This window comes from Bombina bombina, chromosome 6, assembly GCF_027579735.1.
Source record: "Bombina bombina isolate aBomBom1 chromosome 6, aBomBom1.pri, whole genome shotgun sequence".
NCBI classification, from domain to species: Eukaryota; Metazoa; Chordata; class Amphibia; order Anura; family Bombinatoridae; genus Bombina; species Bombina bombina.
In genome coordinates, this window is record NC_069504.1 from 452,457,655 (window position 1) to 452,529,743 (window position 72,089).

At 36.5% G+C, this 72,089-nt stretch overlaps 2 protein-coding genes across 2 annotated transcripts; one reads left to right on the forward strand and one right to left on the reverse strand.

The window, feature by feature from the left end:
* The first annotated feature begins 37,170 nt into the window (after window positions 1–37,170).
* Window positions 37,171–39,654, forward strand: LOC128664461 (uncharacterized). The gene is made up of 4 exons (XM_053719288.1): window positions 37,171–37,582; window positions 38,358–38,558; window positions 38,650–38,697; window positions 39,176–39,654. Exons 1-4 carry the CDS (start codon window positions 37,171–37,173, stop codon window positions 39,652–39,654), a joined length of 1,140 nt encoding a protein of 379 aa, XP_053575263.1.
* Window positions 39,655–43,834: 4,180 nt separating this feature from the next.
* Window positions 43,835–44,593, reverse strand: LOC128665116 (putative nuclease HARBI1). The gene is made up of 2 exons (XM_053719860.1): window positions 44,154–44,593; window positions 43,835–44,061 (listed from the first exon to the last, which is right to left on the reverse strand). Exons 1-2 carry the CDS (start codon window positions 44,449–44,451, stop codon window positions 44,057–44,059), a joined length of 303 nt encoding a protein of 100 aa, XP_053575835.1. The 5' UTR covers window positions 44,452–44,593; the 3' UTR covers window positions 43,835–44,056.
* Window positions 44,594–72,089: the final 27,496 nt, after the last annotated feature.

Genomic DNA, 72,089 nt, shown 5'->3' on the forward strand with positions numbered 1-72,089 from the left:
AGAGTGACACACGAACGCCTTCATTGTTGTGAAGGGACAGAGCAGGGTACAGACAGGGCTTGCGGGCGGGGGTTTCATCGACCTAACTATCTGCTCCTCAATAGGGGATAGCCCCCCCTCCGCTCCTTAAGTGGGTGATCTATAATAAAGTAATAAGAGGCTCAGTTTATACACACTTAGCAGAGGGAGCGGTGTAATTAATTGCCTCCGCCAAATACACACAGCACCTGAACTAGGCAATAATAGAACACCCTTATAAAAGCCCTTGACAGAAGCCTTGGGAGCCTAATTACTCTATACTACGACACAAATAAGATGTGGCTGCTCATATAACCGGTCATTTTACAAGGCCTGAGCATCAGAGCTGCTAGAGAAAACCAATTCTGGAGTATCACACAACTAAACACTGATTTGAGGGGGTATGCCTAACAAAAGGAACAGCAAAGCTGATAAGATAGCTGCTTCTAAACCTATGAGCCACTATCTCAGGCCCCTTGACCCTACAAAAGAGACTCTTGACACCAACATGGACAACCCTCAAGACCCCACTGCACCCTCCATGTCATATCATACTGACTCACACCCTCAATTTATTACTAAGGAGGACATTCACCATCTGTCTTCTAAAGAGGACATGCAAGGGGTAATGAAAGAAATGAGGAGCCTCTTTAGGGATCTTAGGAAAGATTTTTCTGCACTAGAGTCTAGAGTCTTGAAGATTGAAAAGACTTCTCAGGATAATGCAAATTTAGTGACGCAGCATACTGCAGACCTACAAAACCACGCTGACAATCTGCAATTCCTGAATGATAAAATGGAGGACCTGGACAACCGGGGATGCAGAAATAACTTGCGTTTTCGCGGGATATCTGAATCAGTTTCTCCACAGAATATTGAAGGGTATCTACAGGCCCTGTTTCGCATTATTAAAGACTCACCATCCTCACATGAGATCCCCATAGAAAGGGCTCATAGGGCCCTCATGCCCAAACCACCAAGCAAAGCGCCTCCGAGAGACATAATAGTGAGATTTTTTAGTTATAAAGACAAAGAGGACCTCCTCCAGGGAGCCCGTAAGAAATCTTCTATCACCAACGTTGGAGAGGAAATCCATGTTTTTTCTGACCTGTCTCCTGTGACCTTGCAAAAACGAAGGGACCTGAACCATATCACATCTGTTCTACGAAATCACAGGGTTCCTTACAGATGGGGTTTCCCGGTCTCAATTATTGCCACCAGCAATAATAAAACTTCTATCTTCAGGCCTGGAATGGATCACAGGCCCCTCTTCCCAGCGGATCTCAACCAGGAGGGTCATCTCAATCCTTCCGCCCTCCAAGTGACCGTCATGAGAGCAAACCATAAGGGTAACGTACTGCTGGACTCTCTGAGCTCAGGTTCAATCTTCATTACCTCCTAACGATTACCCTTTAGGAACTAAAAAGATTGACGCTATCTCTAATATGTCTTTGTAGCTGTTGAATATATTGACATGTTTTTAATAATGTTTTGTTGCCTGATTCACCTTATCCCTCAAGGTTGAGTATGTAATTTCGGTGAAATATATCTGCCTCTCAGCGTCATAAACTAGAGACTTCTACCTTAGAACGGTTGCTAATTATCCTCTTTATGACCCAGCAAGGCAGACACCATCATTTATACTGTTTTAAACTTCATTGAATGCAGGTACTTGTTCTTCACGTTTTCATTTTCTCACATTTTTATTATATATGCTCCTGTAAATGCTTAAATGATTGAATTGATATGTCTTTCATAACTGAATGTATTATCTTTAAACCACATGCTTAATTATCATAGGAATGGCTTAGAGACTTTTTTCCTTTCGACAACTGTGGGCTACTCCCTCATACAGACAGCACCTTAGCTTATATCCGCTGAGTTCGTGACGCACACAAAAGCTAAACATGGTATCATCTCTTATGCTTTGAGGGCTAACGCTTTCCTACAACCAGAGTACAGTTTGACTGCCCAATTACTAAATATCTTTAGGGCTATTGCAAGTAAACACAAGATCCATTCGCTAACATGTAAGCACATACTTGAAGTATGCTCCTCCATTGAAGTAGCCTGGATACAGTCATTACCAATTGTGTGGTATGCAGCGAGATCAGTATAATGCGGGTCTGAACAGACCTACCTCAAGCTGTTCCACAGAATGAGTATATGTATATTTACCTAAGCTCCTCAAGGCGAGGACAACAGCTGGAGAGTTAGATTTCCCGTCTGTAGTCTCATCTATATTAACGTATTATAAATATGGACTTGAGCCACACAACTCTCCTGCGACCACGACTTTTCCCCTCAAATTTGAGAGTTTCCTAGTTAGATTTAGAAAGATAGACAGTTTGTTTGGAGCACATAAATCATCTCTCTGATATTCCTTATTGTATTAATTAGGTTGGTCAGCAGCTATATAATGTTATGCTATAGGTATACTTTTGTTTTATAATAACTTACATCAGTAAAGGGGCTTTTCCCCTAACTTAGGTTTGTTACAAGGTTTTTTCACATAGAGTTAACCTTAGGAGTGACCCACTGTCTGTGCTTACTCCGACTGCTACTATTACGCTTTCCTCTTGCTATTTACTCTTTGATTTTCACTCACCTCCCCTTTCCCTTCTTAATCGCAACCCTCTCTCTGTAATTCCTTCCCTATCTTAAACCTTCACTCTCTCTCCTCCCCCCCCCCCTTTTTTTTTATGACATGGCCGCACACCATAAATCCAAAACGTTTTTTGAACACTCAATCAATCTCACTACTATTAATGCAAAAGGCCTGAATAATCCAGGCAAACGCTCCATTGCGTTCAGAGAACTGAGCAAAATCCAAAGCCACATAATTCTGCTGCAAGAAACTCACTATAAAAAGGGTAAAGAACCCACATGGCACAACTCCCAATTCCCGCTGGCTTACTTTGCCTCTGGTCAAACTAAAAAAGGGGGAGTAGGCATTGTTTTTCATAAAACTGTCCCATTTAACCTGACACACATTGAGAAAGCCCCGAACGGCAGGTACCTTATTCTAGTAGGCACACTATTCGGACACTATATTACCTTAGCCTCAATTTACTCTCCCAATCATGGCCAGGAATCATTCCTCAAACAGACCTCAGACCTCCTTATGGAACACTCCAGGGGTATTACATACCTAGCTGGAGATTTTTATATTGTAGCTGACCCCGCAGTTGACACCTCACGGGGGGTTTCTTGCACCCACTCTATTAAAAGAAACAAGAATTGCATTCCATAAACACTTAACAGAATCACACCAAAAGATTGCACTCCACTTGAAACAACATTACTATGAAGGGGGAAACAAACCGGGCCGCATCCTAGCTAGAACCCTTAAAAAAAGACAGCTTAGCTCTTACATACACTCCATAAAATCTACAGATGGACGCTCACTGCATAGTAGTGACCAAATAGCCTCAGAGTTCCACAGATATTATCACTCTTTATATAACATATATAGCCAAACCTCGGAATCCACCCAAGCGAAAGAGGTGTCCCAACATGAAACTTTAATATACTTAAACAAAATAGACCTCCCTTCCCTGTCTGCAGAGGATGCTGAATCCCTGGACTCCCCAATAACTACAGAAGAACTTTTCGCAGCCATTAAAAACTGTCCAAATGGTAAGAGCCCTAGTCCTGACGGTTTTTCGTCAGCCTATTATAAAAGATTCAAGGAGACCCTGGTGGGTCCACTCCTAGACTTATTCAACGGTCTTCGGGAGAACCCCTCTCTATCCCGGGTCCTCTTGGAGGCACATATAACGGTCCTCCCCAAACCGGGAAAGACCCCATACCGCCCCGGCCATTTTTGGCCAATTTCACTCATTAATTCGGACATGAAGCTTTTTGCAAAGATCCTAGCGACCAGACTAAATAAATACCTACCAGACCTGATAGTTAATGATCAGGTTGGCTTTGTCCCTGGGCGTGAGGCCAGGGACAACACCATCAGAGTCGCGCAACTAATCAATCACGCTAGGGTCTCGGGCCTTCCACTAGTGCTCTTTTCCACAGACGCAGAGAAGGCCTTTGACAGGGTGAGCTGGGCCTTCCTGCGTCAGGTGATGGAACGAATGGGATTTGGCAGGTCCTTCGTACACTCAGTTTTTGCCCTTTACTCCAACCCCAACGCCAAAATAAGAATTAATGGCACATTGTCAGAATCTTTTGACATCAGAAACGGGACCAGACAGGGTTGCCCTTTATCCCCTCTGTTGTTTGCCCTATCTATAGAGGTCCTAGCCCACACTGTAAGAGCTTCCCAACACATCAAGGGTATAGAGGTAGGAGGTACAGAACATAAGCAAGCGCTCTATGCTGACAACGTCCTTTACACACTAACAAATGCTTCTGAATCTCTTCCTGCACTCTTAGACGTCCTCAAGGAATATGGTAAAGCCTCCAATTTCTCCCTGAATCTACATAAATCAATAATATTAACACTTGCCCCAAAATTATACAAACTTTACAGCATGAACACCGGATCCCCCTAGCCGCAAATAAATTAAAATACTTGGGTATTTTTTTAACCTCTGACCCCTCTGACCTATTTAAGTATAACTACATCCCTTTTAAGAACGAAATAGCAACAGACCTCTCCTCCTGGAAAAGCAGATACATATCTTGGCTTGGCAGAATAGGGGTTATTAAAATGAATATTCTACACCGAATCCTCTATCTTCTCCAGACCCTACCCATAACTCTCCCAAGGGGCTATATATCTCAGCTGCAGAAACTCATCAAACAATACATATGGGCTGACACCAAGCCTAGGATCCCTAGGCGCACTATGTATTTGCCAAGAGAAAAAGGTGGGCTCGGTCTACCAGATATTTCCCTCTATAAAAAGGCGATAGGCCTTCAGAAGATAGTGGAATGGGCACAAAATGAAAAGCATAAAGCCTGGATAGAGTTAGACAGACAAATCCTTAGAATAAATAATGTGAGCACCCTGGCGTGGCTGCCGCCTTTTCAGCGCCCTAGCATAATTAAGAACTCTCATCTTTTGGTAGAAACACTTAACACTTGGGACTCAACCGTTGCAACCTCCACTCATATCTCCTCACGACACTCCCCCCTAACACCTATACTCGAGAATCCTGAGATTCCCTATCACAAAATGGGATACTTGAGACTCGCATCATACAAACTAAAAGAGGGTTCGGTCTTTGGAGTAGTTGAAAATGGGAAGATAATCCCACAAGCCATGCTTAGGGACGCACACCCTAGAATCTTTTCCTCTTGGCTGCACTATAACCAACTTGTACATTTTATATCCGGTCACAGACAAAAGCAACACCTAGGCAGAGCACTTACCCCCTTTGAGAAACTTTGTACAGGGGAATCCCTACCAAGACACTTAATATCTCTTCTCTATAAATTAGCTGCTTCTCCGAGCACAGACACACTCCCGACTTACGTTACACAATGGAATGAAGACTTAGGGATAGATAAAGATGAGCAAACATGGCTGAAAGCTTTCAGCTTGATTAAAAAGTCATCAGTCTCGTCAACCATCCAGGAACTCCACATTAAGCTCATGGGTAGGTGGTACCTGACCCCAGTTAGACTCCATAGGATATTCCCCACAGTTAGCCACATGTGTTGGAGGGGGTGCGGAGGCAGTGGCTCTTTGCTATATATATGGTGGTCTTGCCCACTTATAACGCCCTTTTGGTCAGAGGTATTTGATAAGATGACTGAAATCCTCAACATCCCTCTCTTAAAAACACCTGAAACTTTACTATTTTTATCGCTCCCCAAGACACAAAGCCGTACACACCTCACCTGGCTGTTAATTATGCTCACTAGCGCAAAGAAATTGATCCCTAAAAAATGGAAGAAGCAGAGCCCCCCCACACTAGGAGAATGGCATTCGCAAGTAGAGGAAGTCCTACTATTGGAAAGATACTATTACCTTAAAAACCACAAGTTAGAAGAATATGAGCTCATGCGAGCACTCTGGCAGGGTACAATATAATCATTCTTATGTGAAAGCTGACAGGTGTTACATAAACACCAGACTATTATTTAATTTTTATTTTTTTTATTTTTTTTGTCTCATCCCACCCTTCCCCCTCCCCCTTCCCCCCCTCCTTACTCTAGGCCTCCCCTTGCCTAACCCCCTCCATCTTTCTTACCCCCCTATTCTAACCCCCACTAAACTTTTAAGTGATTAGCCAATGATGTTAAAGAGAAAAAAAAAAAAAAGAAAAGTTCATAAATGTTCCCTCTCGCTCCTGTTACATGTTATGGAGCACAAGGTTCACATCAAGATGAAGTGTACTCCTTTTATGCACATAGTTGCAAAGTGTATTGTTTTCTTTCTATTCTTTTTACTGTGCCATCTCTTGCATATGATTATGTTACTGTAACCTTTACACTTCAATAAAGCTTGTTTAAAAAAAAAGAAAAGAAAAAGTGAGAGAGGCTTTTTGGATATACAAATTGGGGACTTTACAACCCAAAGGTATGAATAGGGGCATTGATTGGTCTATTTTCTTATGAGAGGTTCTGTGATAATAATGATTTTGTAGGCTGTTTTCTTTTTGTTTTTGCTTCTGTATTTTTTATGAGTTAGGACTTTGTTCTTTCAATACCCTTCAGTGGAAAAATGAGGATGTCATTTTGTATGACCACCACTAGAGGGTGGTATGAATATGAAAGTTGTACCTGTTAATTAATAATTAGGTGTTACATACACATGTGTATAAAATGCAGATATTCAGTGTTACTCTGTATCCACATGATTAAGGGGTGAACCCCCGAAACGTTGTCGTTTTTGTGTGCCAATAAACCATTTTTATTATTCATGCTGCTGCCTCCCTTGGTTCGCTGGGTAAACAAAAAGAGCAGACAGTCCCCACCTCCCTCCTTCCCTGCATATGAAAAGACAGATAACATAAAATGGAGCCTGCAGGAGTCTGTAAACATGTGTATACATCTGACACTGTGGGGCTTGGTTAGGAGTCTGAAAATCAGCACAATGTTCTTAAAAAAATAAGCAAAACTATACATTTTTATAAAAACACTACCGGATGGGCTATATAAATCAATCATCTACAAAACATTTATGCAAAGAAAAATCAAGTGTACATTGTTCCTTTAAAAAGGTCTTGAAACCCAAAGATTTTCTTTCACAATTCATATAGGGAAAACTATTTTTAAACAACTTTCCAGTTTACTTCTATTATCTAATTTGCTTCATTCTTTGGTTATCCTTTGTTGAAGAAGCAACAATTCATTAATGGGAGCTAGTTAACACATTGGGTGAGCCAGTAAGATGAGGCATATACTGTATGTGCAGCAATCAATGAGAAGCTCCTGAGCATACTTAGGTATCATATTCAACTAATCATATAAAGAGAACAAAACTAATTAGATAATAGAAGTAAATTGGAAAGTTGTTTAAAATCACATACTCTATCTGAATCATAAAAAAAAAAAAATTGGGTTTCATGTCCCTTTAAGGGCTCAATCACAATCCTTTGGAAAAAATGTATCTATTGATTTTTCTACAAATTCACCATTAAAGTCTACAGTGATTTTTTTTTTGTATAAAAATCATTATTGCAAAATTAATGTCATTGACCCCTAAATGTTTTAAATGACACCATGATAAATAATTTATACAATGTAATTATATACTAGCAAATCTGGGACAAAAGCACATATAACACTTAAAGGACCAGTAAATAAAATAGATGTGTATAATAAATAAATGCATGATAACAAGACAATTCAATAGCACTCTAACGTTCAAGTAAGTAGTAGATTTTTTTCTAACAAATTTCAGTTATGTCTTTTTCCACTCCTCCTGTATTATGTGACAGCCATCAGCTAATCACAAATGCATATACGTATATTCTGTGCACCTTTTGTTAATGGAAGTAAATTGGAAGGTTGTTTAAAATTAAATGCTTTATCTGAATAATGAAATATTAATTTGACTTGAGTGCCCCTTTAAAGGCTTCTTGCCCCTGACACCTTGAGAGTACCTAGATACCAGAGAATAAATTAATGCTATTCTGCTTCTTTTTCCCTGGTGGAATTCTATAAAGCCACTTTTTACCCTGAAAACAAGGTCTTTTGCTAAGGGGCATATACTGCATTTTCACATGGGAAGGAGATGCACACATTACAAATGTGCACAATGAAAATTGTAATTTACAAATCATACAAAATGAAAAATGTAACCATTTACACAAAAATACTCAAGAAAAATTGAATTCTTAATGTGCATCAAAAATAGTAACACAATTGTTCATCAAATATTGGCCTAGATTTGGAGTTTTGCGTTAGAAGGGGTGCGTTAGCTACGCATGCTTTTTTTTGGCCGCACCTTTTAAATACCGCTGGTATTTAGAGTTCACAGAATGGCTGGGTTTTCAGTGCGTTAGGCTCCAAAAAGGGAGCGTAGAGCATAATTTACCACCACTGCAACTCTCAATACCAGCGGTGCTTACGGACGCGGCCAGCTTCAAAAACGTGCTTGTGCACGATTCCCCCATAGGAAACAATGGGACAGTTTGAGCTGAAAAAAAACCTAACACCTGCAAAAAAGCAGCGTTCAGCTCTTAACGCAGCCCCATTGTTTCCTATGTGGAAACAGCTTCTAAGTCTGCACCTAACACCCTAAGTCTATAAGATAGGGGGCGCCCTAATAGCACTCAATAGGCTATGTGATGTATATGATAATAATATAGTGTACACCAAAAAGACACAATGTGGAAAGTATAAACTATTATCATATAATGTACTATTGATCAAATATTAAAACAATTGAACATGGAAAAAAATATAATAGAAAGTCTTTTGAATGGTGAAATGAGAAGATATTAAGGCAGCAATCTGTAGCGGACCCGGCCTGGATCCAAGAGGGTAATCTATAAACGAGAGAAGAGACAGATGCGCCACATGGCCCAATATTGTTTGATCCACAAAGGTTAAACGATCAGGTTGTGTTATATTAGACTCACAATCTTAGGAGCACTCCAGTTAGTGCAATGGGAGCAGTCTGGGATCTATAACAGTCACCCAGCAGACCGACCTCTTGGGGTGAAGATGGATAATCTGTAGTAAAATACAAGAAGACACAAAGGTGCCTATATGGCCTAGTACAGTCTTATACCAGGAGCAGTAGTATGTATGGTAAGATATATACTCACAAAAGGTAATGCATCTCCATTGATGCTATTCAAACAGGAAGGGATCAATACAGTCACCCAACAAACTATGACAAGGCTTCCACAGGAGGCAATCAGCAGAGGTCCAGTGGACCAATAAAGATCCAAATAAAACACAGTAGCAAGTGTTTGAGATAAAAAAGTATTAAACTTTACTGACAAAGGTTAAAATCAAGCGACGCGTTTCTCAGCAGCTAGCTGTTTCATCAGGCTTCAACACCTTAACATGTACCCCGAGTCTAAACACCCCTAACCTTACACTTATTAACCCCTAATCTGCCGCCCCCGCTATCGCTGACCCCTGCATATTATTTTTAACCCCTAACCTGCTGCTCCGTACACCACCGCAACCTACATTATAGTTATGTACCCCTAATATGCTGCCCCTAACACCACCAACCCTATACTATATTTATTAACCCCTAATCTGCCCCCCACAATGTCGCCGCCAGCTACCTACAATTATTAACCCCTAATCTGCCGACTGGACCTCACCGCTACTATAATAAAGTTATTAACCCCTAATCCGCCTCACTCCCGCCTCAATAACCCTATAAGAAATAGTATTAACCCCTAATCTGCCCTCCCTAACATCGCCGACACCTAACTTAAATTATTAACCCCTAATCTGCCGACCGGACCTCGCCGCTACTCTAATAAATGTATTAACCCCTAAAGCTAAGTCTAACCATAACACTAACACCCCCCTAAGTTAAATATAATTTAAATCTAACGAAATAAATTAACTCTTATTAAATAAATTATTCCTATTTAAAGCTAAATACTTACCTGTAAAATAAACCCTAATATAGCTACAATATAAATTATAATTATATTGTAGCTATTTTAGGATTAATATTTATTTTACAGGCAACTTTGTATTTATTTTAACCAGGTACAATAGCTATTAAATAGTTAATAACTATTTAATAGCTACCTAGTTAAAATAATTACAAAATTACCTGTAAAATAAATCCTAAACTAAGTTACAATTAAACCTAACACTACACTAGCAATTAATTAATTAAATAAAATACCTACAATTAAATACAATTATACCTAACACTACACCATCAATAAATTAATTAAATACAATACCTACAAATAAATACAATTAAATAAACTAACTAAAGTACAAAAAATAAAAAAGAACTGTTACAAAAAATAAAAAAATATTTACAAACATTAGAAAAATATTACAACAATTTTAAACTAATTACACCTACTCTAAGCCCCCTAATAAAATAACAAAGCCCCCCAAAATAAAAAAATGCCCTACCCTATTCTAAAATTAAAATAGAAAAGCTCTTTTACCTTACCAGCCCTTAAAAGGGCCATTTGCGGGGCATGCCCCAAAGAATTCAGCTCTTTTGCCTGGAAAAAAAACATACAATACCCCCCCCAACATTACAACCCCCCACCCACATACCCCTAATCTAACCCAAACCCCCCTTAAATAAACCTAACACTAAGCTCTTCCTACCTTATCTTCACCACACCGGGTATCACACCGATCCGTCCTGGCTCCGATGTCTTGATCCAAGCCCAAGCGGGGGCTGAAGACATCCATCCTCTGGCTGAAGTCTTGATCCAAGCGGACAGAAGAGGACATCCGGACCGGCAAACATCTTCATCCAGGCGGCATCCGATGACGAGCGGCTGATCTTCAAGACCTCCAGCGCGGATCCATCCTCTTCTTCCGACGACTAGATGACGAATGAAGGTTCCTTTAAGGGACGTCATCCAAGATGGCGTCCCTCAAATTCCGATTGGCTGATAGGATTCTATCAGCCAATCGGAATTAAGGTAGGAAAATTCTGATTGGCTGATGGAATCAGCCAATCAGATTCAAGTTCAATCCGATTGGCTGATTGGATCAGACAATTAGATTGAGCTCACATTCTATTGGCTGATCGGAACAGCCAATAGAATGCTTTCCAGTTTACTTCTATTATCTAATTTGCTTCATTCTTTAGTTATCCTTTGTTGAAGAAGCAACAATTCATTAATGGGAGCTAGTTAACACATTGGGTGAGCCAGTAAGATGAGGCATATACTGTATGTGCAGCAATCAATGAGAAGCTCCTGAGCATACTTAGGTATCATATTCAACTAATCATATAAAGAGAACAAAACTAATTAGATAATAGAAGTAAATTGGAAAGTTGTTTAAAATCACATACTCTATCTGAATCATAAAAAAAAAATAATTGGGTTTCATGTCCCTTTAAGGGCTCAATCACAATCCTTTGGAAAAAATGTATCTATTGATTTTTCTACAAATTCACCATTAAAGTCTACAGTGATTTTTTTTTTGTATAAAAATCATTATTGCAAAATTAATGTCATTGACCCCTAAATGTTTTAAATGACACCATGATAAATAATTTATACAATGTAATTATATACTAGCAAATCTGGGACAAAAGCACATATAACACTTAAAGGACCAGTAAATAAAATAGATGTGTATAATAAATAAATGCATGATAACAAGACAATTCAATAGCACTCTAACGTTCAAGTAAGTAGTAGATTTTTTTCTAACAAATTTCAGTTATGTCTTTTTCCACTCCTCCTGTATTATGTGACAGCCATCAGCTAATCACAAATGCATATACGTATATTCTGTGCACCTTTTGTTAATGGAAGTAAATTGGAAGGTTGTTTAAAATTAAATGCTTTATCTGAATAATGAAATATTAATTTGACTTGAGTGTCCCTTTAAAGGCTTCTTGCCCCTGACACCTTGAGAGTACCTAGATACCAGAGAATAAATTAATGCTATTCTGCTTCTTTTTCCCTGGTGGAATTCTATAAAGCCACTTTTTACCCTGAAAACAAGGTCTTTTGCTAAGGGGCATATACTGCATTTTCACATGGGAAGGAGATGCACACATTACAAATGTGCACAATGAAAATTGTAATTTACAAATCATACAAAATGAAAAATGTAACCATTTACACAAAAATACTCAAGAAAAATTGAATTCTTAATGTGCATCAAAAATAGTAACACAATTGTTCATCAAATATTGGCCTAGATTTGGAGTTTTGCGTTAGAAGGGGTGCGTTAGCTACGCATGCTTTTTTTTGGCCGCACCTTTTAAATACCGCTGGTATTTAGAGTTCACAGAATGGCTGGGTTTTCAGTGCGTTAGGCTCCAAAAAGGGAGCGTAGAGCATAATTTACCACCACTGCAACTCTCAATACCAGCGGTGCTTACGGACGCGGCCAGCTTCAAAAACGTGCTTGTGCACGATTCCCCCATAGGAAACAATGGGACAGTTTGAGCTGAAAAAAAACCTAACACCTGCAAAAAAGCAGCGTTCAGCTCTTAACGCAGCCCCATTGTTTCCTATGTGGAAACAGCTTCTAAGTCTGCACCTAACACCCTAAGTCTATAAGATAGGGGGCGCCCTAATAGCACTCAATAGGCTATGTGATGTATATGATAATAATATAGTGTACACCAAAAAGACACAATGTGGAAAGTATAAACTATTATCATATAATGTACTATTGATCAAATATTAAAACAATTGAACATGGAAAAAAATATAATAGAAAGTCTTTTGAATGGTGAAATGAGAAGATATTAAGGCAGCAATCTGTAGCGGACCCGGCCTGGATCCAAGAGGGTAATCTATAAACGAGAGAAGAGACAGATGCGCCACATGGCCCAATATTGTTTGATCCACAAAGGTTAAACGATCAGGTTGTGTTATATTAGACTCACAATCTTAGGAGCACTCCAGTTAGTGCAATGGGAGCAGTCTGGGATCTATAACAGTCACCCAGCAGACCGACCTCTTGGGGTGAAGATGGATAATCTGTAGTAAAATACAAGAAGACACAAAGGTGCCTATATGGCCTAGTACAGTCTTATACCAGGAGCAGTAGTATGTATGGTAAGATATATACTCACAAAAGGTAATGCATCTCCATTGATGATATTCAAACAGGAAGGGATCAATACAGTCACTCAACAAACTATGACAAGGCTTCCACAGGAGGCAATCAGCAGAGGTCCAGTGGACCAATAAAGATCCAAATAAAACACAGTAGCAAGTGTTTGAGATAAAAAAGTATTAAACTTTACTGACAAAGGTTAAAATCAAGCGACGCGTTTCTCAGCAGCTAGCTGTTTCATCAGGCTTCAACACCTTAACATGTACCCCGAGTCTAAACACCCCTAACCTTACACTTATTAACCCCTAATCTGCCGCCCCCGCTATCGCTGACCCCTGCATATTATTTTTAACCCCTAACCTGCTGCTCCGTACACCACCGCAACCTACATTATAGTTATGTACCCCTAATATGCTGCCCCTAACACCACCAACCCTATACTATATTTATTAACCCCTAATCTGCCCCCCACAATGTCGCCGCCAGCTACCTACAATTATTAACCCCTAATCTGCCGACTGGACCTCACCGCTACTATAATAAAGTTATTAACCCCTAATCCGCCTCACTCCCGCCTCAATAACCCTATAAGAAATAGTATTAACCCCTAATCTGCCCTCCCTAACATCGCCGACACCTAACTTAAATTATTAACCCCTAATCTGCCGACCGGACCTCGCCGCTACTCTAATAAATGTATTAACCCCTAAAGCTAAGTCTAACCATAACACTAACACCCCCCTAAGTTAAATATAATTTAAATCTAACGAAATAAATTAACTCTTATTAAATAAATTATTCCTATTTAAAGCTAAATACTTACCTGTAAAATAAACCCTAATATAGCTACAATATAAATTATAATTATATTGTAGCTATTTTAGGATTAATATTTATTTTACAGGCAACTTTGTATTTATTTTAACCAGGTACAATAGCTATTAAATAGTTAATAACTATTTAATAGCTACCTAGTTAAAATAATTACAAAATTACCTGTAAAATAAATCCTAAACTAAGTTACAATTAAACCTAACACTACACTAGCAATTAATTAATTAAATAAAATACCTACAATTAAATACAATTAAACCTAACACTACACCATCAATAAATTAATTAAATACAATACCTACAAATAAATACAATTAAATAAACTAACTAAAGTACAAAAAATAAAAAAGAACTGTTACAAAAAATAAAAAAATATTTACAAACATTAGAAAAATATTACAACAATTTTAAACTAATTACACCTACTCTAAGCCCCCTAATAAAATAACAAAGCCCCCCAAAATAAAAAAATGCCCTACCCTATTCTAAAATTAAAATAGAAAAGCTCTTTTACCTTACCAGCCCTTAAAAGGGCCATTTGCGGGGCATGCCCCAAAGAATTCAGCTCTTTTGCCTGGAAAAAAAAACATACAATACCCCCCCCAACATTACAACCCCCCACCCACATACCCCTAATCTAACCCAAACCCCCCTTAAATAAACCTAACACTAAGCTCTTCCTACCTTATCTTCACCACACCGGGTATCACACCGATCCGTCCTGGCTCCGATGTCTTGATCCAAGCCCAAGCGGGGGCTGAAGACATCCATCCTCTGGCTGAAGTCTTGATCCAAGCGGACAGAAGAGGACATCCGGACCGGCAAACATCTTCATCCAGGCGGCATCCGATGACGAGCGGCTGATCTTCAAGACCTCCAGCGCGGATCCATCCTCTTCTTCCGACGACTAGATGACGAATGAAGGTTCCTTTAAGGGACGTCATCCAAGATGGCGTCCCTCAAATTCCGATTGGCTGATAGGATTCTATCAGCCAATCGGAATTAAGGTAGGAAAATTCTGATTGGCTGATGGAATCAGCCAATCAGATTCAAGTTCAATCCGATTGGCTGATTGGATCAGACAATCAGATTGAGCTCACATTCTATTGACTGATCGGAACAGCCAATAGAATGCTTTCCAGTTTACTTCTATTATCTAATTTGCTTCATTCTTTGGTTATCCTTTGTTGAAGAAGCAACAATTCATTAATGGGAGCTAGTTAACACATTGGGTGAGCCAGTAAGATGAGGCATATACTGTATGTGCAGCAATCAATGAGAAGCTCCTGAGCATACTTAGGTATCATATTCAACTAATCATATAAAGAGAACAAAACTAATTAGATAATAGAAGTAAATTGGAAAGTTGTTTAAAATCACATACTCTATCTGAATCATAAAAAAAATATAATTGGGTTTCATGTCCCTTTAAGGGCTCAATCACAATCCTTTGGAAAAAATGTATCTATTGATTTTTCTACAAATTCACCATTAAAGTCTACAGTGATTTTTTTTTTGTATAAAAATCATTATTGCAAAATTAATGTCATTGACCCCTAAATGTTTTAAATGACACCATGATAAATAATTTATACAATGTAATTATATACTAGCAAATCTGGGACAAAAGCACATATAACACTTAAAGGACCAGTAAATAAAATAGATGTGTATAATAAATAAATGCATGATAACAAGACAATTCAATAGCACTCTAACGTTCAAGTAAGTAGTAGATTTTTTTCTAACAAATTTCAGTTATGTCTTTTTCCACTCCTCCTGTATTATGTGACAGCCATCAGCTAATCACAAATGCATATACGTATATTCTGTGCACCTTTTGTTAATGGAAGTAAATTGGAAGGTTGTTTAAAATTAAATGCTTTATCTGAATAATGAAATATTAATTTGACTTGAGTGTCCCTTTAAAGGCTTCTTGCCCCTGACACCTTGAGAGTACCTAGATACCAGAGAATAAATTAATGCTATTCTGCTTCTTTTTCCCTGGTGGAATTCTATAAAGCCACTTTTTACCCTGAAAACAAGGTCTTTTGCTAAGGGGCATATACTGCATTTTCACATGGGAAGGAGATGCACACATTACAAATGTGCACAATGAAAATTGTAATTTACAAATCATACAAAATGAAAAATGTAACCATTTACACAAAAATACTCAAGAAAAATTGAATTCTTAATGTGCATCAAAAATAGTAACACAATTGTTCATCAAATATTGGCCTAGATTTGGAGTTTTGCGTTAGAAGGGGTGCGTTAGCTACGCATGCTTTTTTTTGGCCGCACCTTTTAAATACCGCTGGTATTTAGAGTTCACAGAATGGCTGGGTTTTCAGTGCGTTAGGCTCCAAAAAGGGAGCGTAGAGCATAATTTACCACCACTGCAACTCTCAATACCAGCGGTGCTTACGGACGCAGCCAGCTTCAAAAACGTGCTTGTGCACGATTCCCCCATAGGAAACAATGGGACAGTTTGAGCTGAAAAAAAACCTAACATCTGCAAAAAAGCAGCGTTCAGCTCTTAACGCAGCCCCATTGTTTCCTATGTGGAAACAGCTTCTAAGTCTGCACCTAACACCCTAAGTCTATAAGATAGGGGGCGCCCTAATAGCACTCAATAGGCTATGTGATGTATATGATAATAATATAGTGTACACCAAAAAGACACAATGTGGAAAGTATAAACTATTATCATATAATGTACTATTGATCAAATATTAAAACAATTGAACATGGAAAAAATATAATAGAAAGTCTTTTGAATGGTGAAATGAGAAGATATTAAGGCAGCAATCTGTAGCGGACCCGGCCTGGATCCAAGAGGGTAATCTATAAACGAGAGAAGAGACAGATGCGCCACATGGCCCAATATTGTTTGATCCACAAAGGTTAAACAATCAGGTTGTGTTATATTAGACTCACAATCTTAGGAGCACTCCAGTTAGTGCAATGGGAGCAGTCTGGGATCTATAACAGTCACCCAGCAGACCGACCTCTTGGGGTGAAGATGGATAATCTGTAGTAAAATACAAGAAGACACAAAGGTGCCTATATGGCCTAGTACAGTCTTATACCAGGAGCAGTAGTATGTATGGTAAGATATATACTCACAAAAGGTAATGCATCTCCATTGATGCTATTCAAACAGGAAGGGATCAATACAGTCACCCAACAAACTATGACAAGGCTTCCACAGGAGGCAATCAGCAGAGGTCCAGTGGACCAATAAAGATCCAAATAAAACACAGTAGCAAGTGTTTGAGATAAAAAAGTATTAAACTTTACTGACAAAGGTTAAAATCAAGCGACGCGTTTCTCAGCAGCTAGCTGTTTCATCAGGCTTCAACACCTTAACATGTACCCCGAGTCTAAACACCCCTAACCTTACACTTATTAACCCCTAATCTGCCGCCCCCGCTATCGCTGACCCCTGCATATTATTTTTAACCCCTAACCTGCTGCTCCGTACACCACCGCAACCTACATTATAGTTATGTACCCCTAATATGCTGCCCCTAACACCACCAACCCTATACTATATTTATTAACCCCTAATCTGCCCCCCACAATGTCGCCGCCAGCTACCTACAATTATTAACCCCTAATCTGCCGACTGGACCTCACCGCTACTATAATAAAGTTATTAACCCCTAATCCGCCTCACTCCCGCCTCAATAACCCTATAAGAAATAGTATTAACCCCTAATCTGCCCTCCCTAACATCGCCGACACCTAACTTAAATTATTAACCCCTAATCTGCCGACCGGACCTCGCCGCTACTCTAATAAATGTATTAACCCCTAAAGCTAAGTCTAACCATAACACTAACACCCCCCTAAGTTAAATATAATTTAAATCTAACGAAATAAATTAAGTCTTATTAAATAAATTATTCCTATTTAAAGCTAAATACTTACCTGTAAAATAAACCCTAATATAGCTACAATATAAATTATAATTATATTGTAGCTATTTTAGGATTAATATTTATTTTACAGGCAACTTTGTATTTATTTTAACCAGGTACAATAGCTATTAAATAGTTAATAACTATTTAATAGCTACCTAGTTAAAATAATTACAAAATTACCTGTAAAATAAATCCTAAACTAAGTTACAATTAAACCTAACACTACACTAGCAATAAATTAATTAAATAAAATACCTACAATTAAATACAATTAAACCTAACACTACACCATCAATAAATTAATTAAATACAATACCTACAAATAAATACAATTAAATAAACTAACTAAAGTACAAAAAATAAAAAAGAACTGTTACAAAAAATAAAAAAATATTTACAAACATTAGAAAAATATTACAACAATTTTAAACTAATTACACCTACTCTAAGCCCCCTAATAAAATAACAAAGCCCCCCAAAATAAAAAAATGCCCTACCCTATTCTAAAATTAAAATAGAAAAGCTCTTTTACCTTACCAGCCCTTAAAAGGGCCATTTGCGGGGCATGCCCCAAAGAATTCAGCTCTTTTGCCTGGAAAAAAAAAACATACAATACCCCCCCAACATTACAACCCCCCACCCACATACCCCTAATCTAACCCAAACCCCCCTTAAATAAACCTAACACTAAGCTCTTCCTACCTTATCTTCACCACACCGGGTATCACACCGATCTGTCCTGGCTCCGATGTCTTGATCCAAGCCCAAGCGGGGGCTGAAGACATCCATCCTCTGGCTGAAGTCTTGATCCAAGCGGACAGAAGAGGACATCCGGACCGGCAAACATCTTCATCCAGGCGGCATCCGATGACGAGCGGCTGATCTTCAAGACCTCCAGCGCGGATCCATCCTCTTCTTCCGACGACTAGATGACGAATGAAGGTTCCTTTAAGGGACGTCATCCAAGATGGCGTCCCTCAAATTCCGATTGGCTGATAGGATTCTATCAGCCAATCGGAATTAAGGTAGGAAAATTCTGATTGGCTGATGGAATCAGCCAATCAGATTCAAGTTCAATCCGATTGGCTGATTGGATCAGACAATCAGATTGAGCTCACATTCTATTGGCTGATCGGAACAGCCAATAGAATGCAAGCTCAATCTGATTGGCTGATTGGATCAGCCAATCGGATTGAACTTGAATCTGATTGGCTGATTCCATCAGCCAATCAGAATTTTCCTACCTTAATTCCGATTGGCTGATAGAATCCTATCAGCCAATCAGAATTCGAGGGATGCCATCTTGGATGACATCCCTTAAAGGAACCTTCATTCGTCGTCTAGTCATCGGAAGAAGAGGATGGATCCGCGATGGAGGTCTTGAAGATCAGCCGTTTGTCATCGGATGGAAGAACATAGAAGATGCCGCCTGGATGAAGATGTTTGCCGGTCCGGATGTCCTCTCCTGCCCACTTGGATCAAGACTTCAGCTGGAGGATGGATGGCTTCAGCCCCCCGCTTGGGCTTGGATCAAGACATCGGAGCCAGGACGGATCGGTGTGATACCCGGTGTGGTGAAGATAAGGTAGGAAGATCTTCAGGGGCTTATTGTTAGGTTTATTTAAGGGGGGTTTGGGTTAGATTAGGGGTATGTGGGTGGTGGGTTGTAATGTTGGGGGGGGGGTATTGTATATTTTTTTTCTCCAGGCAAAAGAGCTGAATTCTTTGGGGCATGCCCCGCAAATGGCCCTTTTAAGGGCTGGTAAGGTAAAAGAGCTTTTCTATTTTAATTTTAGAATAGGGTAGGGCATTTTTTTATTTTGGGGGGCTTTGTTATTTTATTAGGGGGCTTAGAGTAGGCGTAATTAGTTTAAAATTGTTGTAATATTTTTCTAATGTTTGTAAATATTTTTTTATTTTTTGTAACAGTTCTTTTTTATTTTTTGTACTTTAGTTAGTTTATTTAATTGTATTTATTTGTAGGTATTGTATTTTATTAATTTATTGATAGTGTAGTGTTAGGTTTAATTGTAGATAATTGTAGGTATTTTATTTAAGTAATTTATTGATAGTGTAGTGTTAGGTTTAATTATAACTTAGGTTAGGATTTATTTTCCAGGTAATTTTGTAATTATTTTAACTAGGCAGCTATTAAATAGTTATTAACTATTTAATAGCTATTGTACCTGGTTAAAATAAATACAAAGTTGCCTGTAAAATAAATATTAATCCTAAAATAGCTACAATATAATTATAATTTGTATTGTAGCTATATTAGGGTTTATTTTACAGGTAAGTATTTAGCTTTAAATAGGAATAATTTATTTAATAAGAAATAATTTATTTCGTTAGATAAAAATTATATTTAACTTAGGGGGGTGTTAGGGTTAGACTTAGCTTTAGGGGTTAATAAATTTATTAGAGTAGCGGTGAGGTCCGGTCGGCAGATTAGGGGTTAATACTTGAAGTTAGGTGTCGGCGATGTTAGGGAGGGCAGATTAGGGGTTAATACTATTTATTATAGGGTTAGTGAGGCGGATTAGGGGTTAATAACTTTATTAGAGTAGCGGTGAGGTCCGGTCGGCAGATTAGGGGTTAATAAGTGTAGGTAGGTCTCGGCGACGTTGAGGGGGGCAGATTAGGGGTTAATAAATATAATATAGGGGTCGGCGTTGTTAGGGGCAGCAGATTAGGGGTACATAAGTATAACGTAGGTGGTGGCGGTGTGCGGTCGGCAGATTAGGGGTTAAAAAAATGTATTATAGTGGCGGCGATGTGGGGGGAACTTGGTTTAGGGGTACATAGGTAGTTTATGGGTGTTAGTGTACTTTAGAGCACAGTAGTTAAGAGCTTTATGAACCGGCGTTAGCCCAAAAAGCTCTTAACTCCTGTTTTTTTTCTGCGGCTGAAGTTTTGTCGTTAGAATTCTAACTCTCACTTCAGCCAAGACTCTAAATACCGGCGTTAGAAAGATCAAATTGAAAAGATAGAATACGCAATTGGCGTAGGGGGATCTGCGGTATGGAAAAGTCGCGGCTGCAAAGTGAGCATTAGACCCTTTAATGACTGACTCCAAATACCAGCGGGCGGTAAAAACCAGCGTTAGGACCCCCTAACGCTGGTTTTGACGGCTACCGCCAAACTCTAAATCTAGGCGATTGTATTTTACCAAAAACTTACAATGTGGTTGTAAATTGTATTACATGTACACAACATAAATTTGTAATTTAAGTAAACTAAATATGAAAACAAATTGTACTTTTAAGTATAAAATACATAGCGTAATTGTAGTTTTTAAAATTGGTTGAACATGGGCATTCCATGGGCGTATATGAAATTCTTTCTCAAATCTCAGCGTACTTCTTTAAACATTTTCGCCCTACATATGTCACTCTTTTTTTCTCACAACGTCAAAGGTGGGGGAGCTTTTATAATAATATTCAAAAAACTAATTTAAACCTATGCATATGAAACTAACAGAGCTTTTAAGGTACAGTGCACATAAAACAGAGTAATTTGATTTGTATTAGTCCTAATATTCAAGTTTAAACATACGCCAGGTTCTCCCTGTTTACTTTGTCCTCCATTGTGAGTCTCTCATTATTTCTATGGGAGACATCTTGCCACATGCAGTGACAGCCCATTTTTTTAGAATTCGATGAGAGCTTCCCCTGTTAATATCAACATGGAAAACCACGTCTATACCGGCTAATCTTTTATTATCGGCCCCTTTGAATCTGAAGGTTTAAAGCAAGTTAACCCAGCCAGGTGAAATTATGCAAATTTTACATATTCGAAAGAATTGGAGACGTTTAAAAGGAAAGATAACTCCAAAAAATGTATTGTTTAAAAAGATAGATAATCCCTACATTATCCATTCCCCAGTTTTGGACAGCCAACATGGTTATTTTAAAGTGACTGTAAACTTTACTCAATTAAAGGCCAGTATTAAATAATACTCTTAAAATAGGGGCACTTTAATTCATTAAAGTTTACAATGATGCTTATTTTTTAAAATACTTACCTTTGCGTTATGGTAAACATAATGCCAATCCTCAGCCCACAGCTCCTGCTTTCTTTAGCAGATTGACAAATCCGGCTTCCTCTCATCGTTTTGTGCCCCCTTTGACGTCCAGCTTGTGGGACAATGCAAAGATTGGGGAATGCCAGATTCGTCATCAATATGCTAATGAAACAGCAGATGCGAGCGGAGGTTAGTATTTTAAAAAATAAGCATCATTGTAAACTTTAATGAATTAAAGAGCCCAGTGAATGTTGAAATGATCAGTGTTACTAACTCAACTTTAATTTCGACTCTCAACTTCACACCCAAAAACTAGTTTCTCATCTCTCTGTAAAGCTTGATTATAAAACTGCCTATCCCCAATCCCCATTCCTCTATTTTTCCAGACTTCCAGTCCAGGTAGATTGGAGATATGTAGCCACAAGAGAACAATGTTGTGATATCATTTATTTCAAGATGTTTAAGAATAGATGAGAAAAATCACGAAGCTTACATTTGGACATCACTTTTATGGAAACATTTTTTACTGTGCAAAAATCTCCATTAATATAGAATTAGAACTGATTATGCTTAAAAGGATAATAAAATAGTTATATACACTGTGTGCAGAATTATTAGGCAAATGAGTATTTTGACCACATCATCCTCTTTATGCAGGTTGTCTTACTCCAAGCTGTATAGGCTCGAAAGCCTACTACCAATTAAGCATATTAGGTGATGTGCATCTCTGTAATGAGAAGGGGTGTGGCCTAATGACATCAACACCCTATATCAGGTGTGCATAATTATTAGGCAACTTCCTTTCCTTTGGCAAAATGGGTCAAAAGAAGGACTTGACAGGCTCAGAAAAGTAAAAAATAGTGAGATATCTTGCAGAGGGATGCAGCACTCTTAAAATTGCAAAGCTTCTGAAGCGTGATCATCGAACAATCAAGCGTTTCATTCAAAATAGTCAACAGGGTCACAAGAAGCATGTGGAAAAACCAAGGCGCAAAATAACTGCCCATGAACTGAGAAAATTCAAGCGTGCAGCTGCCAAGATGCCACTTGCCACCAGTTTGGCCATATTTCAGAGCTGCAACATCACTGGAGTGCCCAAAAGCACAAGGTGTGCAATACTCAGAGACATGGCCAAGGTAAGAAAGGCTAAAAGACGACCACCACTGAACAAGACACACAAGCTGAAACGTCAAGACTGGGCCAAGAAATATCTCAAGATTGATATTTCTAAGGTTTTATGGACTGATGAAATGAGAGTGAGTCTTGATGGGCCAGATGGATGGGCCCGTGGCTGGATTGGTAAAGGGCAGAGAGCTCCAGTCCGACTCAGACGCCAGCAAGGTGGAGGTGGAGTACTGGTTTGGGCTGGTATCATCAAAGATGAGCTTGTGGGGCCTTTTCGGGTTGAGGATGGAGTCAAGCTCAATTCCCAGTCCTACTGCCAGTTTCTGGAAGACACCTTCTTCAAGCAGTGGTACAGGAAGAAGTCTGCATCCTTCAAGAAAAACATGATTTTCATGCAGGACAATGCTCCATCACACGCGTCCAAGTACTCCACAGCGTGGCTGGCAAGAAAGGGTATAAAAGAAGAAAATCTAATGACATGGCCTCCTTGTTCACCTGATCTGAACCCCATTGAGAACCTGTGGTCCATCATCAAATGTGAGATTTACAAGGAGGGAAAACAGTACACCTCTCTGAACAGTGTCTGGGAGGCTGTGGTTGCTGCTGCACGCAATGTTGATGGTGAACAGATCAAAACACTGACAGAATCCATGGATGGCAGGCTTTTGAGTGTCCTTGCAAAGAAAGGTGGCTATATTGGTCACTGATTTGTTTTTGTTTTGTTTTTGAATGTCAGAAATGTATATTTGTGAATGTTGAGATGTTATATTGGTTTCACTGGTAAAAATAAATAATTGAAATGGGTATATATTTGTTTTTTGTTAAGTTGCCTAATAATTATGCACAGTAATAGTCACCTGCACACACAGATATCCCCCTAAAATAGCTATAACTAAAAACAAACTAAAAACTACTTCCAAAACTATTCAGCTTTGATATTAATGAGTTTTTTGGGTTCATTGAGAACATGGTTGTTGTTCAATAATAAAATTTATCCTCAAAAATACAACTTGCCTAATAATTCTGCACTCCCTGTAAAATGTTTACATAGGTGTAATAAAAACTTATTTTTTATTATTTATTCTTCCCCTTTTACCCCTGTAATTTAAGTCTGAAAATACTAGTTCTTGAAATGCTGAGATCTGAAAGTGCACATGGTAGACACAATCCAAACTGTGCTTCATTATTGTCCCTAATTGGCCTCAGTAGTGCTGAGCTGATAAAGAACTGCAAAACAATAGACTTTTGCTAACAGAAAGACAGTAGTAAACCCTATCTCCTAAAAATACGGCAAGTGGAGTTTGACTATTGAAAAACAACTGCAAGAAACAAGGTGTTAGTGCATCCAAACTATTTCATAGTCACATGGTATATTCATTTATTTAAAGACTATGAAAAATATTGCAAATACAAAGTGTTAACTGTCCTTTTAAATATAAGAATCTATGTACGTTTATGTTCCCTCCAGTGTCGGCTTATCGAACAAAATTTGTTATGAGCTACCTTTGGCGGCACTATATGATTAATTATTTATGAAACTAATTTCTGCTGTTTTAAGTGTGTTGTAAGTATTGTCTATTTAATTAAATAAAATAAAAAAACACTGAAATTATAGAGTGCATGGGAATTTTTGTATATACATAGAAAATCCATTTGCCTGTTGCTGCTACTTTTTCATGATATAATAGCCTTTGTCTTTTATGCTACTTTGTTACCTTGACAACCTCATTTTTTGTGTTAAACTTCTGCTTGACACTGTATAAAATCATATTGTCTTTATTCTAGGTCAAGGTGGGGATGCTTTTTCATTGCTCTTCAGTTTTAGTTTTTTTACTTTAATTATGTAACCTCTTTGATACAAAGTGTAGCAAGTGGCTAAACGTATTCCACTGGCTTTATTTTCAATCATAAACTGCATAATCTAGATTAAAATAAATGACATGTATGTTATAATGGGAAATCTTACAACCTTGTTGGCAATGTCTGATCACATACTTCCTGTAATAACAAATATTTCATATCCCCTAAAATGTAGGGTATAAACAAGAATCAAGTGTTTTGTTAAAATGAAACATCCCTTTATGAATGACAAATGATATGTTATAAAGAGTGTAGTTGATTGGCCAACACATTGTCAGTAGCTATGAAAAACTGACAACAACCAGGAGAGGCCAGACTAGTGATTCTTAAGGAAGACTGCTTGTAGAGCAGGAGCAACAAAGCCCAAGTGTAAGTAGAATACAGATGCAGCATGACTCTAAGCTTAGAGCTTGTTGAGTTGTAGCGATCATGTTTGCCAGACATCAATAAATTTCGACAGCATACGCTGTTGGCATTTATCATTACACAAGCAGTTCTGGTGAACTGATTGTGAAATGCCACCCCCAGCAGATTTGCGGCCAATCGGCCACTAGCAGGGGATGTCAATCAACCAGATAGTATGAGATGGGGCTAATTGATGTCCACAGCGTCAGAGGCAGCGAACAAATTAAGGAGCAGCGGTCTTAAGACTGCTACTTCTCAACTCCTGTTTGCGGCAAGCCTGAAGGCTCACACGGAAACAGGGGAATTCAGGACCATTCGGCCCTTAATAAATCGGCCCCATTGCATCAGAAGTTTAAATCCCAAAAAAAGTTTAGGTGTTCACTGTCACAGTTGTAATTATTTAAAAAGCTACTAATATATACTAGATCACATGATTCCTCCTCTAAAAATAGAGACCATTTAAAATAAGGGATTGTGTGCTTTTATTTCTGTCAGATCATGTTTATATTATTTTCTGTCTCTCAAGTGAAAAAATAATCTTCGGCCATTGACAGAGGCATGTAACATATACCAATTCCAAATTTTGATATAGCGTAAAAAAATATTTTGTCATACTTGAGAAACATTGGGCCAGATTAAAAGTGGTGCACTAAAGTTTTCCCCCCTTGCGCACTAACTGCACTCAAAGTACAAAATTATTGTGGCATAATAAATTAAAAGCAAAAAGTTAGAGCATGAGCTAAAGACTAAGGCATGCTAAATTCCGGAATTCAGATATCACAACCGTAATAATGTCCTCTCCCCATACTTCTACTGGGCATGCTGAAAATAAAAAAATTAACAGTTATAATTTACGCTCTGCTTTAGACCAACTGGGCTAAACCCAAACTGAATTAGGAATACTTTGCATTTGTAAGTTCTTCACATAGAGGAAAATGCTCTTTTTATTCTCAAATATATATATATATATATATATATATATCCATATTTTTGTCTAATAAGAGGCAGATTTAGTATATTTTACAAAATTCTCAAATCGATATTTATTATATATATATATATATATATATATATATATATATATATATATATATATTTACAGTATATACAACAAAATAACAAGAGTACGTATTGAATTGAGCAATTATACTTTTTTATTGGACTAACTATACATTTATAAGTTGAGAAGCTTTCGGAAGTATTCCTTCCTTTTTCAAGTCTGAAGCAATGCTTCCAAAACTTTGTAAAATATACCTCTGTATTGCAGGTTTGTCAGGAAAAGAAAGAAAAATGGAAGAGGTGACATATTGAGAAATTAGGAAACATTGAGATATTCTATGTAAAAAGTCCATAAGGTGTCTAGAAAAATGTGTCCATTATTTGATTTTTATGATAGTGATACTCCTCTAGCTCGAGAGTCTCAGCATTCCTTTTCCTCCAGAGAGATAATAAAAAATACCTCCCAGTGTTTCCATGTTTTAGCTATTAAGAACCTGACACTATTAACCATTATCTGGAAACATTTTCATTTGGGGGGATTGGAGGCCAGGGAGGCAATTAAGAAGCAAAATTGATGGGTCTAAAGAAAACTACCAATGTAAAACATATTCTCTGTCAGTAATCACACGTGCCTACAAATTTAAAGCTTGGGGACACCACCACCAGATTAGGTTAATCCCACTGTTCACATTCCCTCATCTCCAGCACCTGTAACTTGTTTGAGGAAATAATAAATGTAGTTTTTGTGGAGAAAAATACCATAGATGAAGAGACTGATGATGATATATTACACTGGAACATTTCTGAGCAGTGTTTTGGAAGGATTATCAAGCCCAAGTCAGTCTCCCACAGGTCTATGCAAAATGGAAGAAAAGGGGGTTCTGTGTCAGGATTTTATATATTTTAGGTAATAGGTGGGATGCAGGAGGGTCTAAGGGGCAGAGTCTCTCAAAGCCAGTTATAGGATGAAGAAGGTTAGTATTTGAGAGATGATATAATGATGTAGTCCTTTGTAATTAAACCAGTTTTTACACATCAAAAGCTCCTTTCCAAAAGGAAGGTCTGAGGGAGGACCTTCTCATCGTCTGTAAACATGTGGACTGAAATATACCTAGGGACTGGATCTCGACAAGATAAGCTCATTTGTTTCCCCATAGGGAACTCAGCATTTAGAGTAATGGGGTTAAAGGGGATTGTCCAGATGGAACAGGTTTAATTTATTATAGGGTTTTGCTTTTGAAAAAACTATTTCCCTCCAAAAGGGTTCCAACAGAAATCACCCAAGTAGAGTGTAAAACTTAAGTGATGTTCCAATGGGATCAACATTTTTTGATCATAGTGAATGTGCCAGTAAACTATTCTACTCAAGAAAATAGCAGATCTATATAATTCAAGATTAGATTCCTAAGCCTTTCTGCAGTCTAGTATCATTTTTATAACATTAATTTTGCCCAGCCAAGGCAACCTTTTGATTTCCCATGAGGATAAATCTCTGACAATAGAATTTTTAATAGGGATTTAGTTTAAAGGGACAGTCTAGTCAGAATTAAACTTTCATGATTCAGATAAGGAATGCAATTTTGAACAACTTTCCAATTTATATTTATCATAAAATTATGGAACTCAGCCTACGTCATCTGGTGCGTTTCACGCCGTTTAGGTGCTTTCTCAAAGACAGTCTTTGAGAAAGCACCATAACGGCATGAAATGTGTCAGTGACATAGGCTGAGTTCCGTAATCCCACACTCCTCTGTGTATGTCCACTGACTTGTAAGTTTTTACAGCTCTACTAATATATTTTTAAGTTTTTAATTTTCATGCTAGTGCTGCTCTTTCCCACGTTTTGGAATTTTTTGGTTTTGTACTGCTTTCAGAAGCTGAGCCTTCATGTTTCTTATTTTGTTCAAGAGATCTAGGCCTCTAGTTATCAACGTGTCTACTTACCTGCCATCGCCGGCCCCAATACGCCCGCCTAAGCTCGCCTACCATCGCTGCCACGGACCTGAATATGCTCTCCAAAGTTATCAATAAATCTGTCAAAAAGCCGCGCACCAAGCACGGGGCGATGAGCAGCGGACTGTGATAGTTATCACTCATCCGATCTCGCTGCTCTTCTGCTTTTTTACAACTTTATTGACAAGCTGTCACTAAGCACCCACACTAACTATACCCCCTATACCGGCACCCCTGGAGCCCCCCACAACTAAATAAAGTTATTAACCCCTAAACCGCTGCTCCTACACCCCACCGCAACTCTTATAAATGTATTAACCCCTAAACCACAGCTCCCGGATGCCCACCGCCACTCTAATAAACTGATTAACCCCTAAACTGCCACTCCCAGACTCTGCCGCCACCTACATAATACCTATTAACCCCTATACTGCCCCCTTTATACCACAGCCACCTATAATAAATTTATGAACCCCTATCCTGCCGATCCCGTACCCCGCCGCAACTATAATAAATTGTTTAACCCCTAAACCACCGCTCCCGGACCCCGCTGCCACCTATATTAAACGTATTAATCCCTAATCTGCCCCCCCCTACACCGTCGCCACCTATAATAAATTTATTAACCCCTATCCTGCACCCCCCTACACCGCCACAACTATAATAAAATTATTAACCCCTAAACCTAAGTCTAACCCTAACACCCCCCTAACTTAAATATTAATTAAATACATCTAAATATTATAACTAAATTAATACTATTTAAAAATAAATACTTACCTTTAAAATAAACCCTAATTCAGCTCCAATATAAATAATAATTATATTGTATCTATTTTAGGATTTATTTTTATTTTACAGGCAAATTTCAATTTATTTTAACTAGGTACAATAGCTTTTAAATAGTTAATAACTATTTAATAGCTACCTAGTTAAAATAAAGAGAAATTTACCTGTAAAATAAAAACTAACCTAAGTTACAATTACACCTAACACTACACTATCATTAAATAAATTATTCCTATTTAAAACTAAATACTTACCTGTAAAATAAACCCTAAGATAGCTACAATGTAATTAATAATTGCATTGTAGCTATTTTAGGATTTATATTTATTTTACAGGTAACTTTGTATTTATTTTAGCTAGTTAGATTAGTTATTAAATAGTTATTAACTATTTAATAACTACCTAGCTAAAAGAAATACAAAATTACCTGTAAAATAAATCCTAACCTAAGTTACAATTAAACCTAACACTACACTATCATTAAATTAATTAAATAAATTACCTACAAATAACTACAATTAATTACAATTAAATAAACTAACTAAAGTGCAAAAAATAAAAAAATAAAAATAAAATATTACAACAATTTTAAGCTACTTACACCTAATCTAAGCCCCCTAATAAAATAACAAAGCCCCCCAAAATAAAAAAAATGCCCTACCCTATTCTACATTAAAAAGTTAACAGCTCTATTACCTTACCAGCCCTTAAAAGGGCCTTTTGCGGGGCATGCCCCAAAGAATTCAGCTCTTTAGCCTGTAAAAAAAAAATACAACCCCCCCCAACATTAAAACAGGATAGGGGATAATAAATTTATTATAGTGGCGGCGGTATAGGGGGGGCAGGATAGGGGTTAATAAATGTATTATAGTGGCGGCGGTGTAGGGGGGGCAGGATAGGGGTTAATAGGTATTATGTAGGTGGTGGCGGGGTCCGGGAGCGGTGGTTTAGGGGTTAACATATTTATTATAGTGGTGGCGGGGTCCGGGACTCCGGGAGCGGCGGTTTAGGGGTTAACATATTTATTATAGTGGCGGCGGGGTCCAGGAGCGGCGGTTTAGGGGTTAATCAGTTTATTAGAGTGGCGGTGGGCTCCAGGAGCGGCGGTTTAGGGGGTAATACATTTATTTAGTTGCGGCGGTGTAAGGGGGGACAGATTAGGGGTGTTTAGACTCGGGGTACATGTTAGGGTGTTAGGTGTAGACAGCTCCCATAGGAATCAATGGGATGTCGGGCAGCAGCGAACATGAACTTTCGCTATGGTTAGACTCCAATTGATTCCTATGGGATCCGCCGCCTCCAGGGATTGAAAACCAGGTACGCAGGGCCGGAAAAGTGCCGAGCGTACCTGCTAGTTTTTTAATAACTCCCAAAAGTAGTCAGATTGTGCCGAACTTGTGTGCGAAACATCTGGAGTGACATAAGAATTGATCTGTGTCGGACTGAGTCCGGTGGATCGAAGCTTACGTCACTAAATTCTACTTTTGCTGGTGTGTAGGGCTTGATAACTTAGGCGAATCAGCCTCGCCACAAATACGCTGCGGAATTCCAGCGTATTTGAGGTTGACGGCTTTATAACTAGAGGCCCTAGTGGTATCTGGATCCACAAAAAGGTAGCAAGAATCATATTGGGTCAGTGTCAATCTGATTCTTGCTAATTCTAAGTAGTGACTGACACTTTTAAAATACAGATTATACTCACCAAGTACCATTGAGGAAGTGCCCAGTGCTAACACAAAATGTATCAGATAAAATTTGTATTGCTTAATCTAATTCTTTCTGTTTTTTTAATTCTATTTTTAATTTATTTACTCATGGTGATATTTTTGTATTAAATAAAATGTAATTGTAGTTATTGTTTTTTTGTATCCATTCTTATACAGTTTGGTTTAAGATATCCTATTCATACAACATAGAAAGAGACAAAAAAAGAAAATGTGAATAGCCATTGTGTTCTATAAATATAACCCTGTTTAGTTGCATTAGTTATATGTTAACCCCCTTAATGTTTCTAACACAAAGTTTTAACAAGTTTACTAATAGAAAAGTGTATAAATAAGAAGCTCATTTAAAACAATTACATATCCTCAGGTGTGTCACAATCTTCTTCTTGAGCATTGAACTGTAGACAAATCATTTACATTTCTTATTTTCTCTTCTTTGAACCTTTTTATCAGTAAGCAATTTCCACTGAACTGTAACATCATAAATGTAGCATACCTAATTTAAAGGAAAAAATAAACACATTAATTCAATCATCCTTGCTACTGTGACTCACAGTTGTAATATGCATGAATAGTTATCTAAAGCCTTATCACAGATAAATAATATTATGTTACTGTTTTTATTTTTAATTTTTCTATCTGTAATTCTTTTCTTAACTAATTTAATTATTTAACTTTTTGTTATGTATTAATTATTACTAATATCACAAGCTCATAATGTCAAGGTTAAAGGGACATCTTGTAATAACAAGGGGTTAATTTATCAAGCTCCGTACCTGTCCATAACCTGTCTGTCTGCTCTGAGGCGGCGGACAGAAATCAGCCCGATCTAATACGATCGGGTTGATTGATACCCCCTGCTAGTGGCCGATTGGCCGCGAATCTGCAGGGGGCAGCATTTCACCAGCAGTTTACAAGAACTGCTGGTGCAATGATAAATGCCGACAGCGGATCATGTCCGCTTGCACTTACATAAATTGACCCCCAAGAGTTTTCTGCAATCCTGCAATAAATTGACATATTAGGTGAGTGCAAACTATTTTTTAATGCATTGAAACCATGTTTGCTGTAATTGTTTTTCAAAGGTACAATTCCACCCAACCCTTGCCTTTTATTGGGGGGGTTTAGGAAAAATAAAGAAGGGGTAGGCACAGAGGGTGTTAAGCCACTCTTCTGAGTTAACTCCTTACTAGCTTACTAACATCAAAAGACAGTATAGATAGGTGTAAAAGCTAACACTGGAGTGTGAAAGGATTGTCAATATCAAATCAGAAACTAACGGTTAGATTACGAGTCTTGCGTTAGCCTTAATAAGCAGCGTTGAGAGGTTCCAACGCTGCTTTTCAATGTCCGCTGGTATTACGAGTCTGGCAGGTACAGGTGTACCGCTCACTTTTTTTTCCGCGATTTTAACATACCGCAAATCCCCTTACATCAATTGCGTATCCTATCTTTTTAATGGGATTTTCCTAACGCCGCTATTACGAGTCTTGGAAAAAGTGAGCGGTACAGCCTCTCCTGTCAAGACTCATACCGCATTTAAAAGTCAGTAGTTAAAGGGACAGTATACACTCATTTTCATATAACTGCATGTAATAGACACTATTATAAATAATAGGATGCACAGATACTGATATAAAAATCCAGTATAAAATGGTTTAAAAACTTACTTAGAACCTCTTAGTTTAGCTCTGTTGAAAAGGTAGCTGGAAAGCCCACTGCAAGTGGGAAATAAGACACTCCCCCCCCTCCCCCTTCTTTTGCATATGAAAATACCCTTTACACAAACAGGAGCAAGCTGGAGAAGGTAGCTGAAGGTATTCAAATAAAACTTTGGGGCTTGGTTAGGAGTCTGAAAATTAGAGCAATGTTATTTAAAAATAAGTAAAATTATACATTTTTTAAAAAATCAAACTTTATGGGCTTTATAAATAGATCATCTACAAAACATTTATGCAAAGAAAAAATAAGTGTATAATGTCCCTTTAAGAGTTTTATGGGCTAACGCTGTAACATAAAACTCTTAACTAAAGTGCTTAAAAGTACACTAACACCCATAAACTACCTATTAACCCCTAAACCGAGGCCCCCCACATCGCAAACACTTAAATAAAGTTTTTAACCACTAATCTGCCGACCGGATATCGCCGCCACTTAAATAAATGTATTAACCCCTACACCGCCGCACTCCCGCCTCGCAAACACTAGTTAAATATTATTAACCCCTAATCTGCCGCCCCTAACTTCGCCGCCACTATACTAAATGTATTAACCCCTAAACCCCCCAAACCTAAAGTCTAATCCTAACACCCCCCTAACTTAAATATAATTTAAATAAAATGAAATAAAATTACTATTATTAACTAAATTATTCCTATTTAAAACTAAATACTTACGTATAAAATAAACCCTAAGATAGCTACAATATAACTAATAGTTACATTGAAGCCATCTTAGGGTTTATTTTTATTTTACAGGCAACTTTGTATTTATTTTAACTAGGTACAATAGTTAGTAAATAGTTATTAACTATTTAATAACTACCTAGCTAAAATAAATACAAATTTACCAGTAAAATAAACCCTAACCTAAGTTACAATTACATCTAACACTACACTATAATTAAATTAATTACCTAAACTAAATACAATTCATTACAATTTAATTAAATAAACTAAATTATGAGAAAAAAAACCCCACTAAATTACCGAAAATAAAAAAAATACAAATTTGTAAACTAATTACACCTAATCTAATCCCCATAATAAAATAAAAAAGCCCCCCAAATTAAAAAAATCCCTACCCTATACTTTGTGGGGCATTGCCCCAAAGTAATCAGCTCTTTTACCTGTAAAAAAACATATAATACCCCCAACATTAAAACCCACCACCCACACACCCAACCCTACTCTAAAACCTACCCAATCCCCCCTTAATAAAACCTAACACTAACCCCTTGAAGATCACCCTACCTTGAGACGTCTTCACCCAGCAGGGCACAAGTGGTCCTCCAGAGGGGTAGAAGTCTTCATCCAATCCGGGCAGAAGAGGAACTCCAAACGGCCAGAAGTCTTCATCTAGGCGGCATCTTCTATCTTCATCCATCTGGAGCGGAGCGGGTCCATCTTGAAGCCAGCCGATGCGGAGCATCCATCCAGACCAACGACTACCCGACGAATGACGGTTCCTTTAAATAACGTCATCCAAGATGGCATCCCTTGAATTCCGATTGGCTGATAGGATTCTATCAGCCAATCGGAATTAAGGTAGGAAAAATCCTATTGGCTGATGCAATCAGCCAATAGAATTGAGCTTGCATTCTATTGGCTGATTGGAACAGCCAATAGAATGCAAGCTCAATCCTATTGGCTGATTGGATCAGCCAAAAGGATTGAACTTCAATTCTATTTGCTGATTGCATCAGCCAATAGGATTTTTCCTACCTTAATTCCGATTGGCTGATAGAATCCCATCAGCCAATAGGAATTCAAGGGACACCATCTTGGATGACGTCATTTAAAGGAACCGTCATTCGTCGGGTAGTAGTCGGTCTGGATGGATGCTCCGTGTCGGCTGGCTTCAAGATGGACCCGCTCCGGCTGGATGAAGATAGAACATGCCACCTGGATGAAGACTTCTGCATTCTGGAGGTCCTCTTCTGCCCAGATCGGATGAAGACTTCTGCCCCTCTGGAGGACCACTTGTGCCCGACTGGGTGAAGACGTCTCAAGGTAGGCTAATCTTCAAGGGGTTAGTGTTAGGTTTTATTAAGGGGGGGTTGGGTGGTTTTTAGAGTAGGGTTAGGTGTGTGGGTGGTGGGTTTTAATGTTGGGGGTATTGTATTTTTTTTTACAGGTAAAAGAGCTGATTACTTTGGGGCAATGCCCTGCAAAAGGCCCTTTTAAGGGCTATTTGTAATTTAGTATAGGGTAAGGATTTTTTTTATTTTGGGGGGATTTTTTATTTTATTAGGGGGATTAAATTAGGTGTAATTAGTTTAAAATTTGTATTTTTTTTTAATTTTCTGTAATTTAGTTTATTTATTTAATTGTAATTAATTGTTGTTAGTTTAGGTAATTAATTTAATTATAGTTTAGTGTTAGGTGTAATTTTAACTTAGGTTAGGGTTTATTTTACAGGTAAATTTGTATTTATTTTAGCTAGGTAGTTATTAAATAGTTAAAAACTATTTAATAACTATTGTACCTAGTTAAAATAAATACAAACTTGCCTTTGAAATAAAAATAAACCCAAAGCTAGCTACAATGTAACTATTAGTTATATTGTAGCTAGCTCAGGGTTTATTTTATAGGTAAGTATTTAGTTTTAAATAGGAATAATGTAGCTAATACTAGTACATTTATTTAGATGTATTTAAATTATATTTAAGTTAGGGGGGTGTTAGGGTTAGACTTAGGTTTAGGGGTTAATACATTTATTATAGTGGCCGCGACGTTGGCGGCAGCAGATTAGGGGTTAAGAAATTTAATATAGTTGCGGCGACGTTGGGGGGACAGATTAGGGGTTAATAAGTGTAAGATTAGGGGTGTTTAGACTTGGGGTTCATGTTAGGGTGTTAGGTGCAGATATAAAATGTATTTCCCCATAGGAAACAATGGGGCTGCGTTAGGAGCTAAACGCTGCTTTTTTGCAGGTGTTAGGTTTTTTTTTCAGCCGAATCGGCCCCATTGTTTCCTATGGGGAAATCGTGCACAAGCACGTTTTTCCAGCTCACCGCTACCGTAAGCAGTGCTGGTATTGAAGTGAGATGTGGAGCTAAATTTTGCTTTCGGCTCACTTTTTAGAGGCTAACGCCGGGTTGAAAAAAACCTGTAATACCAGCGTTGTTTGTAGGTGAGCGGTGAGCTGGAACTGAGAATTAGCAATGCACATTTAGCCATAAGTATGTTAAGATCACACATTTAATTGAAGTGCAAAAATGTATATATTTAAAGATATATTAAATGCCCATGTTTTAAAGCCTTATAACACGGGAGAAACGATTGATATTCATCTAGAATCAGTTGGAACACTCTACAGCCAATCAACACACAGCCAATAAACACTGCATAACACTGGAGAAGTATCACATGGAAGAGGAGGAAGAACGGTCTTGGAGACATTCCACTCACTTCCCAAGGATAAAATGCACCCTCTTCACAGCTATTTGTACTTTCTTTCATGGGGGAGCCAATATAAATATGTTACTGGAGTAGACAATATTAGACATTTTAATTTTCTTAGCAGAAAATATTATTATAATTTTTTTTTTCTTCTCACCTTTTCTGAAGCCAATTGGGAACATATATTGGTCATGATTAGGCTTTTGAAGCTTGCTGTGCACACTTCTATTTCTCAAAAGTGAAAATTACAGGAAAATGTGACAAAAAAATAAATAAAAGTATATTACAAACCTGTTTTATTATGCGTAAACTAACATATTAGATTTTAAAAAAGTACTACTTTCTCAATAACAATCTAATTTACATTTTTGCCATGCGGTAGTATTGATAAAAAAAAATGCCTCTCAGTACTCACCATTAAATGTAAGCGATTTAAGACATAAATATCAATTTGATTTTACAAACCAAAATTACTCCATAAAGTTGAGAGCATGGATTGAGGATGGTAAAACCAGCAGCCTGATTGAAAATCTGGTATCACTCAGAACTTGAAAAACAATTACAAGTACACCCTTCCTGTTCTACTGCTTTCTACTCTAGTATGTTTCATATGGGTCAAACATTCTCTTGATGACAAAAAAGCTTCCTCACTCTCTATGATGCTAATAAGCTTCTGAGGATAGCCTAGTGGTGCCATAACTTTCCATCTGACCTGCAGAATTGCATCATTGCATCCCTGCCACTCAAACACTTCATAGGTTGGTAGGTCAGAAAATCCTTAAGATACCTCATTAGCTCTTTTGTTCTGTTGTTACATCCTTTTCATTTTATAATTGTTTGAACAAAACTAGAATTTAGAGAACACATTTTGTTTTATGAAAACATCAGAGATCACTGCTTCTGCATTTTTCTCTGTCCTTCAAATCCATGATTACATTGGGCGAAATTTATTACTATGTGAATTATCACGCAATTACGATCGGCAATTATAACGCCATCATTCGCACACTCCGTATTAACTTGACTAGTACTTATTTATCAAATTTCAATCCGTAATTATTCGCGTCATATTTGAAGCGAATATCATCGTATCTATGATAAATATCACTCCCTAATTGTTCTAATTTATGAAGCATTCAATATGATAAAGCGAACAACTTAGTGGACGTTACTTACATGTGATATTAAAATGAATCTAAGACGTCATTACGGCGCGAATGTTAGCATACGCCTATTACTTTATTAGTCAGATTAATCTTTATTGCGACAAGATGGCAGCGATTGAAGCTGGAAGAACCAAAAGTGGACGTAATGTCCAATTTACTTTAGAACAAAATGAAGTTCTAGTAGAGAGTGTATTAGAGCATTATGATGTTCTTCTCGGCCATAAGCAGCGTGTTACCACACATAGCAGAAAAAAGTTTTTGTGGGAAGAGATTAGTCGCGCTGTTTCAGCAGTATCACGTTTTCCCAAAAATGTTGATAGTTGCAAAAAGCGTTTCTCTGACATTAAAAGAATCACAAAGTCAAAATATGCCAAAGAAAAAAAAGCAGCTAGGGCTACCGGCGGTGGCCCAGCAATGGATTCCGATCTTCTCAACTATGAACGACGTGTATTGTCTCGATTGGGGAACGAAATAGTAGATGGTCTTGATGTGCCTTGTGATTCCGATGATTTTCCAGGTTTGTATACAAATTACATGTTCAAACAGCGTATCTATAGACGCACAACAGTGATATGTGATACTGAATTATTGACCTTGTTAGTTTATAATTTCTTACTTATTTTAAAGTAAGATTAGGATAAATTACATTTACTTATATTCATGTGCACTTCAAATCATGGAGTATGGATTCACAAGTATACATCTTTCATACGTTGCAGGCTTTTTTAAGTTCCAAAAAGGCCATAAATATTATGATGAAAATAAATAGACACTCAACCCTAAAAATTTATTTTCTGATTCATATACTATGTAATTGTAAACAAGTATAATTTACAAACATTATACATTTTTCTTCATTCTCTTGCTATCTTGATTTTAAAATGAAGGTCTCTAAGCTAAGCCGACAGACCATTTTTTTTTCAGACCATGGACAGCAATTGTTAATTGTTTCTGTCCAATCAGCAAATACAATTTTACTTTTTCAACAAAAATGGTCCTGTTTCTACAATTACAATTTTCCTTTTCGAATCAATATACCAAGATAATTGTCTATAACTTTTGACACTCATGAGCTAACAACCTATATTGTTAAAAAACAGAAAATAAGGCCTTATAAATTAGTCTATGAACCTCCTAGGTTTATCTTTAAAATAAGAATCACAAGAGAATTAATAAAAAATTTAACAAAAAATAAGTTTTCAGAAATTATATTCTCAATCTGAAACATGAAATATTATTTTTGAGTAAAATGTCCCTCTAACACATATATGTATTCTTTTTAACTATTATAGCACAACCTTCTAGCCAATCTTCTCTACAAGCTACAGAGTCAATTGAGGAATTAGCTTCTACAAGCCAAATGAGGCCTACAGAAAATGTTTGTCAAAGAACCCTTTCGTCATCTTCGATAACAACACATAGTTTAGGATCAGCGGATACATTGCCTGATATTCCCTGCAGTACACCCGTTGACAATGCCAGAAATTCGAGAGGTATTTTTTTTTTAAATTGTATTGTTGTATTTTTTTTCTTGTTAACAAATTAAAAGAACCCTAAAAAATAAATGTTATTTTTTATTTTCAGAAGTCATGAATATCTTCAATCAAATTATATCCGGAGGTATAGAAGAAGGTAATTATATAGCTTTATGTACATTTATTCTATTGTTGGCAAAATTTAAAGATATTTTTGTCCTTATTTAACTTTAATGTAGTATCATGTTTTGTAATGTGAAAAAAGATATGTTCCATGGTAAATCAATCTGCATATCAAATATCTTATTTTCAGTAATTGATTTTCCTGAAATGGCAGAGAACATTCACAATCGTTATTGATGTACTAATTTTCTTTTTGAAAAAATGATAATCAAATACAAATCTTACATTTTTAGAAATTGATTTGAAAATCAAAATTATTTTTTTTTTCCAAATAAAATTGAGTAAGATCTGTATTGGCTATCTTTTAATAAAAATGAATATATATATATATATATATTTTTAATTTTAAATATTTTAGAATGTTTTTATTGTCAAATTTATATGTAAAACATAAATTACATACATATATTCGATGTTTTATCTATATATTTATTTTCTATATTTATTTGTAGGTAACGAAGAAGAAAACACACAAGATGATATTAGTAGTGGGGAAATAATACTAAGGACTGTAGACCCTTTAGAAGAAGATTCACAAATGACTATAATTGAAGAGTCCTTGTCAGGGACAAATACATCTGCCCAATCAAGGTCCCATCAACAACCAGAGTCTACAATGTCTACACCAATACCTGAAATTGAAAATGCTGCTAATATAGCTAATAATCCAATTGAAGCTGCCCCTGAGACAGACGCATTACAGGAGATGGTGGGAATAGCACGCAATTTTAGGGATGAACAAAACAAAGTAATTGAGATGTTTGGAAATTTTTTAAAGGATAGGATAAGAATAGAGGAGCAAAAAATAGAAATTGAAAGGGAAAGAAATGAGATATTTAGAGCTGGTTTTGAAAATTTAAGTAAATGCGTAGAATCAATATCAAACTTATTCTCCGCATCATCATCACCAAACCCACAATTTCAAGAATAGCCATAATTTTACATTGCTATTTAAATTTTATAATAATAATGTTTGAATATAGTTTATTCTGTTCTCATTTAAATTGTTATAAACAAGTTATTTATTTAAATATAGAAATCTAATAATTTAAAAAAAAAATTATAATATATATATATATATATATATTGATACATACATACATATGTTTCTTTAGATAAATATATTTATATCACTCTCTATATATATATTTATATATATTTAGATTCAATATAATTATATATAATTTACAATCCAAATATGTATGTCTATATATATAAATATATCAAAATTATCTCTCTCTCAATGTCTATATATAAATTATAATTGTATATATATATATATATATATATATATATATATATATATATATATAGTGAGACAGAGAGAGAGTGAGTTATATACATAAACATAGATTGCAAGGTTTGTATATGTTGTATTTGTTTGTACATAATCAACCAAAACTATTAATATTTTAATAGTATTGATTGATAGAGTCATGGATAAAAAAAAATAAATATATATATATATATATATATATATATATATATATATATAACAATTACAATTATTACTTATTACAATGAGTTATTTTATATATAAAATATATATATATATATATATATTGATGAATATATATATATATAATTTTTATATATATATATATATATAGATAGATTGATAGATAGATAGATAGAAAAAGAGATCTTTGATCAATATATATATATATATATATATATATATATAGTTAGGTAACTATACATATATATATATATATTTATTTAGATATTTTTAGTTCATTAATATAAATATAAATATTATTCAGTGTGTGTGTATATAGATATATATATATATATAGAGAGAACAATATATACATACATATATATATATATATATATATAATTTTCAAGATATATGCTAATGTGATCAATAATATATATGTTGGTCTTGAAATAATAAAACAAAATTATAAATTAATATATTGATCACTATGCATTATAATCGTTGTTTGAATACAAGTTGTAGAACTTATAACATTTGAACTACTAAGCCAAAAAATATATGTGAACGCTATTAAAAAAAAAGATTAGAACGGTTGAAACAAAATATTTATTTTTTCTTTAATAATTAGTTTTAATCACTAATTTTTATCAAAATATTCAAAATTACTGAACATCAATAAGTCATATTTAAAAAATAAAAATGACATATATAATAGTCTTGACATAGAATATTAATAGAACATTCACAAATTATAATAAAGTAAAATTATTATTTTTTCAATCAACATTTTTCTAGTATTGAAATCATTTTATCAATCTCCTTGTTCATCTTCAATAATTTTTTCTTAAATTTTTTTAGTTTTTTTACAAAACTATTTTTGGTTGTTGTATCTTGCTTTTTTTCAGGCACGGCTGTAATATAAGGAAGATAAATAAGAACAAATCAAAATTATTAATTTATATTGAAGAAAATGAATGGAATTAGAATTTAGAGATATACACATTTTGATGTATTTCGATTTTATAACATCTTTATCAACTAAAGAACATTACTTATCTTTACTCTATTTTTATACAGTGAAAAAATGTATAATTAGATTGACACTCACATTCACTAGATCCAATTCCATCAATGACATTTTCCTGATCATTTTCAGCTGTCAAAGTTACTTCACATTCATATTGATTATCCATATCAGTAGTTAATGGATCTTGAATTTCTGTGTTCAGATCATTATTTTCCATTAAAGTTATAGGAAGTGGAGGAGATTGTGCATTACTGTTTGGGGTAAAAGCCATTATTGGTCTCAGGTATCGTGGAGCACTCTTATTCTTTTCCTTTCTTCTTTTGGTATCTGTAATCACATTTCCATTAATGAATAAAATCAGAATAAATAAATATTTTGAACAAAGATTAATAAGAAAAGATAGAATGAGATAGAGCTCTCTCTCTCTCTCTATATATATATATATATATATATATAAATATATATATATATATATATATTTATATATATATATATATATATATTTATAATAATTATTATTTTTTGGAGTTGAATCTATTTTTCAATTATATTATTTATATCTATCTAAACTTTACTATTTATATATAAAGATAAATCTCTTGAACTCTTTTATCTTTCTCTATCTCTTATCATTCTTTCTATTTCATATTTCTAGATTTATCATTTATTTGATATCATTTTGTTTATTTATATCTATCTTTGTATCTCTCTATATTTTTCTTTTCATATCTCAACATTTACAAGTCTATATCTATCTATATCTATCTCTATCTATCTTTGTATTTCTCTCTCTCCCTCTCTCTTTCTCTCTCTCTATCTCTCTCTTTTGCTAGCTCTATCTCTCACTTTCTCTCCTATTTCTTATTATTTATATTTCTAATTGTAAATATTTTTATCTATTTATTTCTCTCTCTCTCCCCCTCGCACTATATTTCTCTCTATCTCTCTCTTCCAATATTGCTTTCTATTTCTGTCACTGTTATTATAAATATTATTTTTAACAAAGTAATTTTATTACTTTCTATATGTGTCTCTCTTTCTCTTTTTTCTATTAATTGAACTCTCTTAATCTGTCCTATTTCTTTGTATTTCTTTATTAATTTAGTTTACTCTTTAAAAACTATATTCTCTATCTATAACTTTGTATCTTTTTTTTCTGGGACTTAATTTTTCATTGTGTTTTTAACTCTAGATGTATAGTTTTCTATATCTATTTCTGTTTATCGCTATCAATTTGTAATTCAAATCTCTATAGCTCTTTCTATTTCTCTTTGATTAAATTAACAACCATTAAGTCTATCACTATTTATCCCTTTATCTTTAGATCTATATTTTTCTATATTCTTTTTCTTTATATTTTTAGATCTATCTTTTTATCTCTCATTATAGTTCTATATATTGATTATTATTTATATATAGTATATCTGTCTATATCTATAAAGTTCTATCACTTTATTTATATCTATCTTTAAAATTATCATAATGCGTCAGAACAAACGCATAACATTATTTAACTAAACCGTTTTAAACGTAGAAATTGAATCTAAATACAATATCTATTAGAAATAGTGTATGTAGTCAACACTTACAAACTCTAATGAGACTTCTAATCCTAGTATGGTACTCCTTTTCACGTCTACGTAGATCCGAATAGCGTTGAAGGCACTGTCTTCTTGTTCTTTTTATTCCCGATACCCGATACATCCTGCGTATTATCTCATAAACAAGATAATCGCGTTGATCTTGTTTGACAGATCTAACACCTCCTATTCTTTTTGGAAAATATTTCTCCATCCCATAAACTAAAATAATTAGCTCTCCAGCAGTGAACGGAGAACGTTGCGACATCTTGCTAACGAGTTTCTAATCTTGAAGGAAATGACGTAATATGTCAATCATTTGAGTAAATTCATGAAAACTTTTTTTATTTATAAATCAATGTTTGAGTTTATATTATTTTATGATAAATGTGTTAAGAGACAGATAGTTTGTTAAAACTTATTCGGTTCACATAATTTGCATCCTCATTAGATTAGAATGTTATTCAATACATGTATATTAAATTCTGTTTCAATTGTTATTCTTGCATCTTATTATTAGCGAAAGTTTCATATATGTTTAAATAAGTTTATTAGTTATTTAAATTGCATTGTTATATTATATATTGATGGTTATCTAGTTATTAGAAAATTTTAATAAAATGTTTTTATATGTTGCCTTCTTGTTTTGATAAAATTTTAATATATTATGATGTTCATATAGTTATGAAAAGGTTACTATTGAATGCAATAAAATGTAATTCGACTGTTTCAATTTTTAAAACATCTCTCCTGTCAAGGTTTGTTTTCTTGCAGTGTGTAGCATCAACACTATAGCTAGGGGGTTGATATGTTTTATGCATTTTATACTTGACTAGCTTACATTTTATTCCAATTGCATTGCCATACGTCTAGGCAAGGTTTGTTCTTAATTTATAGGTTCCAAAAGCTGTATCTGGCTTGCAAATATATACAAAGCTAGTGCTTGTTTTCAACAATAATAAAAAGTTTAGAATCACAGAACCTGTTTTCTTAATTGCACACTGTTCAAGGATACAACTTATTTTCAACAACTATATTGTAAGTCGTTAGTAAAAAAAATAAATTAAAAAAAAATTTGATTTTATTTTAATTTTTTTAAACAAATAACAAATAGAAGAAAAGACAACATATGCAAATATTTTTTTTTTCAACTGTATCAATCAGAACATATTTATTTTTGAATTACACATCACTCTCATCATCTAAATTGTGAATAATTTTGTGGAGAACGTTTCTCATTTTTGAATTATAGATTTTCATGCTTGAACTTAGAAACATTTTCTAGTTAACCTGTGAATATAAGAAGAGATTGTTTATAAATAATTATTGCTAAAAATTATAGAATCAATACATAAATCATACATAATTTTTATTTTATTCACCTACGAAATGAGTTTGTATCAACTGGTTACGTGCATGTGTACCCCCTTCAACTACATCTTGAGGAACAGATTCAACACCATCTTCATCTGGTGTTATTATTTCCAGTTCCTCTATGTTTGATTGTCGCAAAGCGATGTTATGCAACATGCAACAGACCAACACCATAACAGCCACTTTCTCAGGAACGTATTGAAGAGTGCCTCCGGATTCATCTAGACAACGAAAACGGCTTTTGAGCATTCCAAAGGTCCTCTCAATCACACATCGAGTTGTTTTGTGTGCATCATTGTACCGCATTTCAGATCTTGTGCGTGGAATATTTACAGGAGTAAGTAGCCAGTTCCTACAGGAATATCCTGCATCTCCTTTTGAAAAATAAAAAGAGTTATACAAATTTAAATGTGTTCAGATACACTTTTTACTTGCAACCATTTTTATGTTTTAAATTGTACATATATATTGGTATTAATAAAAATTTAATTATATCGCTATATATATATATATATATATATATATATATAAATATATAAATATATATATATATATATATATATATATATAGAGAGAGAGATAGATAGATAGATAGGTATTTTAAAAAAGGTATGGAACTAAAAATCCATTGACCTTGGTGCTGCAGCAAACAGAATAAATAAATTAAAAAAGGGTATATACTGTATTTTAAAATCTATTGATATTATACACTGCACAAAAAATTACAATATTGTGAGTTAATATTAACGCACATTAGAAGGTTTCGTTTTTAATTTTCATAATCATACCTAGTAGCCATCCTTCAGGCATTTGTCCTTCCTCAAATTTATTATATAGGGCAGACTGTTTGAGAATATATGAATCATGACATGATCCTGGAAATCCTGAACGGACACTCATGATTTTCAAACCAGCATCACAAACCATCTGGATGTTCAAAGAATGATAAAACTTGCGGTTGCGATACATTTCTTCTTTTAGATGTGGTGGCCTTACTCTGACATGAGTACAATCAATTGCACCCAACACATTTGGGATTCCAGCAAGTCTAAAAAAATTAAGCTTTACAGAATGCCATTCTTCAGCAGTATTTGGTAAAAAAACATACCGTTTGAAAACTGACAAAAGAGCATCAATCACTGTAGTTAGGTGGCGTGAAAAAGAAGGCTGGCTCATGCCAACAACTACACTAGTAACTGATTGAAAGGAACCAGTTGCTAGAAAATGTAAAACAGCCAACAGCTTCAACATTCCGGGCAGAGCATGTGTCCGAAAAGTAATGGGTTCAAGTTGACCAGATATTTGATTGTATAGCCTTTCAATTGATTCTCTACTCAATCTAAAACGCCTGATGATGTCAATGTCAGAAAGTGCATCAAGTCCTGATCTGGGACGAAAAAACCTTGGAATCCTTCTGCGCCTTCTTTGAAGCCTATCTATCTGTTGAACAGCTTGACCATCTATTCTTCGTTCCATTCGACGCATATAAATAGTATGAAACATTGCAATAACAATTTCCATAACTGATTAATATATGCGTTATAAATGCTGCTTGAAGATATATTTCGCGACCACAGAATATGCGTATAGAAAAGCGCATACGTGAGGAAATACGATGCCCGGATAGAATTGTTGACAGGATGATAAATTGAATAATAGCGTAGATTACATCGAATACTGTAGAAAAATAATCGTATAGATGTTCGAACGTATCTCGGCGTTAGAGCTGCGGACATATTGACGGATTTAGAAATATATCGTTTCTAAGCACCAATTACTGTTTCATAAATTAGATTAATAATTCGGAAGTGAATTTAGATGCGGATAATATTGAGAATACAGTGTTGAATGCTTGATAAATTTCCCCCATTATCTATTCCTATTTCAGCTCTGAATGAGCTTTGAGTTTGTCTGCAGTAAATCCATAGCTTCTTTTTTGTATGTTCAAACTCAGCGACAGATATTCAAACCTTTTTTATATTATGCATGTACTATTACTTTTGAAAGAAACAAATTCAGTGGTTTATTATCATCCTTTTAAAAAAATGATCTAATGTTTTTCTACAGAAAACTACCATTTATGTCTATTTGGGGTTTTGGAGATAATTCCTTTGAAAATGCTTTTTTATTTCTTCAGATACCATATCCTTACATGTTTTGGTTAATTAAGGTTTTAAAAAAAAAAAGCTAATATTTTCCATTTGATAACGGAATGAAAAAAAAATTAAAAGTGCATTAAACATACAAATTTTTAGCTATGTGACAAATATTCAAATAACTTCTCAATGTTGAGAAACAATGTTTAAGAACATCTTAAATACTTTGTGAAAGGTTGTGCTCTAGGGATTAAAGGGACATTCCGGTCAAAATTTAAATGCACGTGAATTACATCTTCAAGAGAAACATATTTGCAATATACATGTATTGGCAAAAATGCTTCTAGTAAAAGTTCTGACTGTTTTAGAGTTAGAATTTTTCTCTGCATGTGAGGCATCACTAGATATTCTCACTGCACCAGCATTTTAAATACCACAGCTGTTTAGAGAGTCAGTGGGGCTTGTATCATTTCAGCAATTAACAAATTGAGTCATTACGAGATGATTCAAGTATCTTAGACTCTCTGAGCAAGTGTTGTGTGTAAAATGCTGGTGCATGATGCATACTTAAATAAACTTTTAAAACAGCTATAGCTTTTATTAGAAACATTGCTGCTAATACATGTGTATTACAAAAATGCTTCTATTCAAAACTGAAATCTATCCATGTGGATTTTAATTTAGGCTGGACCAAAATTGTAGAATGGTTCTGATTCATCCATTCAGGGCCTAGATCCTATAGACCTGTTATTAATAGTAACAAAGCCACAGCAATATCAGAATCAAAGCAGGAAAAGTAGACTTGTGCAGCAGCGAAAAATTTAGTTCATCCGAATCTTTGTGAACAAATATTTTGAAAAATTAGATTTCTGAATATTTGTCTGCTGCACTATTCTGTATTCATTTCATAATACTGAATATTCGTAGAATATTTACATTTGTTTTTGTTAAATTAATGTAAATTTTAGTTTGCTACAGGTGTCAAAGTTCACCTGTAGCATTACACTTACCTATAGCACACTAGAGAGCCACGCTGATCCCAACCCTTCTCAATGGAGTGAAGAAGAAAAAAGTGGGAAGGTGGAGCATTACATATATATATATATATATATATATATATATATATATATATATATATATATATATATATATAGTATATACATTGGAGCAAAGTTGGTCTTTCTAATCCTTCTCTGGTAAATGCGCTCTAACATAGACTTTATAATATCAAAGTTGCATGCTAATGTTAGCTAGATCTAGCGATATTGCTTATTTCATCCCGTGTTGTAATTAGCATGCCACTTATAATCTGTTAATTGTAAGAACGCCCACTAATGAAACACAAGAAAACATAGGTGAAGTGAGCCTCTATTTAAATTTCTTCATGATTTTGCCTTAACTAGATAGTCCCTCTGTAGCTTGGCGTGGGTCTATTTATCTAGCACATTATACATCACTAGACTAAGTTGCATAATCCTTAGACAATACATACAAATAAGCATAAAAAAAGTCTGTAGCCATTACGAGTCTTGTCGGTATAGGTGTACCACAAGCCTTTTAGCCTGTAACGCAACGTCAGTACCACACTCGTAAAAATGAAGACATCCGGCGCGGAACATCCTCTTCATACAGTCACTACCGTACACTAAATCTTCAATGTAAGGTATGCGATCCAAGATGGCGTCCCTTGCATTTCTATTGACTGAAAGATTTGAATCAGCCAATAGGAATTAGAGCTGCTAAAATCCTATTGGCTATTCAAATCAGTCAATAGGATTTAAGCAGCTCTAATTCGATTGGATGATGAATCAGCCAATAGAATGAGAGCTGCTTAAATCCTATTGGCTGTTCAAATCAGCTAAATGCCCTTTTAAGGGCAATGCCCATCCAAATGCCCTTTTCAGGGCATTAGGTAGCTTAGCTTTTTTAGGTAGTTTTTTTATTTTGTGGGTTTGGGGGGTGGGGGTTTGTATTTTTTTTTTTCATAAACAGAGCTGATTTCTTTAGGGCAATGCCCTACAAAAGGCCCTTTTAATGTATTTTTATTAGTGGGTGTTTGGTTTTTTTGTAGCAAAATAGCTGTTTAACTTAGGGCAATGCCCTACAAAATGCTCTTTTAAGAGCCCACTAAAATGGCCTTTTAAGGGCCCTTGGTAGTTTGGGGGGTGGGGGTTTGTATACTGTTAGGGGGTGTTTGGGGTTTTTTTTTGTAGCAAAAGAGCTGTTTAACTTAGGGTAATGTCATACAAAAGGCCCTTATAAAAGCCCTTGGTAGTTTATTATAGATTAGGCTTTTTTTTTTTTTTTTGTAAAGGGTATTGGAATAATTTTTAAAAAAATTGGATAATTTCTGTTTTTTTGTAATGGTAGGTTTTTTATTTTTTGCAATGGTAGTTTTTTTATTTTTTGTAATTTTAGGTTTTACTGTAAGGTAGCTTAGGTTTTATTCGACAGGTAATTTTGAATTTATTTGAACTAGGTAGTTATTAAATAGTTAATAACTATTTTCTAACTAGTCTACCTAGTTAAAATAAATACAAATTTACCTGTGAAATAAAAATAAAACCTAAGCTAAGTTTATTTAGTTGTGGCGATGTTGGGGAGTGGCGGAATAGGAGTTAATAACTTTAATATAGTGGCAGCGATGTTGGGGTGCGGCAAAATAGGGGTTAACGACTTTAGTATTGTGACGGCAATATCTGGAGTTGTAGAATAGGGGTTAATAACATTATTTAGGTGGCGGGGATATCGGTAGTGGCAGATTAGGGGATAATAACTGTAGGTAGGTGTCGGCGATGTTGAGGGCAGCAGATTAGGGGTGTTTAGATGTAGGGTTTATGTTAGGGTGTTAGGTTTAAACGTTAGTTTCTTTTTCCCCAAAGACATCAATGGGGCTGTGTTACGGAGCTTTTCTTTCTGCGATCACAGGTGTTAGACTTTTTTCTGACTAGCTCTCCCCATTGATGTCTCTGGGGAAAGCATGCACGAGCACGTCAAAACAGCGCTTGTTTTTGGTGCGGTATGGAGCTTCAAAGCACCATATCACCCGCACAAGCCGGGTTTTTTAAAACTTGTAATGGCAGCGCTATAGGGGATTAAATAACGCCACTTTTGTTGCATTCATTAATTTCCCTATAGCACTCAAAACTCATAATCTAGACGTGTGTAAACAGCTTTGACATGATAACTAAAATATTCCGCTACAAAATCATTTTCTAATAGATTGGAATACTACTGTGGAATCACTAGGTATTCGGTGTGTTTGCAATTTGTTTCTTTATAAAATTGGATTGCTTTTTATGAATTTTATAAAGCTATCACTTTTTAATTTTATTTTTTTCACATAAAAAAGACACATTTTATTAAACATCCATTTTTTTTAAGAGAATGTAAGTTAATGCAGCATAAAGTATTTCAATTTAATTACACATTTTTAAATATGGATCATAATAATAGCAATTTACTTTAATTTTAAGTTTCACATTTTGCACTTCCTCAATGAATGGCTGTTATCTTTAAGTCTTCATTTTAATTCTACATAAATGTTCTATTCAAAAGTCTTTATTATTGTTAGATTTTTTTCCCCCCCAACTGTTCCCTCATACAAGGAACGCAAACAGCTACCCAATTAAAGACAAAATATAGATCACTCACTAGCTGTTGTTCTATAGGAATCCTGTAAGAAACAGTGATATCCAATTGCTTCCAGCAGTCCCTTGAGCACAGTGACACTTTTTAGATCAAGAAATTGCTCTTGAGGTATTATTCCTAGCAAGATAAATATTTCTCTGATTTGTGAACATGGCACATTTATATGAAAAATAATGATTTATCATAAAAGATATTTCTTTTTTTCACATTAGTCTACTATGTTTAAATATGGGGCAAGCTATTACATTATTTTTTCCCATTTGCAATTTTCTCATTTTTATATATTTAAAAAATGTGGATGATTTTATTGAGATTAACATAAGCATGCATACACAAATTCTCTATGCAAAAAGTTAATCTTGTGCTTGTTTTCTGCAAATAACATGAAATGATTCTGCATTTAATACCTCCCCATGAAAATTGTTACCTCCAAAAGCAAAACAAAAGGCTAGATTCCAAGTGGCAAGCTTACATTGCCCGTGTATTACAAGTTTAAAGTAAACGCTTACCTCAGGCCTCTATCTAAATTTGCACTTGTCAGGTTAGCGCAACTGAAGATCTCATGGAAAGGGTTAGGGCTTAAAATAAATGCACACCAAACACATCATAAATATACTTAAAATAAAGTGTTACCCTCATATGTACACTATACAGGTAGCCCTCAGTTTACGCCAGGGTTAGGTTCCAGGAGGAATGGTTGTAAATCAAACCCGTTGTAAATTGAAACCCAGTTTTATAATGTAAGTCAATGGGAAGTGAGGGAGTTAGGTTCCAGGCCCCTCTCAAAATTGTCATAAGTAACACCTAATACATTATTTTTAAAGCTTTGAAATGAAGACTTTAAATGCTAAACAGCATTATAAACCTAAAAATATAGATTGTATCATCATCAAACTAAGTTTAAAGGGCCACTGTAAGTAAATATTTTCTATGCCTGCTACTAACTAACTACCCAAAATACGCTTTTTATCAATAGCATTTCATTAACATATCTCTACCGTATATCAGAAATCTTGTCTGCAAATTTAATTGTTTTCCACACCCACTCCGTTGGTTTCCTTTGCTCTGTACCAATCCGTTTACAGTACCTAGGTTTCAAATGGCGCTTTAAACACAAAGTTATTGGTTTAAGTATTTTGAACATGCAGTGCTGAAAATAGTGGGCAGGATAACGTGACATCATCGGCGAATAAAAGATATAACTTTTAGAACGTTATGAAACTTCGTTTTGGAGAAAATATAGGTCAGTAGGTTTTAATTAATGTTTATTAACTTTAATATGTTAGTTGTTTAGCTTAAAAATTATAACAGAAAGTAATCCTTTAATGAACAAAAACATTTGCTAAACATCACGTAATAAAATAATCACACAACAGACTGCATCATCAAACTAAGTTTAATGAATAAAAACGTTTTTTTACTTGCATTTTTCTGCAATCAGTTCTCTGTATTGTTAGCATGTTAGATAATATTGGGTCTGCACCTATTCTATGCATATCAATCTGCAGTGATTAATAAGCAGTTAGGCACCCTCACCTGAACCTGCTGGAGAGGAAGATAATAGGGAAGTGCCTGCTAAATTTTGCTCAATAGATCTGGTCTGATCCATGTACACAGATCAATTTAAGGCAGTTAAGTTGTATAACTATGCTGCAAAACAAGCGGACAGCTCCCCTACTGGCTATTTTAATTAGTGCATTGCTTTCCAAAAGCTTTTCAATAGCAGTCACATGACTGGAAAAAAAAGGTTGTTATTCTGAAACGGCGCAAATTAAACCGGCGTAAACCGAGGGCAACCTGTATATATATATTATATATATTAAAAGGGTTAAAAAATATGTGTATGAATGTATATAGTATATAATATGTCTTACTGTGTATTTACTGCAAATGTTGTACATTCATGTTCTTCACAAAGGAGAATATTTTTGTCTATGTGAAGAACATTGAAATGTAAAACATTTATAGCTACCTTCGGGTTTAGCACTGTAGGTCTACTGTGTATGTTGGGTTAGCGAGCGAGTGGTAAGTGTTAGGGTTTCTTTTTAAAGTGCTCTCCATTGAAGTCTATGGGGAAAAGAAGTGAACGTGGTCATGATATCCGAAGTCCTGAAGCTAGTGCACATCGAGATTCACTTGTGCATAAACAATTCACATTCAACTTGTAACACGCGTGCTAACCTACGTGCATTAACAGTTAACTTCCAGCAGTGTTTATGTGTGAGCAAAACTACTCAAAAGTGCACTACTTGTAATCTGGCACAACATTGCTATTTGAGATGCTAATCTCCCAGTTTCGTAATCCAAAAATCAAATACGCAGGATTAAGGACACAAAAAATATTGATTTCTGTGATTTAGCAATGATGTCACAAGTTGAGGGGTATGTATATTGATTGTTCCCTTTTAATAGTGTGTGGTGATGCGAACAGGTGACATGTATGCAAATAACCTGCTGTGTTGCAAAACAGTGATGCGAACAGGGGCATTATCGGTATAGTGGGCATATGTGTTTGTTAGGTAATTGATTTATCTTTTTTTTATTAAAGTATATACTTTTTTAACTTTTATTGAGCATGCTTAGACAAGATAACTTTTACTATTATTCCAAATGGTGGTGATTTGGTAGGCCTACAAGATGGATATAATATATATTCACTTGTCTTGGTTCCGGGTATACCTCTTTGAGTTTTAGACTTGCTTGTATTATGAGTTGAAAGTAAAAATTTTGCGCCCAAAGCACGCAGAACGTAAAAATGAGTTATTACGCATTAATGTATTCCCCTATGGACTTCAGTGGAGCACGAAAAAAACCTAACACATCACGTTTAACAAGTTCGCTAACCCAACATGAAATATTAATATTTCACATTTCAATGTTCTTTACGTAACAACTATAGAAGACAGAAAAAAGACTGCATGTTAATGCACCACTCATACGGCTAGATTACGAGTTTTGCGTTATGGTTTTAACGCTGAAAAAGTGGCCATTTCAGACAAAGCAATGCAGCTTTTCATTTAAATAAATACCTTTAGTTAATGTCTGCCACAGCCTTGGCTCGTGCCTATCCCTGCACATGGGTCAATTTCTATTGGATGTGAGAAACCTTGATTTACATCTTAAAAGTGAATATCACTATATGTACCCTTCATACACAACTATGTGATGTGGTTTAGAGAACATGAATATGTCATAAACATGATGATATTACTTTTTCTGGGCCATTTCCACACAGGCCTTATTATATTTTTCAAAAATATTAGTGTACTAAAACACCCCTCACATGGATGTGGATGACAATTATATGGTAAATAACAGAGGACAAGATTTAGGATGAAATATAACAATATTATTTTTTTTCTTAGATGAGGGGGCTGAGGTACCTGGAGTGGCTCTCCCCCTCCAACATTAACAGTAACAGTAAACAGTAACATAGCCATTACGAGTCTTGTCGGTATAGCTGTACCACAAGCATTTTAGCCTGTAACGCAACGTCAATCCCGCACACTAAAAAAAATTACATTTTTGCGTGGGATTTCCATATTGCCAGTGTTACAGGTTGTGCGGTGAGGCTAAAATGCTTGCGTTACAGCCTATACCGACACGATCCATTCCGCCATCTGAGAGCAGCAGTTATGCCACAAAATGTTTCACAAAACTCATAACTAAACTGTTACAAAGTACACTAACACCCATAAACTACCTATTAACCCCTAAACCAAGGCCCTCCTGCATCACAAACTCTATTTAAAACTTATTAAAGGGACACTGAACCCAAATTTTTTCTTTCATGATTCAGATAGAGCATGAAATGTTAATCAACTTTCTAATTTACTCCTATTATCAAATAATTTTCTTCATTCTTTTGGTATCTTTATTTGAAAAATAAGGCCTCTAAGCTTTTTTTTGGTTTAGAACTCTGGGCAGCACTTTTTTATTGGTGGGTGAATTTATCCACCAAATCAGCAAGAACAACCCAGGTTGTTCACCAAAAATGGGTCGACATCTACACTTACATTCTTGCAAATAAAGATACCAAGAGAATGAATAAAAATTGATAATAGGAGTAAATTAGAAGTTACTTAAAATGTTATGCTCTATCTGAATCACGAAAGAAACAATTTGGTTTCAGTGTCCCTTTAACCTCTAATCTGCCGTCCGCCCATATCTCCTCCACTATAATAAAGTTATTAACCCCTATTCCGCTGCTCCCCTACACTGCCTCCACTAACTAAACCTATTAACCCCTAACTGCCAGCCCCCCCTACATCACCCTACATCACCACTAATAAATTAAACTATTAACCCCTAAACCTAGCACCCCCCTAACTTTAAATTAAAATTACAATATCCCTATCTTACAATAAATAAAAACTTACCTGTGAAATAAAAAAAAATAAGTTTAAACTAACAATTAACCTAACATAACTATTATACTAAACTATTATACTAAAATTAAAATAACTACCAATTAAAAAAACTAAATTACACATTAAAAAAACCTAACACTACTAAAAAAAAAATTAAGTCTAAAATAACAAAAAAAATACTAAATTACAAAAAATAACAAACATTAAATTCTGAAAAATAACAAACAAAATGATCAAAAATAAAAACAATTACACTTAATCTAATAGCCCTATAAAAATAAAAAGCCCCACAAAATAAAAACACCTAGCCCACAATAAACTACCAATAGCCCTTAAAAGGCATTGCCCTAAAGAAATCAGCTATTTTTCCTTGAAAAAAAATACAAAGGCCCCCAACAGTAAAACCCACCTACCAAAATAAAGAAACAACTATAACAAAATAAAAAAACTAAACTACCCATTGCCCTGAAAAGGGCATTTGTATGGGCATTGCCCTTAAAAGGGCATTCAGCTCTTTTTTTTTTATCCCCTCTTTTGCTTGCAACAAATATTTTATTTTATTTTTAAATTTTCTTTTTATTGAGGTAGAAAATATAAACAGTACAACAGGTTATGTAGACATTACAAATGTGACAAACATAAAGGAAACATTTCATTAGGACATATAAGCCAACCTGAGTAAACATTACATTGTGGCTCCTTGCTTTTTATTTTTGAGCACACAAGAGTTCTAGGGTGCCGTCAATGTATACCAGAACCACTGAAGGGTCCACACACTGGGTATACAAAAGAAGGCACCTGGGTGAACATCCGCTAGCATGAGTCAGGATCATACAAGAAAAACGCTATTAAATGGTTAAACGTTAAACATTTTCAAATAACTAAAAATGAAACAGTTATAGTGACAAACAGTCTGTGAAGTACAAAGTGCTTAGACAGAAACAAAACATCAATACTGTGTTGGGGTCTGAAGAGCCTTATACTGATATATATATATATATATATATATATATATATATATATATAGAGAGAGAGAGAGAGAGAGAGAGAGAGAGAAAAAAGGAAGGGGGAGGGGTGGTGCTGGAGGGAGTTGGACAAGGTGAGGTAGGGTTCTGATAGGGCTAGGCCCTAGTTATGGGTGCCCAATTATACAGTTCTAATTCCGACTGCGCTTCACTCCGCTGGAGTTCATCCCACAGGCTCCAGGTTAAGCAGTAATGATCAGTGCGGTCTTCCACCCTCAAAGATTACTCTTCCATTCTCTGAATATAGGCAAGAATGTCCATAGGCAAGGACCATTGGCAGGGTGAGAGGGGTGTCCCTTGTCCACTTTCTGGCTATTGCCAGTTTGGTAGATAGAAGGATGGAGATACAAAGGGCCCTGGCTGACTTTCGTAGTTTCTGTAACCCTAAATGAAAAAGAGCAGTGTCATTAGGTAGATGCTGTACCAGTTGTAACTGGAGTAGTAAATTCTCAATCTTAGACCCGACTAGATCAAGTTTGTGGCATCCCCACCATATATGTAAGTGAGTGCCTCTCTGACCGCAATGCCATCTGAGCAACAATTTTATGAAAAGTTCAAATAGATTACAGCAGCGGACTGCAGATTTTGTATCTATGATTGCTCACTGCAAAGTCGCATCCTGATGCACTACTTCCATATCTCTCTCCCAGTCCTTCACCGCATAAGATTTAGAAAATAAGGGACAATTGAGTAAAAGCTTATAGTGGCAGGACAAAGAACTACGTATAGGTTTTCCAGTGATCCATCTACGTTCTCATTGTGTAAAGGATCTGAGCGCAGACTTGGGGAACCCCAAAGATAACAACAATGAGGTCAACCTAAGATACTCGAAATGGAGATCTCTAGGGAAATCAGACAGCGGGAAGTCACCGGACGGTAACATGAGAGTGTCACTTCTATATAGGTCAGAGACCTGCTTGGGCCCCAGTGCTTCCCATCGCCTAGGCCGAGATTCAGGAAGGCAATATAGTAGTGTCTTTATTGCATGAGCTGGGGAGGGGTGGGGGCCACCAGCTGTTGGGATTGGAATTTCTGCCAGTATCTTAGACAAGTTTTAATAATGGGATTGTGCACTCCCTTGAGAATATCAGCATGGTCAGGGATTCATGTCAGATCATCTAAAAACATGCCGGCTGGCAAAGATATCTGCTCAAGCTGGTACCATCTCGTATTACAGGACCTGAATGACCAGGCCACAATATGAGATAAGAAGGCAGCCTTGTAGTAGTGGGTGACATTAGGGGCCTACAATCCTCCACACTTCATAGGTTTCTGAAGTTAAAGGAGGGCGAGCCTGGGAGGCCAACCCTCCCAAATGAACCTCGTAAAGACCGATTGAAAATCATTTATAAGATAGGTTCGAACTGCTACTGGGAGACACCTAAAAAGGTAAGTCAACGTGGTGAGTAGCATCATTTTCAATGCCATCACCCTACCCGTCCAAGATACCTCTGTGGCCGACCACTTCGCAGTGAGGCTCCTAAAGTCCTGGAGCAGCGACTCATAATTTTTGGTGATGACTGTCTTGGGGTTGCAATACAGGTCCACTCCCAAATGTCTCAGACTTTTGACAGACCACTGACAGACCACCTAAAAGGGTAGAAACTCTCAAGTCTCTCCAACCTGGTGTTCGACAGACCCATGGCATAAGCCTCCATTTTATTGTAATTTAATTTATAAAAAGACAGTCGCCCAAACTTGGACAACACCTCAAACAAAGCTGAGAGAGAGTCTTCAGGTTCTGATAGAAACACGGTCAGATCATCAGCAAATAAAGCTAAGACATGTGGGGTATCCTATAGTGTCAACTGCTGAATGTCTGCACTCGCCCTGAGTTTACAGGCCAATGGCTCGATAGACAGGACAAATAGGAGTGGGGAGAGGGGGCATCTCTGTCTTGTCCCATTTCTTATATCAAATGGCCTAGAACAGAAACCTTGGCCCCTCACTCTGGCTGAGGGGGCAGCGTAAAATGCCTATTTTCTGGTGTTCTCCAAGCCCTGACGACTAGGGTTAAAGCCAACCTGGTTAGGATGTATTAGAAGGGGAGGATTCGATTAAGCCTATTGGCTAAAATTTTAGAATACATTTTTACGTTACCATTAATGAGGGAAATCAGGTGATAGCTCTCGCACAATCTAAGGTCTTTTCCCGGTTTAAGAATTGTAAAAATAGAAGCCTCCAGGTACTCCCGGGGGTAAAATCCCGCCTCGGAGGCCGCATTGAAAACCCTAACCAAGATGGGACAAAGAATTGCTGCAATCTTTTTATAGAATAGGGCACTGTAACCATCAGGGCCTGGCACCTTATGAAGTTTGAGGTCCTTGTTAGTAAACATAATCTCTTCAACAGAGATATCAGCTGCCAAATGCTTGAGGGCATCTTCCGGGACACTAGAGAGGTGTAGACCAGCCAGAAATTTAGAAATCTCTGCTTTACTGGTATATTGTGTGGAGTGCGACCCTTCAATCTGATACAGCTGACTATAATAGTTAACAAAGGCTCCTCTGATATCATTAGGATATCATTAGGGGAATAGTGCCTATGGTGATCCCTCCTTATGAAGGATATCTTATTTAGTAGAGAGTGTTGACGCAGTTTGTGGGCCAGTAGTCTATCAGCATTATCACCTTTGTGATAATACTTCTGCTATAAGAGGTAAAAGTTCCATTGGACTCGTTCCTGTTCCAGTTTTTCAATCTGCTTTCTGCATTCATCTCTTTTACATTTTACAAAGCCCACCCAAAAAAGGTTAAAAAAAAAAACAACACTAACCCCCGAAGATCCACTCACAGTTTCTGAGGTCAGGACATCCAGCCCCATCCAGGCGGCGAGAAGTCTTCATCCAGGCGGCAAGAAGTCTTTATCCAGATGGAATCTTCTATCTTCATCCAGGTGGCATCTTCTATCTTCATCCCGGTGGCGTGGAGCAGATCCATCCTTGAAGACATCTGGTGCGGAGCGTCCTCTTCATACAGTAACCGCCGTACACAGGATCTTCAATGCAAGGGAGCCTTTTTAAAATGGCGTCCCTTGCATTCCTATTGACTGATTTGATGAGAGCTACTGAAATTGTATTGGCTGATTTGAATAGCCAATAGCATTTTATTAGCTCTCATCCTATTGGCTGATTTGAATTTAAGGAATCAAATAAGCTAATAGGAATGAAAGGGACGCCATTTTGAAAAGGCTACCTTGCTTTAAAGATCAAGTGTACGACGGTGACCATATGAAGAGGACGTTCCGCGCCGGATGTCTTCAAGGATGGATCCACTCTGCGCCGCCGGGACTAAGATAGAAGACGCCACTGGGATGAAGATAGAAGACACCGTCTCGCCACCTGGATGAGGATGGATGTCTGGACTTCAGAAACTGTAAGTAGATCTTCAGGGGTTAGTGTTAGGTTTTGTTTTTTTTTGTTTTGTTTTTTTTAAAGGTTTTTATTGAGGTGAAAAGGAAAGCATTACATATATGCAACATAGGTAACAAAAAGATTAAAAAAAAGACAATGCAAATTTACAAACAGATCTGTTACATCGCAACAACATTTCTGTTGGAATAAAATAAAGTAAACCTCCTTTTCTATTTTAATTTGAGGGATGGGAGGGTTCTCCTTTGAGCTTAGAGGTATCCTTTGGACCTCAACTTGCTAGCAATGAGTTACATATATTGAGGAACCCAACTAACATTATCAATGATTGTCCTAAAAGTTATAGAGCATATGGAGAGATATGTCACCTCTATTCCATTCATATAATGAAAACTAGAATATACATAAACTTAAGCAGAATAATAACTCTTATGTTGTCCCACAGTTATTATAGGTATCATATAAGCCCTGCTAATGATAATGAGCACTATAAGGGGGGGGAGGGAGGGGGAAGGAGTCCAACCAATTTCATAGTTAAAACTGTCAGCCAAAGTTGAGTATGATCCCATATATAACAGAGTTGCATTATAAAACCAGGAGAGCTTCATGTTTCCAGAGAAAGTATATAACTATATAGGTTGTAGTATGCCTTGTTAACATATTTCTATTGATCCCATAGGTACACTTGGAGTATAACACATCAGTTCACATATATAATATAAACAGTGACATTCACTAGCTCTTTTTAATGGGTAAGCTGAGGGAGTGGGTCCTAACATTTCCCTGGGGGGGAAGAATAAGCTACTGCTTTAAACCTGTATGCAATTAAACATAGGCAGGGTATCTGAATTAATGCACCAGGCCTAACTTGCATGTAACTTGCAAGCCCCATATTATGTATACCCAGATAATCTAAAGATTGTAGGGAATATTATAAAGAATATATGTAAAAAAGGCATACATAACTGTTTACCAGTAGGTAGAATTGTTATACATGTGTCTAGGCCAAGTAGCACAAACAATTTAAGCATATGAACTCATGCTTGTGGTAGTTCCTTGATGTAAGTTAGTCCCAAAAGACCACCTTTTGAACCTTAAAAAAAGGAGCATTATAGTCTCTAGACCTGTTAAAATATTAAGCTTTCACTATTGTTATACTTACTGCCATCCACTGTGGCAATTTAAGAATGCTATGCCCTATTTGCTGCATCAAACATAACAAGAAGCACAACAATTATATTGATGTCTTGCAAGGTAAATATAAATGCATGTGGCCTTCTATGTAAGCCAAGAAACCCCCTCTAGTGGTGTGAGTTAGCAATTACATCTTATTATTGGAGCAACAGAAACGTTACATAACAGTGACTGGCATATTGTCTTATACTAACTATACTGCAAATAAAGTACAATCCAAACTGTCCATGGTAGAAAATAAATTGCTGCAGATTACAGCACAGAGAGATTTATAGGAGGATTTAAAGCCCCGTAGCAACTTGGTAAGGCAGTGTAGATACCTCACTCTATTCCAGATCTCTAAAATCGAGTCAGCTGTCCAGCCTTTGGAAACTTAGGCCTAGATTTGGAGTTTGGTGTTAGCCGTGAAAACCAGCGTTAGAGGCTCCTAACGCTGGTTTTAGGCTACCTCCGGTATTTGGAGTCACTCAAAATAGGGTCTAACACTCACTTTTCAGCCGCGACTTTTCCATACCGCAGATCCCTTTACGTAAATTGCGTATCCTATCTTTTCAATGGGATCTTTCTAACTCCGGTATTTAGAGTCGTGTCTGAAGAGAGCGTTAGACATCTAACGACAAAACTCCAGCCGCAGGAAAAAAGTCAGTAGTTAAGAGCTTTCTGGCTAACGCCGGTTTATAAAGCTCTTAACTACTGTGCTCTAAAGTACACTAACACCCATAAACTACCTATGTACCCCTAAACCGAGGTCCCCCCACATCGCCGCCACTCGATTAAATTTTTTTAACCCCTAATCTGCCGACCGCCACCAACGTTATACTTATGTACCCCTAATCTGCTGCCCCTAACACCGCCGACCCCTGTATTATATTTATTAACCCCTAACCTGCCCCCCACAACGTCGCCTCCACCTGCCTACACTTATTAACCCCTAATCTGCCGAGCGGAGCTCACCGCTATTCTAATAAATGTATTAACCCCTAAAGCTAAGTCTAACCCTAACACTAACACCCCCCTAAGTTAAATATAATTTTAATCTAACGAAATTAATTAACTCTTATTAAATAAATTATTCCTATTTAAAGATAAATACTTACCTGTAAAATAAATCCTAATATAGCTACAATATAAATTATAATTACATTGTAGCTATTTTAGGATTAATATTTATTTGATCGGAACAGCCAAAAGAATGCGAGCTCAATCTGATTGGCTGATTGGATCAGCCAATCGGATTGAACTTGATTCTGATTGGCTGATTCCATCAGCCAATCAGAATATTCCTACCTTAATTCCCATTGGCTGATAGAATCCTATCAGCCAATCGGTATTCGAGGGACGCCATCTTGGATGACGTCCCTTAAAGGAACCGTCATTCGGCTAGTAGGCGTCGGGAGAAGAGGATGTTCCGCGTCGGATGGAAGATGATGGCTCCCGAAGAAAGAAGATTGAAGATGCCGTTGATAGAAGACTTCTTCCGGATCATGGACCTCTTCAGCTCCCGCTTGGATGAAGACTTCATCCGGATCATGGACCTCTTCAGCTCCCGCTTGGATGAAGACTTCAGCCGGATCATGGACCTCTTCAGCCCCCCGCTTGGGCTTGGATCAGGACATCGGAGGAGCTCTTCAGGACGGATCGGTGAACCTGGTATGGTGAAGATAAGGTAGGAAGATCTTCAGGGGCTTAGTGTTAGGTTTATTTAAGGGGGGTTTGGGTTAGATTAGGGGTATGTGGGTGGTGGGTTGTAATTTGGGGGGGGGTATTGTATGTTTTTTTTTTACAGGCAAAAGAGCTGAACTTCTTGGGGCATGCCCTGCAAAGGGCCCTGTTCAGGGTTGGTAAGGTAAAAGAGCTTTGAACTTTAGTAATTTAGAATAGGGTAGGGCATTTTTTATTTTGGGGGTCTTTGTTATTTTATTAGGGGGCTTAGAGTAGGTGTAATTAGTTTAAAATTGTTGTAATATTTTTCTTATGTTTGTAAATATTTTTTTATTTTTTGTAACTTAGTTCTTTTTTATTTTTTGTACTTTAGTTAGTTTATTTCATTGTAGTTATTTGTAGGAATTGTATTTAATTTATTTATTGATAGTGTAGTGTTAGGTTTAATTGTAGGTAATTGTAGGTATTTTATTTAATTAATTTATTGATAGTATAGTGTTAGGTTTAATTGTAACTTAGGTTAGGATTTATTTTACAGGTAATTTTGTAATTATTTTAACTAGGTAGCTATTAAATAGTTCTTAACTATTTAATAGCTATTGTACCTGGTTAAAATAATTACAAAGTTGCCTGTCAAATAAATATTAATCCTAAAATAGCTATAATCTAATTATAATTTATATTGTAGCTATATTAGGATTTATTTTACAGGTAAGTATTTAGCTTTAAATAGGAATAATTTATTTAATAAGAGTTAATTAATTTTGTTAGATGTAAATTATATTTAATTTAGGGGGGTGTTAGTGTTAGGGTTAGACTTAGCTTTAGGGGTTAATACATTTATTAGAATAGCGGTGAGCTCCAGTCGGCAGATTAGGGGTTAATAATTGAAGTTAGGTGTCGGCGATGTTAGGGAGGGCAGATTAGGGGTTAATACTATTTATTATAGGGTTAGTGAGGCGGATTAGGGGTTAATAACTTTATTATAGTAGCGCTCAGGTCCGGTCGGCAGATTAGGGGTTAATAAGTGTAGGCAGGTGGAGGCGACATTGTGGGGGGCAGATTAGGGGTTAATAAATATAATATAGGGGTCGGCGATGTTAGGGCAGCAGATTAGGGGTACATAGGGATAATGTAAGTAGCGGCGGTTTACGGAGCGGCAGATTAGGGGTTAATAATAATATGCAGGGGTCAGCGATAGCGGGGGCGGCAGATTAGGGGTTAATAAGTGTAAGGTTAGGGGTGTTTAGACTCGGGTACATGTTAGGGTGTTAGGTGCAGACGTAGGAAGTGTTTCCCCATAGCAAACAATGGGGCTGCGTTTGGAGCTGAATGCGGCTTTTTTGCAGGTGTTAGCTTTTTTTTCAGCTCAAACAGCCCCATTGTTTTCTATGGGAGAATCGTGCACGAGCACGTTTTTGAGGCTGGCCGCTTGCGTAAGCAACTCTGGTATCGAGAGTTGAAGGTGCGTTAAAAATGCTCTACGCTCCTTTTTTGGAGCTTAACGCAGCCTTTATGTGGACTCTCAATACCAGAGTTATTTTTATGGTGCGGCCAGAAAAAAGCCGGCGTTAGCTACGCGGGTCGTTACCGACAAAACTCCAAATCTAGGCCCTAGTAAAGGATATACACTAGTAGTAAGACCAAAAGGACCCAGGGGCAAAACGTAATATACATAGTCCTGACTTTGTAATTTAGCTGCAGCAGTCTGTAAAAACAACTAATTACCAGTCTCTCCCGGATCAAGTGAAGCATTTTCAGCCGACTCCAACTTTGAGGCCAGTGCTGATGCGGATATGTCTCTTGTGAATCTTCTCTGCCGGCCCATAAAAATGCTTTTTGAGGGATCGCTCTCTGTGTCTCCCACGGCATGCTGTTTCTGAGTAGGGAGCTTCCAGGGTTAGTGGGATTGCCCTAGGCTCTGTGACACCCCGGGTATGTCGGCCGCTGTCAGAGAGCTCAGGTGAGGCTGGTTTTACTAGATCCGAAACTTTTAGTGGCGTGCAGGACAGCTTCACACCTATGTATTTCCCCTTTTTTCTGTGGAAGCTGCAGTCCGGAGCTCCCAATAATCGCAATAGGTGTGAGGCTTTGCGGGCTTGTCTCCTCTGGTATCGCCACTTCATGCGCGTCACTCCAGGGGCATATAAAGCAGTACCTCTCGTTGGGGCTTCAACCTCCAGATGATTGAACTCACTGCTGTGTCCAGAAATAGGTGTGTTCCCACTGCTATGGACGGTAGCCACTGTACTCTCCTCCTCCACTGCGCTAGGCTCCTGGAAATTTATAGCTGTGTCTGCTTCTTGTGGGTGCTCCGCCATTTTCACGTGGCTGTATAGATCATATGTAAATGCCCTCTCTATGTCGCTGCAGAGTTGCTCTCTATAAGACTCCAGGATGGAGCTTATCATATCGATAATCTTACTGTGTTCCATTGCTTGTGTAGTAGTGTCTTGAATTTTCAGTGATAATACACTGCTTACCCGGCCTGTAATATATCGGGGGGGGGGGGTTTAAAGCCTCTCACTGAGGAGTCTGCCTTAGGCCTCAACGCTCCGGATCAGTAATTTAAGGTGGAATACCCAATATTGTTATATCATTCGATTCAGCTGAGTGTGTAGTTTCAAGATATCAGGTTGAGATAGGTGGATGACCCTCTTAGACATCAATAAAAGGCGAATTACTGATGTTCCACGCAGAGCAACTGATATTGCATCCATTCAAGGTGCTGCCCAGAGATACGCCCCCTAGTGTTAGGTTTTTTATTTACTTTTTTGGTGTTTTTTTTGTTAGATTAGGGTTTGGGCTTTTTTAAAAGAGCTGAATGCCCTTTTTTTTAGGACAATGTAAAAGAACCGAATGCCCTTTTAAGGGCAATGCCCATACAAATGTACTTTTCAGGGCAATGGGTAGCTTAGGCTTTTGTTAGAGTTAGGTTTTTTATTTTGGGTGGTTGGTTGGTGGTGGGTTTTACTGTTGGGGGGTCTTTGTATTTTTATCAAGGTAAAAGAGCTGATTTCTTTAGGGCAATTCCCTATAAAAGGCCCTTTTAAGGGCTATTGGTAGTTTATTGTAGGCTAAGGGTGTTTTTATTTTGGGGGGCTTTTTTATTTTTATAGGGCTATTAGATTAGGTGTAATTGCTTTTATTTTTGATAATTTTGTTTGTTATTTTTTGTAATTTAGTGTTCGTTATTTTTCGTAATTTAGTATTTTTTTATTTTTTGTAATTTTAGACTTAAATTTTTTAGTAGTGTTATTTTTTTTTAATGTGTAATTTAGTGTTTTTTAATTGGTAGTTATTTTAATTTTAGTATAATATGTAAATATAATGATCATGTTAGGTTAATTATTAGTTTAAACTTAGGTTTATTTAATTTCACAGGTAAGTTTTTTATTTATTTTAAAAAAAGGGATATTATAATTTTAATATAAAGTTAGGGGGTTGTTAGGTTTAGGGGTTAATAGTTTAATTTAGTTTTTTGCAATGTGGGGGGCTGGTGGTTTAGGAGTTAATAGGTTTATTTAGTGGTGGTGATGGGAGGCCAGAGGTTTAAAGGTTAATAACTTTATTATAGTGGCAGTGATGTCCCAAAGAGCAAATGAACCACCTTTATGAGCTAAATATCATAGTTTTATTGTGCATAGTCAAATATAACCATATACCACACCATACAAAAAACCGGTGAATATACAAATTAAAGTACTTGCAGAACAGAAATGCACATATAACTGGTCAGTTTATATGAATTCTATACGGTACTACATATGTCCTAAAGTGCTTGTATATATAAAGTTAATGCAGCTTAAAGGGACATTCCAGACAAAACTGGAATCCACATGGATGCATTTCAGTTTTGAATAGAAGCATTTTTGCAATATGTATTAGCAAAAATACTTCTAACAAAAGCTATATCTGTTTCAAATGTGTATTTAAGTATGCACTGTGCACCAGCATTTTAAACACAGCACTTTCTCAGAGAGCCTAAGGTGCTTGACACATCTAGTAATGACTCAATTTGTTAATTGCTAACATGATACAAACCCCACTGATACTCTGAACAGCAGCAATATTTAAAATGCTGGTGCACTGAGAATATACAGCTATCTTACCCATGCACATTCAGACAAAAATGTTAACACAAAAACGGTGATAATTTTTACTAGAACCATTTTTGCCAATACATGTATATTACAAATATGTTTCTATTCAAATATGTAATTTATCTATGTGCATTTACATTTTGACCAGACTATCCATTTAAATAGGATATATAATACACCAAGTACTGATATCATACCATTAGATGTGATTAAAGATTAACTTTTTTCAAAAGTTCATCTAAGGATATTTCTCAGCCACACCAAGGATCCAAATTATCAAATGGTGGACGGACATGATTCGCTGTAGTGAATAATGTTCGCCCGACAGCACTAAATGCCGACGGCATATGCTGTCAGCATTTAACATTGCACAAGCAGTTCTGATGAACTGCTTGTGCAATGCCGCCCCCTGCAGATTCACGGTCAATCGCTCGCTAGCAGGGGGTGTCAATCAACCCGATCCTATACGCTGAGTCGGCAGACTAGTTAAGGAACAGCGGTCAAGACCACTGCTTCTTAACTGCTGTTTCTGACGAGCCTGAAGGGATCAGGGGGATCAGGGGCCATTCATATAGCATTTCATATAGCAGTCTACCCCAGCCTTCTGGCCACATACATATAATAGCAGCCTGCTGGAAGGTATAGTAAATATCCTCTTTGATACAACCTTAAATCCTGCTGCTCTGGGATTTCAGCCTACCATCACGGCTTCCACAACTGTGGACTCCCTGTTCAGCTCCAGATAATCTTACTTGGGTTTCATCAAATGGTAAAATATCCAAGTTGGAAGGTTTTGAAAAAAGTTAATCTTTAAGCACATCTAAGGCATGATAACAACAAGGAAAGGAGAGAGGCGCCATATGTGTAAATCAATCAACAACTGTAGAGAAGCAGAAGGATAGTACAGGGTACTCACATTCTGTGAAGGCACTCCAATGTGCCAATAGATGTAGACTGATTTTCAACAGCAGACCAGCTAGCTGATACAGGCAGTTGCTGGATTCCCAGGAGAGGCTGTGCCTCGAGGTAGCATAGAATAATGCATTCAGCAATGAGAATCTTATTTACAAACTAGTGTAAGTTTAGTAGCCGATTGCTGTTCCGTTTGTAAATAAGACAAACAGAACAGCAATCGGCTACTAAACTTACACTAGTGCATTATTCTTGCCTTTCATCCACGGATCTTTTGCTTATTCATCAGATTCACATCTCCTATGAGCACCATAAAATCATAATGGACTCTCATTGAGACGGGTGATTATACCAAAAAACTTTTTGTCTTGGCTTATTGTTTGGCATTGGTAAGAAAGAAACACTATTGCCCTCGAGAGTTTGCCTATACACTGATCCCTGTATTTAGCGCCCCCTATTGAGTCTTAACCCTTGTTTTGTTTTTAGGCATGATATCAGCACTTTGTGTATTATATATCACATTTAAGCTGCTGTAGCTGCATGAACTTTATATATACAAGCACTTTAGAACAGAAGTAGTATAGACTTCCAATATACTGGCCAGTATCTATATGCACATTTCTGTTCTACAAGAACTTTAATTTGTATATTCACCAGTTATACCATTTTTAGTATGTGTGGTATAAGGTTATATTCGACTATGCACAATAAAACTATATTTAACTCATAAAGGTGGTTTATTTGTTTGTTGGGACTACTTTGATTCATACATGCATTAATAATTTTTATGTCCTAAATACTCTCTATGACCTAGATAACAAGTTGTGCGCTAAACCCGGTGTGTAAATAACGCTAAAAATTTAGCGGTACCGCACTTTCCATAGCGCTGCCATTACAAGTTACAAAAAAACTTCTTGTGTTGTGTGGTATGGTACGTTAAGCTCCATACTGCACAAAAGCCAAAGTCCGGACTTGACGTGCTTGTGCACGTATTCCCTCGTAGACATCAATGGAGAAAAATGTTAGAAAAAAAACCAACATCTGCAATTGCGGAATGGCGATCGCTATAACGCATTCCCCATTGATGTCTATGGAGACAACAAGGTTATGTATAAACCTAACACCCTAACATAAACCCCTAGTCTAAATAAAGCTATTAACCCCTAAACTGCTGCAATCAACATCGATAACACTAAATAAGTCTAATTACCCCTAATCTGCAGCCCACCCGCATCGCCAACACTACAATAAACCTATTTTCCCCGAATCCGACACCACCCGCATCGCTAACACCTAAATAAAACTATTAACCCCTAATCTGAAACCCACCGTCATCTCTAACATCTAGATAAAACTATTAGCCCCTAATCAGCTGTTCCCCCGCATCGCAAATACTATACTAAACTGATTAACCCCTAAACCCGCCAAACACCAAAATAACAAATACTCAGCTAAGCCTATTAATCCCTATACCACCAAACACCCACATAGCAAATACTCAACTAAACCTATTAACCCCTAAACTGCCAAACACCCACATTGTGACTACCTAAATTAAACTATTACCCCTAAATCCTAACAACCCCTAATTAAAGTTGCAATATAACTACCTTAAAATAAATAAAAATACCAAAAATAAAAAAAACTTAACTACAAGATTAAAAAATCCTAACAATACGAAAAAAACAAATAACCTAAGATTACAAACAATAACAAAGTCTAAAATTATGAAAAATAAATAAATCTAAGATTACAAAAAATAACAAATACTAAATTATGAAAAATAAAAAAATATAAGATTACAATAAACGATAAATGAAATTATCCAAGATAAAAAAAAATAAATCTAATCTAATACCCCTAAAAAACAAAATAGCCACCCCAAAATAAAAAAACACCCCCTAATCTAACAATAAACTACCAATAGCCCTTAAAGGGCCTTTTGTAGGGCATTGGCCTGAAGAAATCAGCTCTTTTACATAAAAAAATACAAATTACTCCCTAACAGTAAAATCCCCACTCAACAAACCACCAAAAATAAAAAAGACCTAACTCTAAAAAAACCTAAGCTACCCACCCAAAAAGAAAAAAAAAAAAACCTAACCCCGAAATAGGTACTCACTATTCCTGAGTACGGCAGTGAAGGTCTTCTTCCAGGCAGACGTTTTTTGAGTGCAGAATGGATCGTTGCGTATAGGCTAAAATGCTAGCGGTATATCCATACCGCAGCAACTTGTAATATGGGTGAGCTAACCATTCTGCATGCAAAGACCAATTTTTCAGCTGTATAGCCATACTGCACAACTTGTAATCTTTGTCAATGGGTGGTGCATACTTTATACCTGGTGTCTATTTCCAGGAAAGTAATTCTCTGAACTGGGCCTACCATTTGTGCTGCCATGACTTCCATCAATTGTTTATAATCCTCTGAACCTTCCTGCACATAAGGGAATATAAGTATTTTTAAGTAGATATTCCTATATATATATATATATATATATATATATATATATATATCTGTAAATATCTTTACCTATATATAATTTTATATATATGTACATATTGTACCAAAGTACCATCAGATATACCTAGAAATTTGTATTTATATATTCTTCTATGTGAAGAACATTGGAATGTGAAATATTCATATTTTCTTGTTCAGGATAGCGCACAAGTAGGGTGCTTTTTATCCCCTTTTTTTCTATCTACTTCTAATAGGGAATACATTATCATTAGTGATGTCGCGAATTGTTCGCCGGCAAATAGTTCCCGGCGAACATAACTTGTTCGCGTTCGAACCGGCGGGCGAACATATGCGATGTTCGATCTGCCCCCTATTCATCATCATTGAGTAAACTTTGACCCTGTATCTCACAGTCTGCAGACACATTCCAGCCAATCAGCAGCAGTCCCTCCCTCCCAGACCCTCCCAGCTCCTGGACAGCAGCCATTTTAGATTCATTCGGAAGCTGCATTCTTAGTGAGAGGAGGGACAGTGTAGCTGCTGCTGATTTAATAGGGAAATTGATAGCTAGGCTAGTGTATTCAGTGTCCACTACAGTCCTGAAGGACTCATCTGATCTCTGCTGTAAGGACAGCACCCCAAAAAGCCATTTTTAGGACTAGATCATCAGTCTGTTTTTTTTTTTTTTCCTGTGTAATCTAATTGCAGTTGCCTGCCTGCCAAACCACTTGCCCAGTGCCACCACTCATATCTGGTGTAACAATAGTGTAAATTTAAAAATAAAAACACTTTTTTGACTGTGAAACATCAGTCTGCTAGTGTAATCTTTTTTTGACTGTAAAACATCAGTCTGCTTGTGTAATCTAATTGCAGTTGCCTGCCTGCCAGCGTGTGTGCCAGGCCCACTTGCCCAGTGCCACCACTCATATCTGGTGTAACAGTAGTGTAAATTTAAAAAAATAAACTTTTTTGACTGTGAAACGTCAGTCTGCTAGTGTAATCTAAATGCAGTTGCCTGCCGGCCAGCGTGTGTGCCAGGCTCACAGCGTATACTGTGCCCACTTGCCCAGTGCCACCACTCATATCTGGTGTAACAGTAGTGTAAATTTAAAAAAAAAAACTTTTTTGACTGTGAAACATCAGTCTGCTTGTATAATCTAATTGCAGTTGCCTGCCTGCCAGCGTGTGTGCCAGGCTCACAGCGTATACTGTGCCCACTTGCCCAGTGCCACCACTCATATCTGGTGTAACAGTAGTGTAATTTTTAAAAAAAAAACTTTTTTGACTGTGAAACATCAGTCTGCTTGTGTAATCTAATTGCCGTTGCCTGCCTGCCAGTGTGTGTGCCAGGCCCACTTGCCCAGTGCCACCACTCATATCTGTTGTAACACTAGTGTAAATTTAAAAAAAAAAAACTTTTTTGACAGTGAAACATCAGTCTGCTAGTGTAATCTAATTGCAGTTGCCTGCCTGCCAGCGTGTGTGCCAGGCCCACTTGCCCAGTGCCACCACTCATATCTAGTGTAACAGTAGTGTAAATATAAAAAAAAAAAAATGTTTGACTGTGAAACGTCAGTCTGCTAGTGTAATCTAATTGCAGTTGCCTGCCTGCCAGCGTGTGTGCCAGACTCACAGCATATACTGTGCCCACTTGCCCAGTGCCACCACTCATATCTGGTGTAACAGTAGTGTATATTTTAAAAAAAAAAACTTTTTTGACTGTGAAACATCAGTCTGCTTGTGTAATCTAATTGCAGTTGCCTGCCTGCCAGCGTGTGTGCCAGGCCCACTTGCCCAGTGCCACCACTCATATCTGGTGTAACAGTAGTGTAAATTAAAAAAAAAAACTTTTTTGACTGTGAAACAACAGTCTGCTAGTGTAATCTAAACATTTAGGAATGTTAGGTGATTTATGCCCTTTATGGATTAAAACCAGACTCTGCATCAACTATGTAATTTAACGTGGAAGTTTTGCCATGGATCCCCCTCCGGCATGCCACAGTCCAGGTGTTAGTACCCCATGGCATGCCGGAGGGGGATCCATGGCAAAACTCCCACGGAAAATTACATAGTTGATGCAGAGTCTGGTTTTAACCCATAAAGGGCCTAAATCACCTAACATTCCTAAATTGTTTGGAATAACGTGCTTTAAAACATCAGGTATGATGTTGTATCGATCAGTTAGTGTAAGGGTTATGCCCGCTTCACAGTGACAGACCAAACTCCCCGCGTAACGCACCGCAAACAACCGCAAACAGTCCATTTGCACAACCACGAGATATATAGATTTGATAGATAGATACATTGAAGGCAACTTCAATTAGATTACAATAGCAAACTGATGTTTCACCGTCAAAAAATATTTTTTTTAAATATTTACACTACTGTTATAACAAATATGATTGGTGGCACTAGTTGGCAAGTGGGCCTGGCACACACGCTGGGAGGAAGGCAACTGCAATTAGATTACACTAGATGACTGATGTTTCTGTCAAAAAAGTTTTTATTTTAAATATTTACAATACTGTTATAACAAATATGATTGGTGGCACTAGTTGGCAAGTGGGCCTGGCACACACGCTGGCAGGCAGGCAACTGCAATTAGATTACACTAGATGACTGATGTTTCTCAGTCAAAAAAGTTTTTATTTTAAATATTTACAATACTGTTATAACAAATATGATTGGTGGCACTAGTTGGCAAGTGGGCCTGGCACACACGATGGCAGGCAACTGCAATTAGATTACACTAGATGACTGATGTTTCTCAGTCAAAAAAGTTTTTATTTTAAATATTTACAATACTGTTATAACAAATATGATTGGTGGCACTAGTTGGCAAGTGGGCCTGGCACACACGCTGGCAGGCAGGCAACTGCAATTAGATTACACTAGATGACTGATGTTTCTCAGTCAAAAAAGTTTTTATTTTAAATATTTACAATACTGTTATAACAAATATGATTGGTGGCACTAGTTGGAAAGTGGGCCTGGCACACACGCTGGCAGGCAGGCAACTGCAATCAAATAACAATAGCAGACTGATGTAAAAGTTTTTTTTTAAAAAAAGTTACACTAATGCTACAACAGATAGGAG

Coding starts and splice junctions, on each gene's coding strand:
- LOC128664461 (XM_053719288.1), top strand. CDS start 37,171: ATGGCAGCGATTGAAGCTGGAAGAACCAAAAGTGGACGTAATGTCCAA. Junction 37,583..38,357: donor TGATTCCGATGATTTTCCAG/GTTTGTATACAA, acceptor TAACTATTATAG/CACAACCTTCTAGCCAATCT. Junction 38,698..39,175: donor ATCCGGAGGTATAGAAGAAG/GTAATTATATAG, acceptor ATTTATTTGTAG/GTAACGAAGAAGAAAACACA.
- LOC128665116 (XM_053719860.1), bottom strand. CDS start 44,451: ATGCGGTACAATGATGCACACAAAACAACTCGATGTGTGATTGAGAGG.